The sequence below is a fragment of the Phalangium opilio genome, unplaced genomic scaffold (genome assembly GCF_054372755.1).
Source record: "Phalangium opilio isolate 3A_F unplaced genomic scaffold, DU_Popi_V2 ptg000043l_1, whole genome shotgun sequence".
NCBI classification, from domain to species: Eukaryota; Metazoa; Arthropoda; class Arachnida; order Opiliones; family Phalangiidae; genus Phalangium; species Phalangium opilio.
The window spans coordinates 1494645-1566733 of NW_028324167.1; the positions used below are offsets into that span (position 1 = coordinate 1494645).

Genomic DNA, 72089 nt, shown 5'->3' on the forward strand with positions numbered 1-72089 from the left:
CTAGTTTATTAGGCAGAAGGTATAAATTCGATACACTTCCCGCTTTACCTCTAGTCCAAACGTAGGTCCGGAGTTAATCCCCGCCTCTAACTTACAACCAGTATCTCATTGGTTGTTGAAAGCTCACGTCAGCGCGACGCGAATGACGAAAATTACGTGTTTTCCGACTGAGGAGAGGCGAAATAGCCCGGCCAACTTTTACGTCCCCCACCCTTGTATTTTGAAAGGGAAGACTGGGACTATGGCGCTCGAATACTTGGGCATCTTATACCTTCTCCCTAATAAACTAGATATCCCTTCTTGGCTATAGATTACCAATGCACACTTTAATGTATTGAATTATTGCAAACACTCTATCCCATTTTACCCCCCTAAAAAGTGGCAGCTTAATCCTTAGCCCAGATTTTTACACCCCAGAAAATTCTACTCTCATCTGTGGGGGGGTAATTTTTTTTGGGTTTTTTTTTTCAATATGCAAAATTTTCAAATTAATAGAAGGGTAGTGTAGCGATATAAAAAAAATCCAACCCCTTTTTTCAATAATATCGTGATGGATTGAAAAATGACATTTGGTAATATGTAGCAATTTTAAAACGCCTAATGTTTATCAATTTTGATATCTTTTTTTAAATTTAGAATTCCAAAACTTAATATACCAAATGTTTCATGCAGTTCATTAAATTCAACTTTCGGAATAAGTTCGAGTTTGATGTAACAATCAACTATAATTTCATAGGTTTGTTGAAGTTTTTCACTTTTAAAACCAAAGAATTGCCAAGTCATATTAAATTACGTTAATTTCAATTTACCGATTAAATTATAGATGAAATCAAATTTTCCTACAAAAATATTTACGGTTTTGTGAATAGTTTATACTTAAGTTTCTAAATTCACAATTGTAAACTGTACTTCGAAAGGTTGCCAGTGTCAGAAATATTAATATCTTTGATAAAAAAAGTTACTATATAGTATAAATAGGTAATTTAGAGCAATATTTTCTGTTAAATTACTGGTAATTTACGGATGATAAATTACAAGCTCCCATCCTTAGATATGACCCTTTTATGGCGTCATTAACGCATAGCCTTTTTACTGCATTTATTGATTCTCTATAAATACTTATCGGAAAATTCCAAAAATTTATACAGTGCACATGGGCTCAGCTATTTGAAGAAAACAGTTTTTGGAAGCGGATGGCTTTCTACAATAGGTAAACAACGAAAAATGTTGCATTTAAATGTGAAATGCGGGTTTATTTCTACTCTTTATTTTACAAGTAAATTAAATCCATCGGGGAACAAGGGAAAACCATTCACTAGGAAATGATTAAAATCACATGCCAGTAACAACAACCCGGTTTCGGATCTTGTTAAACAGTAGTAGATGGAGAGCAAGCTAAACTAATCATTATATATGACGAATTTTATCTCGCTACCTGTTGCACCTTGCGCCGCTAACAATGCCATGGTATGGGAAGTGGTATACTTTTGGGTTATTAATGTTACTTATGGTGAAGGTTATAAAATCATTGTTTATGAGATGCGTGGAATGCTGCAGCTAGAGCTTCAACGTCTTTATTACCACCCCAACTCTAGAATATCCCCATCTCTGGTGTGATGAGTAGTCTGTCATGTATAAGGTTTAATCCGGGATCCACCCCGTTAATATCCAATTTGACATGTGTTTTTTCTCATTCTCTCATTATAAATAGTTATTTTTTTCGCGTTTAATCCATTTAATTTATTACATGCGCTATTTGAGTGTATTTTATGATTTATTTCTCGTCTACGTGTTAGTTTACTGTTAACTTATATTGTAATTTAGTAGACGCTTCATTTAATAAGCCAATTAAATTTATTGCATGGGTTATATCATGCATGCATTGAATAATTTATTAGATAGACTTCATAACATTTTTTAAATTATTTGAATTTTTGTTATCATTGATTGTTATTAAAAGGGGTTGTGAGCCTGTGTGGATAGTGTTTGTCATCCTCATAGAGCTAAGTGGAGCCGGGGAGGGGTTTAAAAAAGAAGAAAAAGTCTGTTACCGCCTTTAATGCTTTAAAACCGTTAATGGCATGTTTTTAATCTGTTCACATTAGAATTATGTTGATGATGTCTAGCCTGTACTCAAGATGACATTATTTATTTTATGTTGATGATGTCTAGCCTGTACTCAAGATGACATTATTTATAACCAGCATGCTAGAGGGCTGCAAACTGAAAAAAGTCATTCCCAAAGCCTGCCAACTCCAATGGTAAAATTTTCACAAACGCCACTGCCACCCTAACGCCATTGTTATATTTTCAACTCCTCCCTAACGCCACACTAAAGTTCATTTCATTTTTGAATCCCTGCCAAAGCCAATTGTGAAGTTTCACACGAATTCCAATCCCTGCCAAAGCCGATTGACAGATTTAAAAATCTTTCCAATCCCTACCAAAGCCAATTGATAAATTCAATAATATTTCCAATCCCTGCCGAAGCCAATGTGAAATTTGACAATTTTTCCAATCCCTGCCAAAGCCAATGAGAACTCCCACAAGTTTTCTAATAATCCCTGCCAAAGCCAATGAGATATGCGACAAATTTTCTAATCCTTGACCAAACTTATGAGATATCCGACAAGTTTTCCCATCTCTGCCAAAGCCAATGAGAGCTTCAACAAACTTTCTTACTCCAAACACAAAAGCATTTAACCTAACCATTTTCATTTATATTTACCCCAACGTTTCCCAGCCGGGCGTGTGGTATATTATGAACTCATATATTATGAAGGTTTTCCAACGTTATTCCACTGAATTTTTTCAATTATTTCTAGTATAAACTCGAAATTATTTATAATTGTAGTTTTCCTTTTTACGTTTAATCTAAGGCGACGGAAAAATTTATGACTCTCTAACTTAAAAAGAACAAATAGTTTTAGTTTCGTTTTCTCTCGCACAGCAATGAATTTGATTTTTTTTGCGGAGGGACGGCTGTAACAGCCGCGACCGTCATGTGCCGTCTGTGTAGGGTTGAACTTCATGCATCCCGCTTGCGCCAAAACAACCGCGTGGGAAATTCAAAGAGGAAAAATTGAATAATATCACTAATGCCACCCAACTCCGGTTGAATAAAATAAGGCTGGCTCTCAATGCCACCAAACTCCGGTTGAATAAATTAAGGCAGGCTCTCAATGCCACCCAACTCCGGTTGAATAAAATAAGGCTGGCTCTCAATGCCACCAACTCTATTTGGATACTATTAATGCCAACGCCAGCCAAAGCAACCTGAATGCAACAATAATCCAGTCCCGACCGACTCCCGTTATAAGTTTTCGAAACATTTCCACTCCCTTCCGACTCCGTTCCATTTCAGAGATAATATTCCCAAAGCCACCCAAAGCCAAATTATTTATTTTACCCAACTCCAACTCCGACCAAAAATGAGGGAGTCCCTTGGCTTTCTATGGAGTTGGAGTTTTCCCAAAGCCTTTGCAGTCCTCTACAGCATGCCAGCACCCAATCAGTCCCGATACACTCTCAAACCCAAAAATTCGGCAATTTATTTTCCACGTGTATTAAATTTTACATATTTCTGACTGTCAAGAGTTTATTGCTTTTTTCTGTTGCATGATTGCTATTTACATCCTCCGAAGTCTTCATGACCACATACCTATTTTAAATATAACTTAACTATTCTATTGTCAATCATTAGACCTATTTCAGATTTACCATATTCATATTAAGAGAAACAAAGGGGGTGATTATACCAATTGCTGCATACTGAAATGCTTACTTTTCAAGTAACTGTTCATTGGGAAGGAGAAAATATGGTTACTGGTTATGTTTTATTAGTTATGTCGATTTGCAGTTGAAAAGCGCTTCCGCGACTTCCAGTGTTAGTTGCGAGGCGCAAATGGCTCTACACTCAGTCTCTGGATAAGCTTTTTCGTCAGCAGTTGGAAGATATACCTCGTCTGCGAGAGGAAAGGATAAATATTGATTAAAGGGTATGGGTGTATTGGCCCTCATCTGTGCAGGATATTTAGAGCCTGCATTGCTCTGGCGCATATTCCAGATGTCTGGAAGCGCTCGAAGGTTATCTTTATTCCCAAACCTGGGAAGACGAGCTATCTTGAGGCTAAGGCATTTAGACCTGTCTGTCTTACCTCTTTCTTCCTAAAGACTTTAGAGAAATTGGTGGACAGGTATTTGCGGGATGGAATTCTTTCCCACACTCCCCTTCCCCCTCCTCAGTTTGCCTATCAGAAAGGCAAATCTACAGAGACGGCTCTCCATGGCATTTTGAACTGCCTTGACAGGGCCATCGAGTTCAAGGAGATGTCTTTGGCCATCTTCCTTGACATTGATGGAGCCTTTGATAGGGTCTCTAGTGAAGTCATCCTTCGCGCTGCGGAGCGGTTTGGTATTGACGACACTTTGTGTCGTTGGATAAAATCCATGCTCACGTATCGTAGGGTTTTAATGTTTTAAGTTTAGTTATTGGTTAAATTATAATTTTAATTCGGTCAATTTTAAACCCAAGGTCCTTACGCCTAACCTAATCTAAACCTGCCAAGGGAGAGACCTATTCTTCCAATTAATAAAAAAAGTAACTTTGATGACAAAGCCTTGAAAATTAAAAGATAAGTGGTCAAAATCATTTGGGTGAAGTAAGGCATAATACAAAAATTCAGTTTTAAAGGCAACATAAATTACTTGAAAGAATTAGGCCTACTTATCATGTTTCTTTTTTGACCAAAATCTTTCATTTAACGAAAATATTTTTCAACCTAAAAGACAAAGAACTATGAGGGACTTTTCCTATGTACTTTTCACATTTTTCTATGAAATGTGCTTCTCGGAAGAACATGGGCTCTTCCCGGATAGTGGTGAATCATGGCCGGGGCTTAGGTGAAGAGAGAGTGCCGTTTGAAGAAAACATTTACTTTATAAATGTTATTTTTCAGTGGTTTCTAGCTATTTTGAGGGTGCTGAACACAACACGAATATGGACAAGTGCCCTCTAAACTGCACTTGTTTCATTTTCCTTTCTTAAGGGTCACGTCCAGCGAAACCAAGAATGATGATGGGGGTGGGAAGGGATGCGAAATCTGAGAGAAATCGGCCTGCGCGTCTCCAGTCCGAACGTAGCCTGTCCGGGGTTAATTCCCGCCGCCTCTAAATTACAACAAGCATCTCATTGGTTCTTGAAATCTCACGTCAGCGCGACGCGAATGAGTACGAAAATTTTGTATTTTCCGACTGAGGAGAGGCGAAATAGCCCGGCCTCCTTTTACGGCCCCCCTTGTATTTCGAAAGGGGACTGGAACTATGGCGCCCGGTGAATACTTGGGCATCTTATACCTTCTCCCTAATAAACTAGATATCACTTCTTGGTAAAATGTTATGATAGCTAAATTTTTCCTTTAAAAAAGTCTAAATTTTAAATGTAAAATTGGTCTAAAAATTAGGTACAAAAAAATTAAATTTGAAAGCTAATTATCAACTTGGATATTTTTAATATAGAAAGATTAGTTTTTTCTCCCAATCTGTAATATTTTTTATACTGAAAGTAATGAATGCTTAGTTAAAAAATATAGTTAAAATCGGAAGCTTTTAAACAAAAATTTTCTAATTGTCGAATTGTACGCGGACCCAAATGGTCACAGACTTAAGCCCTCTACAAATTAGAGAGATGGCTCCGGAAGAGCAAGCTTTATTCTACTAATTAGATAATTTAATTTAAACTGGATTTATAATATAATAAGTTAATCTTGTTTAAAAAGTTTTTATTAAATTTCAAGTAACAATAGCTCCCACTGTGCGCGACACACTATTCGATTAAAATATTAGGCCTAAGTTGCCACAACGTGAAGGAGAAAAACCTGGAAAATCAGCAGATATCAGTAAGTTTTAACGAAGTCAAGGAATAAGGCTGGAATAAAATATCTAGGGTTTTCCAACGTTGGCTAAAAACTAGAGGAAATCTTAAGGTTTCTATCTGGTAGTATTATCCTTTTTCCACTCCGAGTGACGATGAAGACACTGAAAGGTATTAAACTTTCTGTCTGTCACCTCATTTATAGTTGACAAATTTTAGCAAACTTGTTCGCAATATCCGGACCGCTTTCACAATTCACAGAAAGCAATATTTACATCTACTCAATTGTTATCGTTAGGGTCAAGATGTACGCGGCGATCGGGTAGGGTTACGAGAAACGTCTAGCCTCCCACCCAATGGCAGTTCTTCCACCAAAGGTTCACGCAATTGCGCTATTTATTACCCCTTATCTGGAATCAATCGCTTTATTTAGCCTAAATTTCCAAAAATTGTTAAAGAGGCATAGCTAGAATTGAAACGGCAACAAAAAAGCTATGTTTAAAATGATTTTAGGAGTAAAGTTTATTAGAACGATTTAACTAGAATTAAGGTAAATTACTGACGATTAAAATAATTAATATCAATTATATTTATTTAATTATTTAAGAAAAACCTCTTAAGTGCAGGGTAGATAGCCCTCGTCTCGACTCGGAGAGGTTTATTTTGGTTTCCCAACTTGTTGAAGCATTTACAGGCGCCTGACAGGTCGTTGTTAGCGCGTTCGGCTTTTAATCGAAAGGTAGGTGGTTCGAGCCCAGCCAGGAGCGGTGTTGTGAAGTCTCTTATGTAACGAAAAAAGTCAAAGTTTTGCCAAAATACGTGACAATTATTGTTCTTCAAACCTTCCGTGGTGCAATGGTTAGCGCGTCCGGCTGTTAACCGAAAGGTTGGTGGTTCGAGCCCAGCCAGGAGCGGTGTTGTGATGTCTCTGATGTGACGTAAAATGTCAAATTTTTGCCAAAATTCGCGACGATAATTGTTTTCAAAGCTTCCGTGGTGCAATGGTTCGCGCGTTCGGCTGTAAACCGAAAGGTTGTTGGTTTTAGCCCACCCGGGAGCGTTGTTTGTGAAGTCTTATAAATAACGTAAAAATTCAAAGTTTTTCCACAATTCCTGACGATCATATAATATTCAAGCTTCCGTGGCGCTATGGTTAGTGCGTTCAGCTGTTAACCGAAAAGTTGGTGGTTCGAGCCCAGCCAGGAGCGGTGTAGTGAAGTCTCTGATGTAACGTAAAAAGTCAAAGTTTTGCCAAAATACGTGACGATAATTGTTTTTCAAAACTTCCGTGGTGCAATGGTTCGCGCGTTCGGCTGTAAACCGAAAGGTTGTTGGTTTTAGTTCACCCGGGAGCGTTGTTGTGTAGTCTTATAAATAATGTAAAAATTCAAACTTTTTCCACAATACATGACGATTATTTAATTTCAAAGCTTCCGTGGCGCAATGCTTAGTGCGTTCAGCGGTTAACCGAAAGGTTGTTGTTTCGAGCCCAGCCAGAAGAGGTGTTGTGAAGTCTCTGATGTAACGTAAAAAGTCAAAGTTTTGCCAAAATACGTGACGATAATTGTTTTTCAAAACTTCCGTGGTGCAATGGTTCGAGCGTTCGGCTGTAAACCGAAAGGTTGTTGGTTTTAGTTCACCCGGGAGCGTTGTTGTGTAGTCTTATAAATAATGTAAAAATTCAAACTTTTTCCACAATACCTGACGATTATTTAATTTCAAAGCTTCCGTGGCGCAATGGTTAGCGCGTACAGCTGTTAACCGAAAGGTTGGTGGTTCGAGCCCAGCCAGAAGCGGTGTTGTTGAAGTCTCTGATGTAACGTAAAAAGTCAAATTTTAGCCAAAATACGTGACGATTATTGTTTTTCAAAGCTTCCGTGGCGCAATATTTAGCGCGTTCAGCTGTTAATCGAAAGTTTGGTGGTTCAAGCCCAGCCAGAAGCGGTGTTGTGAAGTCTCTTATGTAACGAAAAATGTCAAATTTTTGCCAAAATTCGCGACGATAATTGTTTTTCAAAGCTTCCGTGGCGCGATGGTTAGCGCGTTCGGCTTTTAACCGAAAGTTTGGTGGTTCGAGCCCAGCCAGGAGCGGTGTTGTGAAGTCAAAGTTTTGCCGAAATACGTGACGATTATTGCTTTTTCAAAGCTTCCGTGGCGCAATGGTTAGCGCGTTCGGCTTTTAATCGAAAGGTAGGTGGTTCGAGCCCAGCCAGGAGCGGTGTTGTGAAGTCTCTGATGTAACGTAAAAAGTCAAAGTTTTGCCAAAATACGTGACGATTATTGTTTTTCAAAGCTTCCGTGGTGCAATGGTTAGCGCGTTCGGCTGCAAACCAAAAGGTTGTTGGTTTTAGCCCACTCGGGAGCGTTGTTGTGAAGTCTTGTCTTATAAATAACGTAAAAATTCAAAGTTTTTCCAAATACCTGACGATTATTTAATTTCTAAGCTTCCGTGGCGCAATGCTTAGTGCGTTCAGCGGTTAACCGAAAGGTTGTTGTTTCGAGCCCAGCCAGAAGCGGTGTTGTGAAGTCTCTGATGTAACGTAAAGAGTCAAAGTTTTGCCAAAATACGTGACGATTATTGTTTTTCAAAGCTTCCGTGGCGCAATATTTAGCGCGTTCAGCTGTTAATCGAAAGTTTGGTGGTTCAAGCCCAGCCAGAAGCGGTGTTGTGAAGTCTCTTTTGTAACGAAAAATGTCAAATTTTTGCCAAAATTCGCGACGATAATTGTTTTTCAAAGCTTCCGTGGTGCAATGGTTAGCGCGTTCGGCTGTAAACCGAAGGGTTGTTGGTTTTAGTCCACCCGGGAGCGTTGTTGTGAAGTCTTATAAATAACGTAAAAATTCAAAGTTTTTCCACAATACCTGAAGATCATTTAATTTCAAAGCTTCCGTGGCGGAATGGTTAGCTCCCGGGTGGACTAAAACCAACAACCCTTCGGTTTACAGCCGAACGCGCTAACCATTGCACCACGGAAGCTTTGAAAAACAATTATCGTCGCGAATTTTGGCAAAACTTTGACTTTTTTCGTTACATAAGAGACTTCACAACACCGCTTCTGGCTGGGCTTGAACCACCAAAGTTTCGATTAACAGCTGAACGCGGTAAATATTGCGCCACGGAAGCTTTGAAAAACAATAATCGTCACATATTTTGGCAAAACTTTGACTTTTTACGTCACATCAGAGACATCACAACACCGCTCCTGGCTGGGCTCGAACCACCAACCTTTCGGTTAACAGCCGGACGCGCTAACCATTGCACCACGGAAGGTTTGAAGAACAATAATTGTCACGTATTTTGGCAAAACTTTGACTTTTTTCGTTACATAAGAGACTTCACAACACCGCTTCTGGCTGGGCTTGAACCACCAAACTTTCGATTAACAGCCGAACGCGCTAACAATTGCAGCACAAAAGCTTTGAAAACAATTATCGTCACGTATTTTGGCAAAACTTTGATTTTTACGTCACATCAGAGACTTCACAACACCGCTCCTGGCTGGGCTCGAACCACCAACCTTTCGGTTAACAGCCGAACGCGCTAACCATTGCACCACGGAAGCTTTGAAGAACAATTATCGTCACATACTTTGGCAAAACTTTGATTTTTTACGCAACATCAGAGACTTCACAACACCGCTTCTGGCTGGGCTCGAACCACCAACCTTTCGGTTAACAGCTGTACGCGCTAACCATTGCACCACGGAAGTTTTGAAGAACGATAATCGTCACGTATTTTGGCAAAACTTTGACTTTTTTCGTTACATAAGAGACTTCACAACACCGCTTCTGGCTGGGCTTGAACCACCAAACTTTCGATTAACAGCCGAACGCGCTAACCATTGCACCACGGAAGCTTTGAAGAACAATAATCGTCACGTATTTTGGCAAAACTTTGACTTTTTACGTTACATCAGAGACTTCACAACACCGCTCCTGGCTGGGCTCGAACCACCAACCTTTCGGTTAAAACCCGAACGCGCTAACCATTGCGCCACGGAAGCTTTGAAAAACAATTATCGTCACATATTTTGGCGAAACTTTGATTTTTTACGTTACATCAGAGACTTCACAACCCCGCTTCTGGCTGGGCTCGAACCACCAACCTTTCGATTAACAGCTGTACGCGCTAACCATTGCGCCACGGAAGCTTTGAAATTAAATGATCTTCAGGTATTGTGGAAAAAACTTTGAACTTTTACGTTATTTATAAGTCTTCACAACAACGCTCCCGGGTGGACTAAAACCAACAACCTTTCGGTTTACAGCCGAACGCGCTAACCATTGCACCACGGAAGCTTCGAAAAACAATTATCGTCGCGAATTTTGGCAAAACTTGCCTATTTTCGTTACATCAGAGACTTCACAACACCGCTCCTGGCTGGGCTCGAACCACCAACCTTTCGGTTAAAAGCCGAACGCGCTAACCATTGCGCCACGGAAGCTTTGAAAAACTATTATCGTCACATATTTTGGCAAAACTTTGATTTTTTACGTTACATCAGAGACTTCACAACACCGCTTCTGGCTGGGCTCGAACCACCAACCTTTCGGTTAACAGTTGTACGCGCTAACCATTCCGCCACGGAAGCTTTGAAATTAAATGATCTTCAGGTATTGTAGAAAAACTTTGAATTTTTACGTTATTTATAAGTCTTCACAACAACGCTCCCGGGTGGACTAAAACCAACAACCTTTCGGTTTACAGCCGAACGCACTAACTATTGCACCACGGAAGCTTCGAAAAACAATTATCGTCGCGAATTTTGGCAAAACTTTGACTTTTTTCGTTACATAAGAGACTTCACAACACCGCTTCTGGCTGGGCTTGAACCACCAAACTTTCGATTAACAGCTGAACGCGCTAACCATTGCGCCACGGAAGCTTTGAAAAACAATTATCGTCACATATTTTGTCAAAACTTTGATTTTTTACGTTACATCAGAGACTTCACAACACCGCTTCTGGCTGGGCTCGAACCACCAACCTTTCGGTTAACCGCTGAACGCACTAAGCATTGCGCCACGGAAGCTTAGAAATTAAATAATCGTCAGGTATTTGGAAAAACTTTGAATTTTTACGTTATTTATAAGACAAGACTTCACAACAACGCTCCCGAGTGGTCTAAAACCAACAACCTTTTGGTTTGCAGCCGAACGCGCTAACCATTGCACCACGGAAGCTTTGAAAAACAATAATCGTCACATACTTTGGCAAAACTTTGATTTTTTACGCAACATCAGAGACTTCACAACACCGCTTCTGGCTGGGCTCGAACCACCAACCTTTCGGTTAACAGCTGTACGCGCTAACCATTGCACCACGGAAGTTTTGAAGAACGATAATCGTCACGTATTTTGGCAAAACTTTGACTTTTTTCGTTACATAAGAGACTTCACAACACCGCTTCTGGCTGGGCTTGAACCACCAAACTTTCGATTAACAGCCGAACGCGCTAACCATTGCACCACGGAAGCTTTGAAGAACAATAATCGTCACGTATTTTGGCAAAACTTTGACTTTTTACGTTACATCAGAGACTTCACAACACCGCTCCTGGCTGGGCTCGAACCACCAACCTTTCGGTTAAAACCCGAACGCGCTAACCATTGCGCCACGGAAGCTTTGAAAAACAATTATCGTCACATATTTTGGCGAAACTTTGATTTTTTACGTTACATCAGAGACTTCACAACCCCGCTTCTGGCTGGGCTCGAACCACCAACCTTTCGATTAACAGCTGTACGCGCTAACCATTGCGCCACGGAAGCTTTGAAATTAAATGATCTTCAGGTATTGTGGAAAAAACTTTGAACTTTTACGTTATTTATAAGTCTTCACAACAACGCTCCCGGGTGGACTAAAACCAACAACCTTTCGGTTTACAGCCGAACGCGCTAACCATTGCACCACGGAAGCTTCGAAAAACAATTATCGTCGCGAATTTTGGCAAAACTTGCCTATTTTCGTTACATCAGAGACTTCACAACACCGCTCCTGGCTGGGCTCGAACCACCAACCTTTCGGTTAAAAGCCGAACGCGCTAACCATTGCGCCACGGAAGCTTTGAAAAACTATTATCGTCACATATTTTGGCAAAACTTTGATTTTTTACGTTACATCAGAGACTTCACAACACCGCTTCTGGCTGGGCTCGAACCACCAACCTTTCGGTTAACAGTTGTACGCGCTAACCATTCCGCCACGGAAGCTTTGAAATTAAATGATCTTCAGGTATTGTAGAAAAACTTTGAATTTTTACGTTATTTATAAGTCTTCACAACAACGCTCCCGGGTGGACTAAAACCAACAACCTTTCGGTTTACAGCCGAACGCGCTAACTATTGCACCACGGAAGCTTCGAAAAACAATTATCGTCGCGAATTTTGGCAAAACTTTGACTTTTTTCGTTACATAAGAGACTTCACAACACCGCTTCTGGCTGGGCTCGAACCACCAACCTTTCGGTTAACAGCTGTACGCGCTAACCATTGCACCACGGAAGTTTTGAAGAACGATAATCGTCACGTATTTTGGCAAAACTTTGACTTTTTTCGTTACATAAGAGACTTCACAACACCGCTTCTGGCTGGGCTTGAACCACCAAACTTTCGATTAACAGCCGAACGCGCTAACCATTGCACCACGGAAGCTTTGAAGAACAATAATCGTCACGTATTTTGGCAAAACTTTGACTTTTTACGTTACATCAGAGACTTCACAACACCGCTCCTGGCTGGGCTCGAACCACCAACCTTTCGGTTAAAACCCGAACGCGCTAACCATTGCGCCACGGAAGCTTTGAAAAACAATTATCGTCACATATTTTGGCGAAACTTTGATTTTTTACGTTACATCAGAGACTTCACAACCCCGCTTCTGGCTGGGCTCGAACCACCAACCTTTCGATTAACAGCTGTACGCGCTAACCATTGCGCCACGGAAGCTTTGAAATTAAATGATCTTCAGGTATTGTGGAAAAAACTTTGAACTTTTACGTTATTTATAAGTCTTCACAACAACGCTCCCGGGTGGACTAAAACCAACAACCTTTCGGTTTACAGCCGAACGCGCTAACCATTGCACCACGGAAGCTTCGAAAAACAATTATCGTCGCGAATTTTGGCAAAACTTGCCTATTTTCGTTACATCAGAGACTTCACAACACCGCTCCTGGCTGGGCTCGAACCACCAACCTTTCGGTTAAAAGCCGAACGCGCTAACCATTGCGCCACGGAAGCTTTGAAAAACTATTATCGTCACATATTTTGGCAAAACTTTGATTTTTTACGTTACATCAGAGACTTCACAACACCGCTTCTGGCTGGGCTCGAACCACCAACCTTTCGGTTAACAGTTGTACGCGCTAACCATTCCGCCACGGAAGCTTTGAAATTAAATGATCTTCAGGTATTGTAGAAAAACTTTGAATTTTTACGTTATTTATAAGTCTTCACAACAACGCTCCCGGGTGGACTAAAACCAACAACCTTTCGGTTTACAGCCGAACGCGCTAACTATTGCACCACGGAAGCTTCGAAAAACAATTATCGTCGCGAATTTTGGCAAAACTTTGACTTCTTTCGTTACATAAGAGACTTCACAACACCGCTTCTGGCTGGGCTTGAACCACCAAACTTTCGATTAACAGCTGAACGCGCTAACCATTGCGCCACGGAAGCTTTGAAAAACAATTATCGTCACATATTTTGTCAAAACTTTGATTTTTTACGTTACATCAGAGACTTCACAACACCGCTTCTGGCTGGGCTCGAACCACCAACCTTTCGGTTAACCGCTGAACGCACTAAGCATTGCGCCACGGAAGCTTAGAAATTAAATAATCGTCAGGTATTTGGAAAAACTTTGAATTTTTACGTTATTTATAAGACAAGACTTCACAACAACGCTCCCGAGTGGGCTAAAACCAACAACCTTTTGGTTTGCAGCCGAACGCGCTAACCATTGCACCACGGAAGCTTTGAAAAACAATAATCGTCACATACTTTGGCAAAACTTTGATTTTTTACGCAACATCAGAGACTTCACAACACCGCTTCTGGCTGGGCTCGAACCACCAACCTTTCGGTTAACAGCTGTACGCGCTAACCATTGCACCACGGAAGTTTTGAAGAACGATAATCGTCACGTATTTTGGCAAAACTTTGACTTTTTTCGTTACATAAGAGACTTCACAACACCGCTTCTGGCTGGGCTTGAACCACCAAACTTTCGATTAACAGCCGAACGCGCTAACCATTGCACCACGGAAGCTTTGAAGAACAATAATCGTCACGTATTTTGGCAAAACTTTGACTTTTTACGTTACATCAGAGACTTCACAACACCGCTCCTGGCTGGGCTCGAACCACCAACCTTTCGGTTAAAACCCGAACGCGCTAACCATTGCGCCACGGAAGCTTTGAAAAACAATTATCGTCACATATTTTGGCGAAACTTTGATTTTTTACGTTACATCAGAGACTTCACAACCCCGCTTCTGGCTGGGCTCGAACCACCAACCTTTCGATTAACAGCTGTACGCGCTAACCATTGCGCCACGGAAGCTTTGAAATTAAATGATCTTCAGGTATTGTGGAAAAAACTTTGAACTTTTACGTTATTTATAAGTCTTCACAACAACGCTCCCGGGTGGACTAAAACCAACAACCTTTCGGTTTACAGCCGAACGCGCTAACCATTGCACCACGGAAGCTTCGAAAAACAATTATCGTCGCGAATTTTGGCAAAACTTGCCTATTTTCGTTACATCAGAGACTTCACAACACCGCTCCTGGCTGGGCTCGAACCACCAACCTTTCGGTTAAAAGCCGAACGCGCTAACCATTGCGCCACGGAAGCTTTGAAAAACTATTATCGTCACATATTTTGGCAAAACTTTGATTTTTTACGTTACATCAGAGACTTCACAACACCGCTTCTGGCTGGGCTCGAACCACCAACCTTTCGGTTAACAGTTGTACGCGCTAACCATTCCGCCACGGAAGCTTTGAAATTAAATGATCTTCAGGTATTGTAGAAAAACTTTGAATTTTTACGTTATTTATAAGTCTTCACAACAACGCTCCCGGGTGGACTAAAACCAACAACCTTTCGGTTTACAGCCGAACGCGCTAACTATTGCACCACGGAAGCTTCGAAAAACAATTATCGTCGCGAATTTTGGCAAAACTTTGACTTTTTTCGTTACATAAGAGACTTCACAACACCGCTTCTGGCTGGGCTTGAACCACCAAACTTTCGATTAACAGCTGAACGCGCTAACCATTGCGCCACGGAAGCTTTGAAAAACAATTATCGTCACATATTTTGTCAAAACTTTGATTTTTTACGTTACATCAGAGACTTCACAACACCGCTTCTGGCTGGGCTCGAACCACCAACCTTTCGGTTAACCGCTGAACGCACTAAGCATTGCGCCACGGAAGCTTAGAAATTAAATAATCGTCAGGTATTTGGAAAAACTTTGAATTTTTACGTTATTTATAAGACAAGACTTCACAACAACGCTCCCGAGTGGGCTAAAACCAACAACCTTTTGGTTTGCAGCCGAACGCGCTAACCATTGCACCACGGAAGCTTTGAAAAACAATAATCGTCACATACTTTGGCAAAACTTTGATTTTTTACGCAACATCAGAGACTTCACAACACCGCTTCTGGCTGGGCTCGAACCACCAACCTTTCGGTTAACAGCTGTACGCGCTAACCATTGCACCACGGAAGTTTTGAAGAACGATAATCGTCACGTATTTTGGCAAAACTTTGACTTTTTTCGTTACATAAGAGACTTCACAACACCGCTTCTGGCTGGGCTTGAACCACCAAACTTTCGATTAACAGCCGAACGCGCTAACCATTGCACCACGGAAGCTTTGAAGAACAATAATCGTCACGTATTTTGGCAAAACTTTGACTTTTTACGTTACATCAGAGACTTCACAACACCGCTCCTGGCTGGGCTCGAACCACCAACCTTTCGGTTAAAACCCGAACGCGCTAACCATTGCGCCACGGAAGCTTTGAAAAACAATTATCGTCACATATTTTGGCGAAACTTTGATTTTTTACGTTACATCAGAGACTTCACAACCCCGCTTCTGGCTGGGCTCGAACCACCAACCTTTCGATTAACAGCTGTACGCGCTAACCATTGCGCCACGGAAGCTTTGAAATTAAATGATCTTCAGGTATTGTGGAAAAAACTTTGAACTTTTACGTTATTTATAAGTCTTCACAACAACGCTCCCGGGTGGACTAAAACCAACAACCTTTCGGTTTACAGCCGAACGCGCTAACCATTGCACCACGGAAGCTTCGAAAAACAATTATCGTCGCGAATTTTGGCAAAACTTGCCTATTTTCGTTACATCAGAGACTTCACAACACCGCTCCTGGCTGGGATCGAACCACCAACCTTTCGGTTAAAAGCCGAACGCGCTAACCATTGCGCCACGGAAGCTTTGAAAAACTATTATCGTCACATATTTTGGCAAAACTTTGATTTTTTACGTTACATCAGAGACTTCACAACACCGCTTCTGGCTGGGCTCGAACCACCAACCTTTCGGTTAACAGTTGTACGCGCTAACCATTCCGCCACGGAAGCTTTGAAATTAAATGATCTTCAGGTATTGTAGAAAAACTTTGAATTTTTACGTTATTTATAAGTCTTCACAACAACGCTCCCGGGTGGACTAAAACCAACAACCTTTCGGTTTACAGCCGAACGCGCTAACTATTGCACCACGGAAGCTTCGAAAAACAATTATCGTCGCGAATTTTGGCAAAACTTTGACTTTTTTCGTTACATAAGAGACTTCACAACACCGCTTCTGGCTGGGCTCGAACCACCAACCTTTCGGTTAACAGCTGTACGCGCTAACCATTGCACCACGGAAGTTTTGAAGAACGATAATCGTCACGTATTTTGGCAAAACTTTGACTTTTTTCGTTACATAAGAGACTTCACAACACCGCTTCTGGCTGGGCTTGAACCACCAAACTTTCGATTAACAGCCGAACGCGCTAACCATTGCACCACGGAAGCTTTGAAGAACAATAATCGTCACGTATTTTGGCAAAACTTTGACTTTTTACGTTACATCAGAGACTTCACAACACCGCTCCTGGCTGGGCTCGAACCACCAACCTTTCGGTTAAAACCCGAACGCGCTAACCATTGCGCCACGGAAGCTTTGAAAAACAATTATCGTCACATATTTTGGCGAAACTTTGATTTTTTACGTTACATCAGAGACTTCACAACCCCGCTTCTGGCTGGGCTCGAACCACCAACCTTTCGATTAACAGCTGTACGCGCTAACCATTGCGCCACGGAAGCTTTGAAATTAAATGATCTTCAGGTATTGTGGAAAAAACTTTGAACTTTTACGTTATTTATAAGTCTTCACAACAACGCTCCCGGGTGGACTAAAACCAACAACCTTTCGGTTTACAGCCGAACGCGCTAACCATTGCACCACGGAAGCTTCGAAAAACAATTATCGTCGCGAATTTTGGCAAAACTTGCCTATTTTCGTTACATCAGAGACTTCACAACACCGCTCCTGGCTGGGCTCGAACCACCAACCTTTCGGTTAAAAGCCGAACGCGCTAACCATTGCGCCACGGAAGCTTTGAAAAACTATTATCGTCACATATTTTGGCAAAACTTTGATTTTTTACGTTACATCAGAGACTTCACAACACCGCTTCTGGCTGGGCTCGAACCACCAACCTTTCGGTTAACAGTTGTACGCGCTAACCATTCCGCCACGGAAGCTTTGAAATTAAATGATCTTCAGGTATTGTAGAAAAACTTTGAATTTTTACGTTATTTATAAGTCTTCACAACAACGCTCCCGGGTGGACTAAAACCAACAACCTTTCGGTTTACAGCCGAACGCGCTAACTATTGCACCACGGAAGCTTCGAAAAACAATTATCGTCGCGAATTTTGGCAAAACTTTGACTTTTTTCGTTACATAAGAGACTTCACAACACCGCTTCTGGCTGGGCTCGAACCACCAACCTTTCGGTTAAAACCCGAACGCGCTAACCATTGCGCCACGGAAGCTTTGAAAAACAATTATCGTCACATATTTTGGCGAAACTTTGATTTTTTACGTTACATCAGAGACTTCACAACCCCGCTTCTGGCTGGGCTCGAACCACCAACCTTTCGATTAACAGCTGTACGCGCTAACCATTGCGCCACGGAAGCTTTGAAATTAAATGATCTTCAGGTATTGTGGAAAAAACTTTGAACTTTTACGTTATTTATAAGTCTTCACAACAACGCTCCCGGGTGGACTAAAACCAACAACCTTTCGGTTTACAGCCGAACGCGCTAACCATTGCACCACGGAAGCTTCGAAAAACAATTATCGTCGCGAATTTTGGCAAAACTTGCCTATTTTCGTTACATCAGAGACTTCACAACACCGCTCCTGGCTGGGCTCGAACCACCAACCTTTCGGTTAAAAGCCGAACGCGCTAACCATTGCGCCACGGAAGCTTTGAAAAACTATTATCGTCACATATTTTGGCAAAACTTTGATTTTTTACGTTACATCAGAGACTTCACAACACCGCTTCTGGCTGGGCTCGAACCACCAACCTTTCGGTTAACAGTTGTACGCGCTAACCATTCCGCCACGGAAGCTTTGAAATTAAATGATCTTCAGGTATTGTAGAAAAACTTTGAATTTTTACGTTATTTATAAGTCTTCACAACAACGCTCCCGGGTGGACTAAAACCAACAACCTTTCGGTTTACAGCCGAACGCGCTAACTATTGCACCACGGAAGCTTCGAAAAACAATTATCGTCGCGAATTTTGGCAAAACTTTGACTTTTTTCGTTACATAAGAGACTTCACAACACCGCTTCTGGCTGGGCTTGAACCACCAAACTTTCGATTAACAGCTGAACGCGCTAACCATTGCGCCACGGAAGCTTTGAAAAACAATTATCGTCACATATTTTGTCAAAACTTTGATTTTTTACGTTACATCAGAGACTTCACAACACCGCTTCTGGCTGGGCTCGAACCACCAACCTTTCGGTTAACCGCTGAACGCACTAAGCATTGCGCCACGGAAGCTTAGAAATTAAATAATCGTCAGGTATTTGGAAAAACTTTGAATTTTTACGTTATTTATAAGACAAGACTTCACAACAACGCTCCCGAGTGGGCTAAAACCAACAACCTTTTGGTTTGCAGCCGAACGCGCTAACCATTGCACCACGGAAGCTTTGAAAAACAATAATCGTCACATACTTTGGCAAAACTTTGATTTTTTACGCAACATCAGAGACTTCACAACACCGCTTCTGGCTGGGCTCGAACCACCAACCTTTCGGTTAACAGCTGTACGCGCTAACCATTGCACCACGGAAGTTTTGAAGAACGATAATCGTCACGTATTTTGGCAAAACTTTGACTTTTTTCGTTACATAAGAGACTTCACAACACCGCTTCTGGCTGGGCTTGAACCACCAAACTTTCGATTAACAGCCGAACGCGCTAACCATTGCACCACGGAAGCTTTGAAGAACAATAATCGTCACGTATTTTGGCAAAACTTTGACTTTTTACGTTACATCAGAGACTTCACAACACCGCTCCTGGCTGGGCTCGAACCACCAACCTTTCGGTTAAAACCCGAACGCGCTAACCATTGCGCCACGGAAGCTTTGAAAAACAATTATCGTCACATATTTTGGCGAAACTTTGATTTTTTACGTTACATCAGAGACTTCACAACCCCGCTTCTGGCTGGGCTCGAACCACCAACCTTTCGATTAACAGCTGTACGCGCTAACCATTGCGCCACGGAAGCTTTGAAATTAAATGATCTTCAGGTATTGTGGAAAAAACTTTGAACTTTTACGTTATTTATAAGTCTTCACAACAACGCTCCCGGGTGGACTAAAACCAACAACCTTTCGGTTTACAGCCGAACGCGCTAACCATTGCACCACGGAAGCTTCGAAAAACAATTATCGTCGCGAATTTTGGCAAAACTTTGACTTTTTTCGTTACATAAGAGACTTCACAACACCGCTTCTGGCTGGGCTTGAACCACCAAACTTTCGATTAACAGCTGAACGCGCTAACCATTGCGCCACGGAAGCTTTGAAAAACAATTATCGTCACATATTTTGTCAAAACTTTGATTTTTTACGTTACATCAGAGACTTCACAACACCGCTTCTGGCTGGGCTCGAACCACCAACCTTTCGGTTAACCGCTGAACGCACTAAGCATTGCGCCACGGAAGCTTAGAAATTAAATAATCGTCAGGTATTTGGAAAAACTTTGAATTTTTACGTTATTTATAAGACAAGACTTCACAACAACGCTCCCGAGTGGGCTAAAACCAACAACCTTTTGGTTTGCAGCCGAACGCGCTAACCATTGCACCACGGAAGCTTTGAAAAACAATAATCGTCACATACTTTGGCAAAACTTTGATTTTTTACGCAACATCAGAGACTTCACAACACCGCTTCTGGCTGGGCTCGAACCACCAACCTTTCGGTTAACAGCTGTACGCGCTAACCATTGCACCACGGAAGTTTTGAAGAACGATAATCGTCACGTATTTTGGCAAAACTTTGACTTTTTTCGTTACATAAGAGACTTCACAACACCGCTTCTGGCTGGGCTTGAACCACCAAACTTTCGATTAACAGCCGAACGCGCTAACCATTGCACCACGGAAGCTTTGAAGAACAATAATCGTCACGTATTTTGGCAAAACTTTGACTTTTTACGTTACATCAGAGACTTCACAACACCGCTCCTGGCTGGGCTCGAACCACCAACCTTTCGGTTAAAACCCGAACGCGCTAACCATTGCGCCACGGAAGCTTTGAAAAACAATTATCGTCACATATTTTGGCGAAACTTTGATTTTTTACGTTACATCAGAGACTTCACAACCCCGCTTCTGGCTGGGCTCGAACCACCAACCTTTCGATTAACAGCTGTACGCGCTAACCATTGCGCCACGGAAGCTTTGAAATTAAATGATCTTCAGGTATTGTGGAAAAAACTTTGAACTTTTACGTTATTTATAAGTCTTCACAACAACGCTCCCGGGTGGACTAAAACCAACAACCTTTCGGTTTACAGCCGAACGCGCTAACCATTGCACCACGGAAGCTTCGAAAAACAATTATCGTCGCGAATTTTGGCAAAAATTGCCTATTTTCGTTACATCAGAGACTTCACAACACCGCTCCTGGCTGGGCTCGAACCACCAACCTTTCGGTTAAAAGCCGAACGCGCTAACCATTGCGCCACGGAAGCTTTGAAAAACTATTATCGTCACATATTTTGGCAAAACTTTGATTTTTTACGTTACATCAGAGACTTCACAACACCGCTTCTGGCTGGGCTCGAACCACCAACCTTTCGGTTAACAGTTGTACGCGCTAACCATTCCGCCACGGAAGCTTTGAAATTAAATGATCTTCAGGTATTGTAGAAAAACTTTGAATTTTTACGTTATTTATAAGTCTTCACAACAACGCTCCCGGGTGGACTAAAACCAACAACCTTTCGGTTTACAGCCGAACGCGCTAACTATTGCACCACGGAAGCTTCGAAAAACAATTATCGTCGCGAATTTTGGCAAAACTTTGACTTTTTTCGTTACATAAGAGACTTCACAACACCGCTTCTGGCTGGGCTTGTACCACCAAACTTTCGATTAACAGCTGAACGCGCTAACCATTGCGCCACGGAAGCTTTGAAAAACAATTATCGTCACATATTTTGTCAAAACTTTGATTTTTTACGTTACATCAGAGACTTCACAACACCGCTTCTGGCTGGGCTCGAACCACCAACCTTTCGGTTAACCGCTGAACGCACTAAGCATTGCGCCACGGAAGCTTAGAAATTAAATAATCGTCAGGTATTTGGAAAAACTTTGAATTTTTACGTTATTTATAAGACAAGACTTCACAACAACGCTCCCGAGTGGGCTAAAACCAACAACCTTTTGGTTTGCAGCCGAACGCGCTAACCATTGCACCACGGAAGCTTTGAAAAACAATAATCGTCACGTATTTTGGCAAAACTTTGACTTTTTACGTTACATCAGAGACTTCACAACACCGCTCCTGGCTGGGCTCGAACCACCTACCTTTCGATTAAAAGCCGAACGCGCTAACCATTGCGCCACGGAAGCTTTGAAAAACCAATAATCGTCACGTATTTCGGCAAAACTTTGACTTCACAACACCGCTCCTGGCTGGGCTCGAACCACCAAACTTTCGGTTAAAAGCCGAACGCGCTAACCATCGCGCCACGGAAGCTTTGAAAAACAATTATCGTCGCGAATTTTGGCAAAAATTTGACATTTTTCGTTACATAAGAGACTTCACAACACCGCTTCTGGCTGGGCTTGAACCACCAAACTTTCGATTAACAGCTGAACGCGCTAAATATTGCGCCACGGAAGCTTTGAAAAACAATAATCGTCACGTATTTTGGCAAAACTTTGACTTTTTACGTTACATCAGAGACTTCACAACACCGCTTCTGGCTGGGCTCGAACCACCAACCTTTCGGTTAACAGCTGTACGCGCTAACCATTGCGCCACGGAAGCTTTGAAATTAAATAATCGTCAGGTATTGTGGAAAAAGTTTGAATTTTTACATTATTTATAAGACTACACAACAACGCTCCCGGGTGAACTAAAACCAACAACCTTTCGGTTTACAGCCGAACGCTCGAACCATTGCACCACGGAAGTTTTGAAAAACAATTATCGTCACGTATTTTGGCAAAACTTTGACTTTTTACGTTACATCAGAGACTTCACAACACCTCTTCTGGCTGGGCTCGAAACAACAACCTTTCGGTTAACCGCTGAACGCACTAAGCATTGCGCCACGGAAGCTTTGAAATTAAATAATCGTCATGTATTGTGGAAAAAGTTTGAATTTTTACATTATTTATAAGACTACACAACAACGCTCCCGGGTGAACTAAAACCAACAACCTTTCGGTTTACAGCCGAACGCGCGAACCATTGCACCACGGAAGTTTTGAAAAACAATTATCGTCACGTATTTTGGCAAAACTTTGACTTTTTACGTTACATCAGAGACTTCACTACACCGCTCCTGGCTGGGCTCGAACCACCAACCTTTCGGTTAACAGCTGAACGCACTAACCATAGCGCCACGGAAGCTTGAATATTATATGATCGTCAGGAATTGTGGAAAAACTTTGAATTTTTACGTTATTTATAAGACTTCACAAACAACGCTCCCGGGTGGGCTAAAACCAACAACCTTTCGGTTTACAGCCGAACGCGCGAACCATTGCACCACGGAAGCTTTAAAAACAATTATCGTCGCGAATTTTGGCAAAAATTTGACATTTTACGTCACATCAGAGACATCACAACACCGCTCCTGGCTGGGCTCGAACCACCAACCTTTCGGTTAACAGCCGGACGCGCTAACCATTGCACCACGGAAGGTTTGAAGAACAATAATTGTCACGTATTTTGGCAAAACTTTGACTTTTTTCGTTACATAAGAGACTTCACAACACCGCTTCTGGCTGGGCTTGAACCACCAAACTTTCGATTAACAGCCGAACGCGCTAACAATTGCAGCACAAAAGCTTTGAAAACAATTATCGTCACGTATTTTGGCAAAACTTTGATTTTTACGTCACATCAGAGACTTCACAACACCGCTCCTGGCTGGGCTCGAACCACCAACCTTTCGGTTAACAGCCGAACGCGCTAACCATTGCACCACGGAAGCTTTGAAGAACAATTATCGTCACATACTTTGGCAAAACTTTGATTTTTTACGCAACATCAGAGACTTCACAACACCGCTTCTGGCTGGGCTCGAACCACCAACCTTTCGGTTAACAGCTGTACGCGCTAACCATTGCACCACGGAAGTTTTGAAGAACGATAATCGTCACGTATTTTGGCAAAACTTTGACTTTTTTCGTTACATAAGAGACTTCACAACACCGCTTCTGGCTGGGCTTGAACCACCAAACTTTCGATTAACAGCCGAACGCGCTAACCATTGCACCACGGAAGCTTTGAAGAACAATAATCGTCACGTATTTTGGCAAAACTTTGACTTTTTACGTTACATCAGAGACTTCACAACACCGCTCCTGGCTGGGCTCGAACCACCAACCTTTCGGTTAAAACCCGAACGCGCTAACCATTGCGCCACGGAAGCTTTGAAAAACAATTATCGTCACATATTTTGGCGAAACTTTGATTTTTTACGTTACATCAGAGACTTCACAACCCCGCTTCTGGCTGGGCTCGAACCACCAACCTTTCGATTAACAGCTGTACGCGCTAACCATTGCGCCACGGAAGCTTTGAAATTAAATGATCTTCAGGTATTGTGGAAAAAACTTTGAATTTTTACGTTATTTATAAGTCTTCACAACAACGCTCCCGGGTGGACTAAAACCAACAACCTTTCGGTTTACAGCCGAACGCGCTAACTATTGCACCACGGAAGCTTCGAAAAACAATTATCGTCGCGAATTTTGGCAAAACTTTGACTTTTTTCGTTACATAAGAGACATCACAACACCGCTTCTGGCTGGGCTTGAACCACCAAACTTTCGATTAACAGCTGAACGCGCTAACCATTGCGCCACGGAAGCTTAGAAAAACAATTATCGTCACATATTTTGTCAAAACTTTGATTTTTTACGTTACATCAGAGACTTCACAACACCGCTTCTGGCTGGGCTCGAACCACCAACCTTTCGGTTAACCGCTGAACGCACTAAGCATTGCGCCACGGAAGCTTAGAAATTAAATAATCGTCAGGTATTTGGAAAAACTTTGAATTTTTACGTTATTTATAAGACAAGACTTCACAACAACGCTCCCGAGTGGGCTAAAACCAACAACCTTTTGGTTTGCAGCCGAACGCGCTAACCATTGCACCACGGAAGCTTTGAAAAACAATAATCGTCACATACTTTGGCAAAACTTTGATTTTTTACGCAACATCAGAGACTTCACAACACCGCTTCTGGCTGGGCTCGAACCACCAACCTTTCGGTTAACAGCTGTACGCGCTAACCATTGCACCACGGAAGTTTTGAAGAACGATAATCGTCACGTATTTTGGCAAAACTTTGACTTTTTTCGTTACATAAGAGACTTCACAACACCGCTTCTGGCTGGGCTTGAACCACCAAACTTTCGATTAACAGCCGAACGCGCTAACCATTGCACCACGGAAGCTTTGAAGAACAATAATCGTCACGTATTTTGGCAAAACTTTGACTTTTTACGTTACATCAGAGACTTCACAACACCGCTCCTGGCTGGGCTCGAACCACCAACCTTTCGGTTAAAACCCGAACGCGCTAACCATTGCGCCACGGAAGCTTTGAAAAACAATTATCGTCACATATTTTGGCGAAACTTTGATTTTTTACGTTACATCAGAGACTTCACAACCCCGCTTCTGGCTGGGCTCGAACCACCAACCTTTCGATTAACAGCTGTACGCGCTAACCATTGCGCCACGGAAGCTTTGAAATTAAATGATCTTCAGGTATTGTGGAAAAAACTTTGAACTTTTACGTTATTTATAAGTCTTCACAACAACGCTCCCGGGTGGACTAAAACCAACAACCTTTCGGTTTACAGCCGAACGCGCTAACCATTGCACCACGGAAGCTTCGAAAAACAATTATCGTCGCGAATTTTGGCAAAACTTGCCTATTTTCGTTACATCAGAGACTTCACAACACCGCTCCTGGCTGGGCTCGAACCACCAACCTTTCGGTTAAAAGCCGAACGCGCTAACCATTGCGCCACGGAAGCTTTGAAAAACTATTATCGTCACATATTTTGGCAAAACTTTGATTTTTTACGTTACATCAGAGACTTCACAACACCGCTTCTGGCTGGGCTCGAACCACCAACCTTTCGGTTAACAGTTGTACGCGCTAACCATTCCGCCACGGAAGCTTTGAAATTAAATGATCTTCAGGTATTGTAGAAAAACTTTGAATTTTTACGTTATTTATAAGTCTTCACAACACCGCTCCTGGCTGGGCTCGAACCACCAAACTTTCGGTTAAAAGCCGAACGCGCTAACCATCGCGCCACGGAAGCTTTGAAAAACAATTATCGTCGCGAATTTTGGCAAAAATTTGACATTTTTCGTTACATAAGAGACTTCACAACACCGCTTCTGGCTGGGCTTGAACCACCAAACTTTCGATTAACAGCTGAACGCGCTAAATATTGCGCCACGGAAGCTTTGAAAAACAATAATCGTCACGTATTTTGGCAAAACTTTGACTTTTTACGTTACATCAGAGACTTCACAACACCGCTTCTGGCTGGGCTCGAACCACCAACCTTTCGGTTAACAGCTGTACGCGCTAACCATTGCGCCACGGAAGCTTTGAAATTAAATAATCGTCAGGTATTGTGGAAAAAGTTTGAATTTTTACATTATTTATAAGACTACACAACAACGCTCCCGGGTGAACTAAAACCAACAACCTTTCGGTTTACAGCCGAACGCTCGAACCATTGCACCACGGAAGTTTTGAAAAACAATTATCGTCACGTATTTTGGCAAAACTTTGACTTTTTACGTTACATCAGAGACTTCACAACACCTCTTCTGGCTGGGCTCGAAACAACAACCTTTCGGTTAACCGCTGAACGCACTAAGCATTGCGCCACGGAAGCTTTGAAATTAAATAATCGTCATGTATTGTGGAAAAAGTTTGAATTTTTACATTATTTATAAGACTACACAACAACGCTCCCGGGTGAACTAAAACCAACAACCTTTCGGTTTACAGCCGAACGCGCGAACCATTGCACCACGGAAGTTTTGAAAAACAATTATCGTCACGTATTTTGGCAAAACTTTGACTTTTTACGTTACATCAGAGACTTCACTACACCGCTCCTGGCTGGGCTCGAACCACCAACTTTTCGGTTAACAGCTGAACGCACTAACCATAGCGCCACGGAAGCTTGAATATTATATGATCGTCAGGAATTGTGGAAAAACTTTGAATTTTTACGTTATTTATAAGACTTCACAAACAACGCTCCCGGGTGGGCTAAAACCAACAACCTTTCGGTTTACAGCCGAACGCGCGAACCATTGCACCACGGAAGCTTTGAAAACAATTATCGTCACGTATTTTGGCAAAACTTTGACTCTTTACGTTACATCAGAGACTTCACAACACCGCTCCTGGCTGGGCTCGAACCACCAACTTTTCGGTTAACAGCTGAACGCACTAACCATAGCGCCACGGAAGCTTGAATATTATATGATCGTCAGGAATTGTGGAAAAACTTTGAATTTTTACGTTATTTATAAGACAAGACTTCACAATAACGCTCCCGAGTGGGCTAAAACCAACAACCTTTTGGTTTGCAGCCGAACGCGCTAACCATTGCACCACGGAAGCTTTGAAAAACAATAATCGTCACGTATTTTGGCAAAACTTTGACTTTTTACGTTACATCAGAGACTTCACAACACCGCTCCTGGCTGGGCTCGAACCACCTACCTTTCGATTAAAAGCCGAACGCGCTAACAACGACCTGTCAGGCGCCTGTAAATGCTTCAACAAGTTGGGAAACCAAAATAAACCTCTCCGAGTCGAGACGAGGGCTATCTACCCTGCACTTAAGAGGTTTTTCTTAAATAATTAAATAAATATAATTGATATTAATTATTTTAATCGTCAGTAATTTACCTTAATTCTAGTTAAATCGTTCTAATAAACTTTACTCCTAAAATCATTTTAAACATAGCTTTTTTGTTGCCGTTTCAATTCTAGCTATGCCTCTTTAACAATTTTTGGAAATTTAGGCTAAATAAAGCGATTGATTCCAGATAAGGGGTAATAAATAGCGCAATTGCGTGAACCTTTGGTGGAAGAACTGCCATTGGGTGGGAGGCTAGACGTTTCTCGTAACCCTACCCGATCGCCGCGTACATCTTGACCCTAACGATAACAATTGAGTAGATGTAAATATTGCTTTCTGTGAATTGCGAAAGCGGTCCGGATATTGCGAACAAGTTTGCTAAAATTTGTCAACTATAAATGAGGTGACAGACAGAAAGTTTAATACCTTTCAGTGTCTTCATCGTCACTCGGAGTGGAAAAAGGATAATACTACCAGATAGAAACCTTAAGATTTCCTCTAGTTTTTAGCCAACGTTGGAAAACCCTAGATATTTTATTCCAGCCTTATTCCTTGACTTCGTTAAAACTTACTGATATCTGCTGATTTTCCAGGTTTTTCTCCTTCACGTTGTGGCAACTTAGGCCTAATATTTTAATCGAATAGTGTGTCGCGCACAGTGGGAGCTATTGTTACTTGAAATTTAATAAAAACTTTTTAAACAAGATTAACTTATTATATTATAAATCCAGTTTAAATTAAATTATCTAATTAGTAGAATAAAGCTTGCTCTTCCGGAGCCATCTCTCTAATTTGTAGAGGGCTTAAGTCTGTGACCATTTGGGTCCGCGTACAATTCGACAATTAGAAAATTTTTGTTTAAAAGCTTCCGATTTTAACTATATTTTTTAACTAAGCATTCATTACTTTCAGTATAAAAAATATTACAGATTGGGAGAAAAAACTAATCTTTCTATATTAAAAATATCCAAGTTGATAATTAGCTTTCAAATTTAATTTTTTTGTACCTAATTTTTAGACCAATTTTACATTTAAAATTTAGACTTTTTTTAAAGGAAAAATTTAGCTATCATAACATTTTACCAAGAAGTGATATCTAGTTTATTAGGGAGAAGGTATAAGATGCCCAAGTATTCACCGGGCGCCATAGTTCCAGTCCCCTTTCGAAATACAAGGGGGGCCGTAAAAGGAGGCCGGGCTATTTCGCCTCTCCTCGGTCGGAAAATACAAAATTTTCGTACTCATTCGCGTCGCGCTGACGTGAGATTTCAAGAACCAATGAGATGCTTGTTGTAATTTAGAGGCGGCGGGAATTAACCCCGGACAGGCTACGTTCGGACTGGAGACGCGCAGGCCGATTTCTCTCAGATTTCGCATCCCTTCCCACCCCCATCATCATTCTTGGTTTCGCTGGACGTGACCCTTAAGAAAGGAAAATGAAACAAGTGCAGTTTAGAGGGCACTTGTCCATATTCGTGTTGTGTTCAGCACCCTCAAAATAGCTAGAAACCACTGAAAAATAACATTTATAAAGTAAATGTTTTCTTCAAACGGCACTCTCTCTTCACCTAAGCCCCGGCCATGATTCACCACTATCCGGGAAGAGCCCATGTTCTTCCGAGAAGCACATTTCATAGAAAAATGTGAAAAGTACATAGGAAAAGTCCCTCATAGTTCTTTGTCTTTTAGGTTGAAAAATATTTTCGTTAAATGAAAGATTTTGGTCAAAAAAGAAACATGATAAGTAGGCCTAATTCTTTCAAGTAATTTATGTTGCCTTTAAAACTGAATTTTTGTATTATACCTTACTTCACCCAAATGATTTTGACCACTTATCTTTTAATTTTCAAGGCTTTGTCATCAAAGTTACTTTTTTTATTAATTGGAAGAATAGGTCTCTCCCTTGGCAGGTTTAGATTAGGTTAGGCGTAAGGACCTTGGGTTTAAAATTGACCGAATTAAAATTATAATTTAACCAATAACTAAACTTAAAACATTGGAAATAATTAATTCCACGATCATTCAAAAAGCCCTGGAATAATTGGGAAAATTCCAGGAAACTAAAGGGATAGTAGCCGAATTTTCAGGCCCGATCCGAGCCCGGCCCGGGATCTAGCATCTTGAAAAATCCGTAACCCGGCCCCGGTCCGAGTATAAAGTTGGTTTTCCGACCCGGCCCGTCGATTGCAAGAATTGACCAGCCACGTTGCTATTTTCTTTTTAAATATCATCAATGAATTGAATTGATATTTGCTTTAGCGTCGCGTATTATTCACTTTTATTAATAATAGTCCGTCACAACGTCACATTTGTTCTAAGAAGCTCATACTCGTTTAAATTATCTTTCATTTGAATTATGAATTAAAGCAGAACAAAGTCAGGCCCGGCCCGAATTTTGAAAAAATAATCGAAAGCCCGGCCCGGGTCAGCCCCTTAATTTGCAAAATTTGAAAAGCCCGACCCGACCGGTCCGATAAAATTTTCAATCTGGTCTCTGGATAATAGCGCTCAATGCTGATAGAGGCGGGAATCGAACCCACGCCCCCGAATTGACTGGTGCCTTAAACCACTCGGCCACTCTACCTAGAAGCAAAAGGAAACTCAGTCTATTAAGCAAAAGCTTCATATTATTAATCCTAGACAACAAAATAGGCTGATAGAAGCGGGATTCGAACCCACGCCCCCAAAGAGACTGCTGCCTTAAACCAGCGCCTTAAACCACTCGCAAATGTAAACGAAGTAGGGAGGGGGGGGCAAATAGGACTAATACATAATCAAAGGACATCCCCGTATCTCTAATATAACCAGAGTTATAGCCTCCAAAGTATAGTGTAATGTTAATCTTATGGAGGGAATGCTCACGAACATTTTGCTTAATTACTCGGCCCCTGTTTGACGCAAATTTCCCTGATTTCCCTGAATTTTACTAAAAACTCTAAATTTCCCTGAGGTTTTTGTCAACTATTTATTTCCCTGATTTTTCCAGGTTTGTATGAACCCTGCACCTATTATTTTATACACAGAAAAATATAAATTTTTTCCCCTTATATTCTTTGGTTTTAAAACTCAAATACTTCACATTCTCTCAACCAAAACACCAAGTCAAAATTATCTTTGCTTCAAATAGTTGCTCAAATCATTTCAAACTACGAAAAAAATGTCCTTTAAACGATAAAAAAACTTAAGGCAACCACACCCAATGTAATCGTCGCCTCTACCAGCCTATTTTGTTGTCTAGGAATAAAAATCGAGGGGGCTTGAGCCCACCCTGCCCCCGGCTTCCGACGCCCCTGGAAGACTTCTTGAAAAATATTTGAATTTTCTGTAGATTTCGAATTTTGGAAAAGGCCATTCAGTTACTACCTTGAAAGAAATTGAATATCTCTTATTTAAATTTATAAAATAGATCTCTATCTGTTCCGAGGGAGTTACAATATACTGGCTAAATATATTTTCACTAAGTTTTAGTTCAAGCAAGAAGTGATATCTATTTTACTAGGGAGAAGTTATAAGATTCCTAAGTGTTCGCGCGCCATAGTCCCAGTCCCCCTTTCAAAATACAAGGGGGGGACGTAAAAGTAGGCCAGGCTATCATAGAGGGTAGAACTAGAAAGAGGGGGAGTAGAAGGCTTGGCTGGAGTGTTTTCGCTTTGAAAGTTTACCTCTAAGCTTGCGGTGTGCGCGCGCATCTTTCTCTGCCCTCTTATTGGTTGAAATACGGCGAACCGGATATTAGGAGGGAAGTATAACAAATAAATAAAAAAGAAAAGCGAGAACACCCAAAATGCCTTATCAAAGCCGCTAGCTTCAACTCCCCCTCTTTCTACCCTCTTTGGGTCTATTTCACCTCTCCTTTGTCGGAAAATACGTTATTTTCGTCATTAGCGTCGTGCTGACGTGAGTTTTCAAGAACCAACGAGATGCTGGTTGTAATTTAGAGTCGGGGATTAACTCCGGACCTACGTTTGGACTGGAGATGAGCTGGAATGTGGCGAATATATACCTTCTCCCTAGTTAACTAGATATCGCTTCTTGGTTCAACAAAGTATCTCTGAACTTTATGGTTTTGATTATAAGTTTATAAGATATGTTGGCCATACGTTTGTCACTGGTTACAAAATGGAGCTTGATATGAAGTGGCGTAGGTCATAGATTCGAAGTAAAGCGATACCTGGTGAGGTGCTGCTGTCAAAGGCTTAGTAATGCAGTCTAAATAGGAAGGTCTAAGCCCTGCAAAACCCGAGTGTAGTCTTCAATGGGGACTTGGCAGTACTACGTCAGGCTACCTTCCACTAGTGCTAAAAAACATACCAGGAGGAGGGGCTTATGTAGCTTTCATTCTGTTAAAAAAATATACCATAATGGCGCTGGGGGCGGAGTTAAGCCAGAATTGCAAAGTCCCTATTCTCGCTTGGCGTTCTCGAACTAGCTCAAGCTGTAAGTCTCTAGCATTGCCAAGTATAGGTTGTGTCATGCTTATGGAATATATCTTATAAACTTATGTTTTGAATAAATGCCAGCAGTAAAAGAACCCCGCTATGCCTTTTAGGACATTTTAGAACATTGCTTTTTGGGCCGCTATTTTGTAAGATGGAAGAGGAGGGCATATTAATTTACCGCAAAGGAGAGTGCCACGAGAATTTTGTTAACAAGAAGGCAGGGCGTTACGCGATTTGTCGGAGGTCCTTATTTCAAATTATCCATAAAATCTGAACCTAATTTTAATATCATTAATATAATTAGTTTAAGAATCGAAAAAAAAAATTGATTTTGCACTTCACCCTCCCTATAAGAGTAAATGAACGTCCCTGCAAAACAAGTGTTCAGCTTCCATTGTAAAGGAATTTGGTTTTGGGTTGGGCATTGATTATCAATCAATCAGTCAGTCATTACTTTTACTTATAATTCCTTGACAGAGGCCAATTCTATTTATCTTGCTATATTTTCTCTGGATGACAGTTCTGACAACACTGCACTGACCTTAATGCTAATAGCGAGGGGTCAGTAACTCAGCGTACACCGTGGTTCTTTCAAACCCTATAAGGAATGGGAAAATTTGGTGATTTCTTTCTCGATACAATAATCACGGACAGGGGCTAGTCATTCTCCAAAATTTTGTACACCTGATTACTGATTTCTAAATTTTTATGTGAATTCCGATGATTACTGAACGAATTCCTTGATTTCCGTGATTACGATTATTTTCGGTGATTTCCATAATCTTTACACTAATTTCCTGTTATTGCCGTAGATAACTTGTGATTTCTGTTTGAATTCAAATGAATTCCGGTGACTTTTTGGTGAACTGGATTCCTCGTGAATTACGATGAATGCAGTGATTATTTCTATTTCAACTGATTATGATTTTTATTTTGGATTTTCGAATTCCTCGATTGATTATGTGTGATTATTTCACAAAATGTGTGATTTCCGAGGTGTTTGCAAAATATTACTAGTAAATCGTGTGATAATTTTTGATTTTCTCAAGATTTCACGTGATTTCCAGGAATTATCGGAGATTTCGGATTACCTTTGATTACCCACAAGAATGCTTGTGATTACTGATGATTTTCTAAGAATTCTAGAAATCAAGTAATCGATTTCTACGGTTTTGTACTCCTGATTATTCAGGTGATTATCCCCTCGAATCCCGGTATGCACCAGCATGAGATTAGTGTTCAAATATATCAAGTTCATTAAAGCTTTGCGAGCGGAGGAACGTAAAATATTAAGTTTATTGCTTCGCTATTTATCTGGTATATCGAGGTTACTTAAAAATATTTTTAAAGTAGGCGCGGTGAGGAAGTAAATGAAATAAATGTTTTCCCTTAACATCGCAAAAATTACATCTTTAGAGTTAAAGTTCACGCGTACATTTTGCATCTTACCAAAAGTTCATAGATAAAGCAAAACGTATACTTCAGTGAAGCTTTCTCGCGCCGTGTAATATAAGAAACCCCCTTTACTCTTCAGCATAGTGTCGACCCCCCTGCCTATGATTAACTTCACGACCGCGGCACAGGGAACACACGCGAATAGCCTCAATATAGGAGCCGTTAAAAGTTTGGATCCCCACCACAGAGTACTATTTTATATAAACTTTGACCCCCTAAAGCTCTTTTTGATAAGTTGGTTCTTGTAAAGGTTGAGAGGAGGGTCGTGTGCTTCTCATTTTACATGGCGTCTACTACCAAAGCCCAAAGACTAGGAACATTGAGAGAAGTATACTTTTTGATTCCATCTATGAACTTTTAATATTACCCCTCGTCCATAAGATAGAGGGAGGAGTTTTTCTCTACCCCTTTAGTAAAAAAAAACCTGTCTATTGATCGAGTCTATATATATATATATATATATATATATATATATAGAAACCGGAAGTCATGAATTAAATAAGGAAAAAAAATATGAAGCCATAGTTTCCTTCCACCAGAGATACCTCTAGTTTTTTTTCTTAAATATAATTTAAACGCGTATTATGGAAAGAAATTACAATTACTTGTGGTAATAAAGTTATGATTAAAGACATAATTGCTGTGTAACTTATGTTCCTCGTGTTATAACTAGCAACCCACTTTGGCTGATCTTCAGTACAATAGCCTCAATATAGGAGCCGTTAAAAGTTTGGATCCCCACCACAGAGTACTATTTTATATAAACTTTGACCCCCTAAAGCTCTTTTTTGATTAGTTGGTTCTTGTAAAGGTTGAGAGGAGGGTCGTGTGCTTCTCATTTTACATGGCGTCTACAGCCAAAGCCCAAAGACTAGGAACATTGAGAGAAGTTTCAGGGTCAGAACTGTTAGCTCCCTGTAGTAGTAAAAAAGGCGCGCCAAAACGCACGAGCAAAAATACAAATGAATAGGATAGGTACGCGAGGTGCAAGGTTCGTAAAGAAAGCGCTATATAAGGTTGCCTCGATCCCGCCGTTTTCTTTCGATTTTTTCTCATTATTTGATTGGTCTCGCCCTGACTCTCTCTGTGACGTAGTACGTGGAGATTCTGCAGACGACCATAGCTCAAATATACAGCGTAGAGGCTATAAGTTATGGACAAGGCTTAGATAAAATCAATTAATTTTGATTAGTTCCTATTTTTTAACTTGTTTTAATGACCTAAATAAAATATTTAACATGCCGTACGGTGGAGCAAAGTGTGCAATAACTGGATGTGATAATAAATGTTCCGTAACTTCTAAAAATGTGGACAAGAATCATATCAGTTACTTTACATTACCAAAGGACTCAAAAATCAGAAGAATATGGATTTCTAAATGTTACAATCCTAAAATTAATACTACTTAACTTATGCAAGAATATGCTCGGAACATTTCAAAGACGAAGATTTTGTAAGAGATTTTAAAGCTGAACTGATGGGAACGAAGCCTAAAAGACGGTTAAATTCAAGAGCAGTTCCTTCTATGAAGTTACCATACTAACAGTCTGTGTGTGTGAAAAGTTCAGAAGCAAGAGAGTCTAGAGCCAGATGTAGAGGAAGAAGAAAACTTATCGATGAGTTAGTAAATTCAGAACTGTTAGAATCTAGAAAGATTTCTTCCAAATCAAGTATATTTTCAAATATAACGACTGAAACCATTATTTTTGTACTTTTTTCTGTAATCTTTTGCCAAAATACGTGACGCGCAATGGTTAGCGCGTTCGGCTGATAACCGAAAGACTGGTGGTTCGAGCCCACAGGGGAGCGTTGTTTTGTTGCCTTATAAGTAACGGGAATTATGCAAAGAAGCTGCCAATTTTGGTGTCAGAAAAAAATAAAATTCATCTTCTTTTGAAACTTAACCTGAGTAATTTAAATTAAAGAATAGCCTGATATCTTGGTGAACGCAAGGGGAGTTGCGTTAAAGCCTACTTTACAGGGGCAAGGGGAGTTGCGTTAAAGCCTACTTTACAGGGGCAAAGGAAGTTGCGTTAAAGCCTACTTTACAGGGGCAAAGGAAGTTGCGTTAAAGCCTACTTTACAGGGGCAAAGGAAGTTGCGTTAAAGCCTACATTACAGGGGCGAAGGAAGGTGCGTTAAAGCCTACTTTACAGGGGCAAGGGGAGTTGCGTTAAAGCCTACTTTACAGGGGCAAAGGAAGTTGCGTTAAAGCCTACTTTACAGGGGCAAAGGAAGTTGCGTTAAAGCCTACTTTACAGGGGCAAAGGAAGTTGCGTAAAAGCCTACTTTACAGGGGCAAAGGAAGTTGCATTAAAGCCTACTTTACAGGGGCAAAGGAGTTGCGTTAAAGCCTACTTTACAGGGGCAAGGGAAGTTGCGTTAAAACCTACTTTACAGGGGCAAAGGAAGTTGCGTTAAAGCCTACTTTACAGGGGCAAGGGGAGTTGCGTTAAAGCCTACATTACAGGGGCGAAGGAAGGTGCGTTAAAGCCTACTTTACAGGGGCAAGGGGAGTTGCGTTAAAGCCTACTTTACAGGGGCAAAGGAAATTGCGTTAAAGCCTACTTTACAGGGGCAAAGGAAGTTGCGTTAAAGCCTACTTTACAGGGGCAAAGGAAGTTGCGTTAAAGCCTACTTTACAGGGGCAAAGGGAGTTGCGTTAAAGCCTACTTTACAGGGGCAAGGGGAGTTGCCTTAAAGCCTACTTTACACAATAAAATTGTACCCTGTCTATGGACTCAACATCAATTTTTTTATTGTGACAAAAATTTATTCAAAACAATTGAATAAATTATATAATAAAGGACTTGGTGTGCCCAAGCCTAAAAAACAAAACGCATAGTTAATTTCGTCACTGCAAATGCTAAGATAGGCCTAGTGCTTTTAAATATTCTTATCTGTGTTTTAAATTTCGAATTCCCGTAATTTCTCGCCATTTACTCGAATTGACTGACGTCATAAACGCGAAATTTATTTACCACCAGTGCCTGTGTACGTAGCCAAACCCAACCGCCGGCGCGAACTCCGACATTCTTCTAGTTAATATGGCCGCCTCAAGTTCGAGACCGATTATAATTGCAGGCAATTTTTAATTATAGGTATTTACATTGTTTATCGAATGAAAATTTTATTAAAAACTAATTGATACTGATATATTTTAAACTGAACACTGCACTACCCATACTTCGTAATGCTTATGCTAGAGACTTACAGCTCGAGATAGTTCGGGAACGGCAAGCGAGAATTGAATGGCTACACTCGGTTAATTTTGCATGACTTCCATCTTCCTATTTAGTCTGCATTACTAAGCCTTTGACAGCACTATCAGCCGTCGCTTTTCGAGAATCTACGACCTACGTTGTCACTTCATGACAAGCTCCAGTTTGTAGCCAGTGATAAACTTATGGAACATATCTTATGAACTTATGGCTGTATGCATTCCTGTTTTAATTTAAATTCCGCCATTTTAAGGGTATGCTGTATGCATTCCTGTTTTAATTTAAATTCCGTCATTTTGAGGGTATGCTGTATGATTTCCTGTTTTAATTTAAATTCCGCCATTTTGAGGGTATGCTGTATGATTTCCTGTTTTAATTTAAATTCCGCCATTTTGAGGGTATGCTGTATGATTTCCTGTTTTAATTTAAATTCCGCCATTTTGAGGGTATGCTGTATGATTTCCTGTTTTAATTTAAATTCCGCCATTTTGAGGGTATGCTGTATGATTTCCTGTTTTAATTTAAATTCCGCCATTTTGAGGGTATGCCGTATGATTTCGTGTTCTAATTTATAGAATTTGTTGGTATAAAGGGCTTTCTAAAGGTCCCAGGCCCATATAGCCACTCGGTGGTGTAATATTCTCCGTCATTTTGAGGGTATTTTTAAGGATCCATTCCTTACCTCTCCCTACTAAATTAAGGTGTATCCCCTGTAAATGCAACATCCACGTTTTCACTCTTTGAACCGTATCAGGAATCAGGCAAGGCTATCTCCCTTTTTCAAGAGTCCAATTTTATTTCTTTTATTTTTCAAAGGTGACTTTTTCTTTCAATGGCACTTTGATGACGGTTTTTTTTTCTTTTGTTATTGTTTCTTTAAAGGACTTGTTTTATGTAGTCTTAGGTACCTTATCTGTTTGACTTGGGCTTTGCAGAGATAAGTTGAAGTCAGAATGGGATGGGCTTTATAGCTATTGAATATTAAGGGTGAATCGCTCCATATCACGTGGAATTGAATCTTTGAACGCTTTAATTTCAAAGTTTTTATATTTTTTTGAGCGACGATTACATTGGGTGTGGTTGCCTTAAGTTTTTTTTATCGTTTAAAGGACATTTTTTTCGTAGTTTGAAATAATTTGAGCAACTATTTGAAGCAAAGATAATTTTGACTTGGTGTTTTGGTTGAGAGAATGTGAAGTATTTGAGTTTTAAAACCAAAGAATATAAGGGGAAAAAATTTATATTTTTCTGTGTATAAAATAATAGGTGCAGGGTTCATACAAACCTGGAAAAATCAGGGAAATAAGTAGTTGACAAAAACCTCAGGGAAATTTAGAGTTTTTAGTAAAATTCAGGGAAATCAGGGAAATTTGCGTCAAACAGGGGCCGAGTAATTAAGCAAAATGTTCGTGAGCAATCCCTCCATAAGATTAACATTACACTATACTTTGGAGGCTATAACTCTTGTTATATTAGAGATACGGGGATGTCCTTTGATTATGTTTTAGTCCTATTTGCCCCCCTCCCTACTTCGTTTACATTTGCTCCATAAGATACCCCATATGCGGGAGAAAACCTGGAAAACTCACGGAAATATATGGGGAGAAAACCTGGAAATCTATGGGAAATTTGTTTTCCAAAAGTTGTCCCGGGGTGGTATTTTTAATTGTAAATTATCAATATTAATTAGAATTAATTTATTTATAATTTGGGTGTAAGAATAATTAATACTATAATGGATGTGGCAAGTTTACTAGACGCCACTAAAATCGCTCTAATCACCAAAAATGTGATGAAATTATTCGTCAAAAGGTGTCCTTACGCCTTTAGTTAAATCATAAGTAATATAAAAACAATAAGTTGACACTCAGTCAACGATTAAGGCAGCTAATAGGAAGTATTGTGTAGCCAGGTAATTTTTCAGCGTATCTAGGCGGATTTTGTTTGAAGAGCTAGCTAAACTAATCATTATATATGACGAATTTTATCTCGCTACCTGTTGCACCTTGCGCCGCTAACAATGCCATGGGATGGGAAGTGGTATACTTTTGGGTTATTAATGTTACTTATGGTGAAGGTTATAAAATCATTGTTTATGAGATGCGTGGCTGTGGCAATATGGTCAATGGCGCCGCAGTTAGCGCACTGCGTCGGGCCCTTACAATCCTGAGCATCCGCGTGGCTGACCCCACACGTGACACAGCGGAAAGGGCTCTTACAGTACTTGAGAGGATGTCCAAAACGGCGGCAGTTTTTGCATTGGAGCGGTTGGCGTTGGTACGGGGAGACTTTGTAGTGGCGGTAGTACATTCGGATTTCGGAAGGAATCTCTGCTGGTCCAAAGTTGATCAAGTAGGTGGTGGTGGTCCCTAAGCGGGACACTTGGGCGCATGGAATGTTCTGTCGGTTTAGTGCATCGCTAATGAGGGCTTCATCGAGATTATCGGGGACCCGATATATAACCCCTTTGTTGCCTGGTTCGTGGTTCGGTCCCGGGGAGGAAATCGAAAAGTCGACCAGTTGAGGATTTCATCATGTTGCGTTTGCGAAACGGGCACCACCAGTAGAGCGCCTCCTTTCAAGACCCGGAGGTCTTTCACTTCGCCGATGGAGTCTTCGAAATACTTACATAGGTAAATAAAGTCGACATCATGGAAGGTAAGTACATTGCTGCCTGGTATATCCGTGGCGATCGGCCCTTCGCGGGTAACGGCGGGTTGTAAGATCAACGGTTTGACCCGAGCAGAGGCGACCGAAGGTTCCAAGTCGTCGGTGGTGTGTCCTCGTTCCGTGTCAGAGTGGGAATCATCGTCGGTTTGGGGAGAGGCCGAGGCTTCGCGTTGCTTTTTTTCCGTTTTCTGGTCATAAGGGGGAAAGGGGAGGTGGGAATAGAAAGAGCTAGAGGAGCGTGGTTGTGAACGACAGTTTAGCGGAGCGCAAGAAAAGCGACCGATCGTCTCGCTGTCTAAAAACCGAAAAAAAGAATTGCCTTTACATGACTTGCTGAGTACAAAGAATGAATGGTAGTGGGGACCTTCACAAGAGCAAGCCTTCCTACTGATCAAAAAGCTCTTGATCAATCACCCTGTATTAGCAGTCTATGATCCTTGTTTGAAGACCATCGTAACAGCGGATTCATCTTCATTTGGGATAGGAGCTGTATTGAGTCAAGTCCACAAAGACGGTCAACGTCGAGTCGTATAACTTATGCCTCGACTACATTGTCCGATGCTGAAAAGCGCTACGCGCAAATAGAAAAGGAAGCCACTGCGTTAGCATGGGCGTGTAACCGATTCCGCGATTATATAACCGGAATTCAGGTGGAACTCGAGACAGACCATAAGCCCTTGATAGCGGTACTTTTAAATTTCGTTTTAGTCTTTAAATATGGTAGAAATTTTGCTATCGTTAGTAATGTACGCTCGTGTTTTAAGAGTTCTCTATTAACCTAGTAAAAAGTAACCCTCAATTATTTGCACGACCGATCGAAGTATTTTTATCCGTTCATATCAAAGAGGATATACGGGATTTACGAGATTACCGCCCCCTTTTTGGAGAGTTGTTCTGCCAAGGCTACGGAGCGCGTTCGACGACAGGGAATGTCAGACACTAACTAAAGGCCGCCGACAGGTTATGGCAGCGCCCATGGAAGTACCTCTCGTAAATCTCCAGTCCAAACGTAGGTCCGGAGTTAATCCCCGACTCTAAATTACAACCAGCATCTCGTTGGTTCTTGAAAACTCACGTCAGCACGACGCTAATGACGAAAATTACGTATTTTCCGACAAAGGAGAGGTGAAATAGACCCAAAGAGGGTAGAAAGAGGGGGAGTTGAAGCTAGCGGCTTTGATAAGGCATTTTGGGTGTTCTCGCTTTTCTTTTTTATTTATTTGTTATACTTCCCTCCTAATATCCGGTTCGCCGTATTTCAACCAATAAGAGGGCAGAGAAAGATGCGCGCGCACACCGCAAGCTTAGAGGTAAACTTTCAAAGCGAAAACACTCCAGCCAAGCCTTCTACTCCCCCTCTTTCTAGTTCTACCCTCTATGATAGCCTGGCCTACTTTTACGTCCCCCCCCCTTGTATTTTGAAAGGGGGACTGGGACTATGGCGCGCGAACACTTAGGAATCTTATAACTTCTCCCTAGTAAAATAGATATCACTTCTTGCTTGAACTAAAACTTAGTGAAAATATATTTAGCCAGTATATTGTAACTCCCTCGGAACAGATAGAGATCTATTTTATAAATTTAAATAAGAGATATTCAATTTCTTTCAAGGTAGTAACTGAATGGCCTTTTCCAAAATTCGAAATCTACAGAAAATTCAAATATTTTTCAAGAAGTCTTCTCAAAATGTGTATTTTTAAGTTTAGGGGTCACTGGGTCGCGCGTAAAGAACTTAAGGAATATCAAGTTCGAGGGAGCGTGCGTAAAAGTCAAAATACTCCTTGACAGATTGGAAATAAAATATAAAAAACGTTATTTTTGTTTTTAATTTATTTTGAAAAATACTTCAGAACTCAACGATCTGAACTGCCGCATTTTTTTCATTGCGTCACTCTTTGATTTTTTCCAGGGGAAAGTGGAGGTGGGAATAGAAAGATCTAGAGGAGCGTGGTTGTGAACGACAGTTTAGCGGAGCGCAAGAAAAGCGACCGATCGTCTCGCTGTCTAAAAACCGAAAAAAAGAATTGCCTTTACATGACTTGCTGAGTACAAAGAATGAATGGTCGTGGGGACCTTCACAAGAGCAAGCCTTCCTACTGATCAAAAAGCTCTTGATCAATCACCCTGTATTAGCAGTCTATGATCCTTGTTTGAAGACCATCGTATCAGCGGATTCATCTTCATTTGGGATAGGAGCTGTATTGAGTCAAGTCCACAAAGATGGTCAACGTCGAGTCGTAGACACTAACTAAAGGCCGCCGACAGGTTATGGCAGCGCCCATGGAAATACCTCTCGTAAATCTCGTATACAGTAGAGGAGTAGACAGTTGTTATGTTCAGTTCTCGTTATATTTTTTGGAGCTACTTCCAGCACTCGGATAATTGGTAGACTCGTGGTTACTATCAATGTGTAAGTAAAATAAGTAATCACCCAATGGGAAAAATGTGGAAATGAACAGTAAAAATTTGGCAAGATTGTGTATTGGTTAAGGCTAAAGTGCCTACTCCTCTACTCTATGCTCTCTATGGTGCAACTGCAAGTATAGCGAAGCGTTTTATTTTTGCCTACTAAATTTGTTTTAATTTAGGTGTGTTGATCTTATTTTAGTTTTCGATTACGGTGGATGGAGTTTACACGCAACGTGGTTCGACAGCCGGGACCTTTTCCCTGTTATCGAGCAGCGTTCTATTCGTCGGTGGCAGCGATAAAACCAGCTCCAATGTCGGAGCCAAAATAAGGCCCAAATTCGTCGGATGCCTTCGCAAAGTAAACTTCAAACCAGTGCCGTCTTAAGGCATGGGCTATATGGGCTATAGCCCAGGGCCCCGCGTGAATTAAGGGCCCCAGATTTCTTGTTCAAGAAGTTGGCAATACGTAAATATGACCGTCACGCTTCGAGGGAATATTAAGTTGTGAACAATTTTTCTAACCAAAATCTCTGTGGACCCCCTTTTTAAAGAGGTTCATGGCCTACACTAGGTTCCATGGCTACAACCACCCTTCTCAGAAGAAATTAACACATGTTTACTGAGAGAAAAGTATACCTAGCCCAAGCTGCATGCATGTCATCGTTCTATTCTCTTACTCCGTTGACTTTAATTTAGGACAGGTAAATTTTTTTTAGTGTTCCGACCGACTGAAAAATCAAAACACTATATAGTTCCCGTTCGTAACATCAAAGAATCAGTCTGATTTGCTTTAGCTGTTAGCCGAATTCAAACGGTTTATTAAATCCAATCAACTCAATGTCTTTCAATCTAAACTGTCTTTTCACTCTACTTTACTTAATCTGTTACTTTATATATTGCCTACATTAATCAAGGCCTGCGCAACGCCGTTTTTCATTTTTCTTTTTTCAACTTATGTTGCCGAATTCTCTCACCCGAGAGCGCTGTTAGCTGGACTTAAGGAAATTGAAATGTTCATTTTCCCCAAGGTCTATAGAGTTGCCGCTTCGCTAATAAGCATTTTCCCTAGCTTGAAATTTGAAATGTTCATTTTCGCGCACGTTTTGGTCCAGCTCGCAATGCCATCTCGCGGTAAAATAGATAGAAAACCCAAATGCTCTTCGATATCGATGCTTACAAGTTAAAACGTGATTGTACCTAATTCTTTAAAACATGAATATTTGCGAGAGCGCATTAGGCCTGATTCGTAAAAATATCCCATATAAAATGTATACATAGTACAAACATACAACAAGTACAATCTGATTACCAAATTATATTATTTATACACTCATTTTGAATTTTCAATAAACCACACTAATGGACTTTTCTTGTTTACCTTTCCTAACGCTAACTGATAACGTGACGCATTGTCCCTCAAACGCTATGCAGGGGATAATGCAGCGATGTAAATGTGAGTGATAGGCCAAACTGGAGTTATGAACTTTGCTCTCTTAAATGAGTCGGTTTTAGTTTGAGCACGCATGGATTTTTCAGGCCTATATTTGTCAAACTTCAAAATATCCTAAATCATCGCAAGGGTCAGTGGGTTTAGACGAGTAAAAACTATGAGTCGCAAATTTGAAAGTTAAGCTACAAAGAGAAAAAAAGCGCTTGAGGAGATGGAAAATTCTTCGTATTATTATAAATAAATGTTTGATTGAGCTAAATTTATGGTCCCCTTTATATATGTTTCTGCTTAGTGCAGATTTTGAAAATGTAAAACTGTTTCTTAACATTCTTAATTAAAATGAAGACTGAAGGAACAGATATTAATCAAAAATGTCTTGATTAGAATCAAGACCTAAAAAGTATCGATAAGTCTGAGGTTATCACTTGTCTGAAGGATCAGATATTAATTTTTCTATTTAATTGAAACTTAAATGCATGCTTAAGAAAAAACAACGTTCCATTACCGTTTTCCGTTGAAATAAATTATTTTACTGGTAATCAATTTCAAAAATTTACTTATCTCGGCTTTTCGACCACAATTCCATTACCCGAAAACATTTTATCATTACATTAATTACTTTTGGGAGATAACGTGTCAAAATAACCTATAAAACAATAAAAAACTGTAATAGCGGTCTGTTTAGCCATGACAAGAACCTTTTAAAAGTTACAAGCACTATATAACCCTTTCGAGACTAACAGGACCTGAGCAAACTATTTCATCATGTGCGACCTCGGCCTTGAAACTCTCTCATAGTCCCAGTGTGTGTAGAACATAATGTTTCGCTGTTATCTGCCAAAATCAATCTTTCTAGGTAGTGCCGCCTCCTCACTTGAATTTTTCATGATATATTAAGGTTTGAACGAACAAAATTCAAGATTACCATTTTCACTACCATGTCCCTCTGCTAACTTGAAGCAAACTTTCCTCTCTTTCTGCTGCTCATTACCGGTGCCATTCCCTTGACTTTTTGTTCGTTATAACTACTATCATGAGTTTATTTATTTCAAACCAAAATATAAAAAAATTGGATTTTTTTCCTTTTGTGCTACTTAAAATTTACAAATGTATAAAACGTTGTCCGTGCCATATCAAATAGTCTCTAACCATTGTTAGAAACTAGAGAGAGAAATTGGGCAGTAACACTGATCATGCCCTGAACTATGAGAAAGAACAATACGACGGTTGACTAAAGTACACTTGATATTACATCATTTTGCAAAACCGCGAGTAAAAATCTAACTGTCCCTATTGAATTTGGCGCCATTGGTTTTAGAATAATTAAAATGTTCCACTGCGAAGCGTGCCGGTCACGAATGGGGATGTTACGTCTTTAGGAACCTTTTAAAACGCAAAACCATACACGTACTCTCCCAAAAGTAATTAATGTAATGATAAAATGTTTTCGGGGAATGGAATTGTGGTCGAAAAGCCGAGATAAGTAAATTTTTGAAATTGATTACCAGTAAAATAATTTATTTCAACGGAAAACGGTAATGGAACGTTGTTTTTTCTTAAGCATGCATTTAAGTTTCAATTAAATAGAAAAATTAATATCTGATCCTTCAGACAAGTGATAACCTCAGACTTATCGATACTTTTTAGGTCTTGATTCTAATCAAGACATTTTTGATTAATAAAAACTGTCTTTGCGACAAAGATGAGAAAAAGTAAGAGATAATTGCCGGAAGTAACAGAAATTCAAATTTTGACTTTTGTAGACATGATTATTAAACATTGAATATTTTAAAAAATTGCTTATCTTAGTTTTTTCACCAAAATACCTTTAGTAAAAGTATTTTATTGTGAAATATCTGCATAACATTACGCATATCTGGGAGCACGGCAGTTAGCTCCCTGTAGTAGTAAAAAAGGCGCGCCAAAACGCACGAGCAAAAATACAAATGAATAGGATAGGTACGCGAGGTGCAAGGTTCGTAAAGAAAGCGCTATATAAGGTTGCCTCGATCCCGCCGTTTTCTTTCGATTTTTTCTCATTATTTGATTGGTCTCGCCCTGACTCTCTCTGTGACGTAGTACGTGGAGATTCTGCAGAAGTTGCTTATCTTAGTTTTTTCACCAAAATACCTTTAGTAAAAGTATTTTATTGTGAAATATCTGCATAACATTACGCATATCTGGGAGCACTGCCGTGCTCCCAGCCAAGTCGAGCACTGACATCCTTTTCTCGAAGCAACTCGTGGCACTTTTAAACCCACTGTAACTTCGTGATGGTTAGAGGTAAAAGTCTGAAATTTTGCTTGCCGCGAGGACTGTCAATCCTAGCTCTAGTTTCCAAATTTCAAGTTCCTACCCTATATACTTTTCGAAATATCGCAGGTGAAATTTACCTTATTTTGTCACTCACTCACTCACTCACTCACCGATCATCAAAATTCTAAGGTACTTCTAGAGGAGATAGAAACTTAAAATTCAGGATTTAGTTTTCATTTATTTTATAAAGCACAGAAAAATTAAAACATCCCGAAATTTTTATAAAATTGTTCTTTAGTTCTTTATTTATAGGATATCGCGTACAATCTTTATTACATATTCTCTGCGGGTCGAAAGGGGTAATTCAGCGTAAATATGGACAAACGTTAGCGATTATATTGGCAAACGAAGTACCACGAGAGGGTCTTGTTTTAATATAACTACCGAAGTATAACGAGAGGGTCTACAAAAAGAAGTGAGATCCTATGAAAAACATTAACATGTACAAAAATGGGCCAAGCCTCGCCTCGTGCCCTTTCCGCTGTAAAACGTTCTGAGATCCCATGTAGAGCCAAGTCTGCCTTTTGATCTCATTCAATCGCCAATTGAACAATTATGTTATAAATTAAGTCCTTTTCCTAGTTAATAACCAATATTCTTTGACTCTATCATTATTATACATCTTTGTTCGTATCAAAAATATCGTGACTTGGCAAGCGCGTGTATATAAGGTTATGCATGACTCTTCTTATAAACTTGTACATATCCCCTCGACCATAAACGATTTAGTGAATATCCCTTCGATTATTTTAAAATCGGCAACGATTTAGTGAATTTCCCCTCGACTTCCTTTTAATATTACTTACCTGCGATTGCCAAGTCACGATATTTTTGATACGAACAAAGATTTATAATAATGATAGAGTCAAAGAATATTGGTTATTAACTAGGAAAAGGACTTAATTTATAACATAATTGTTCAATTGGCGATTGAATGAGATCAAAAGGCAGACTTGGCTCTACATGGGATCTCAGAACGTTTTACAGCGGAAAGGGCACGAGGCGAGGCTTGGCCCATTTTTGTACATGTTAATGTTTTTCATAGGATGCATTTTACTTTCTATTAAAAATATACAGTTAGGTTTGAGTATTCGGCTCTATAAGGAGAATAAAATATACTGAAAATCGATGATCGCTGATAAAATAAAACTAGTATTGAGACCTAACAAAATGTGTTAGTTAATTGACTATAACCCAAGGGATTGAGCATAGCACGAAGAAATCATCATTCTCGAAATCGACATACATACACAAATATACACACAGACACGCCCAGTGTAATACCTCTCCATGACGTCATCGTCACTCGGAATGGTAAAGAGTGAGATAAAAAAATCTGTTTTATCAGGGTTTTTTTAAAGGCATAATGAAATGGTCAGACAGTTTTTTCATCGATTTATAATCACATAAAAATCAATAACGAAATTTAGTGAAACCTTTATAGATAAAAGCGATAAAAAAGGTCCCCCCCTTTACCGAGTTGAAATGATAGGCGTTTCGTATGTTATCAAATTATTTTAGCTGCTAGGCCATTTAGAGAAGGTTGTTTAAGTTTTAACAGGAGCTAATATGGTTTTCGAAGCCGGACATAAGAAAATAGGAAATAGATGATAGCAAGGAGCTTGTACCAACGGTACCTAAATTTACAAGTGCCCCTCGATCAGATTCACAAAATTGTTCATTTTCGAGAAATAGCGAAGGAATTGGGCGTTAGTTCAAGAAGTCAAGAAAATGCAGCAAAAATGTTTAGAGGAAGATTCATAAACGATTATAAGAGTAGTGACCCAACGGAAGAAGAAGGACTGAAAACGATTTTTATGAAATTAGTTAATTCAACAACTACCGAAGCTGACCCTTCTGAATCAACATCAAATGAAATTCAAACAAGATGGGGAGATTTATTGAAAGAAAATTATACGCCCAAGTCAGGCATGGCATCAAATACCGCATCTAGATTGTCAAATTTCAGTCCTAAGTTTGTATAAATTATTTAATTGTATTGTAAATCTGTTAAATCTATAAGTTAATTTTATTTTATTTTTCTTTTAGTTGTCAGTCAACTCCCGTTAAAGAACAAGATGAAAGGAACAATTGGGTAAGTTGGTTTTTTTTAGCAGCTTAACAATAAAATTAGTAAAATTACACTGTATTTCCACCAATTAGGATGAAGAAGATTTAATGGCGGATAATTTAACCCTAACTGGTCCTGAAATCACAGTTTCAAATATGACAGGCTCTCATGTCCCATTGCCCAATCAGATCTGAATCTCTTATGTCTTTTCTTAAACATGAAGAGGAGGCAAAAGCAACGCCATGATTTTAGTTATTTTTATTTATCACTTTTATTAATTCATTTGTTTGTTTATATTTTTAATTGTCTGTAATTTTTGTACAAAATTTAGTTCTTTGCTTTTGATAACTTTGCATGTCTTTAGAATAAATTCAATTGTTCAAAGTAAAATATTGATTTTTATTAAGAGAGGGTGGTCCTAAATAGTGTTCCTGGCTTTTTTAAGTCCAAAACTTGGGCCTAAATAGAAACAGCCTTTTATTAATGAAGTCTTAAGGCACCATCTCGATTAAATCCGCTACATTTTTCAATATAATAAATAACTAAATCTAACAGAAGAGGATGTTTGCGCCATTCTTCAAAGGGTTCTAATTCTACATAACTTTCCATGTTGGTGAAATGTTCTTTTTTTTTTTTTTTTTGGAGGTTTCAATGCAAGCGGGTCAGAGGACCTCGGCAAGGATGTGATTAGTCAGGTTTCATTATGTGTGTAAGCAGGGGAAGGAAATGAGGTTTACTTGGGAGGTGACGGATGGGGTGTGGGGGTCAAGTCACCTCCGGCGGACACGGGGCAGTCGGCACCTATAGGGTAGGATCGCCGACATGTGTCTTATTCCCTCAAACTTTGCCTCCCAGAAGCTTAGCTTACAGGAGTACGCCACACTCCCGGCTGTTGGTGAAAATTACAGCAACCAATTTTTCAGAGTAGAAAATGACGGGTAAACTGTTCCATAGCGGCTCTTTGGTGACACGTGACCTGAGTTTAATAAACACTTGCAGTTTGTTTCCATAAGTCATTTAGAATGTTTTAGCAGACGATGCATGGGAGAATATCTACTATTTTAGAATTTGGGGTAATTCGGCAAAAGTTCGGCAAAAATAACTTCGGGGTAAAATAGTGTTTCACCCCATAATATATTGCCGAAAAACCCCTGTTTTACCCCAAACTTTTGAATTTCCTCAATATTAATGTATTATAAAGATAATATAAATTAATTTCAGTGTTTAATAGTAAAAAAGGGATTTACCAGCTTATAGCTTAGTTTTAATCTTAATTTTGTAGTTTAATTAAAAGTTATTTTAATTTTTGTCCCAAAAATGTACGTTTTTGGTCTAATTTTATATTAATTATATTTAATTATGTGGAAATTAATGCTGGATTGTGGTTCGGCAGAGTAGATTTAGATAATAAATTGAGATTCAATTAACAATTCACATTAATATCAATGTTTTATTGAAAATTCAATCCTTGCCAAAAAAACCCTATTTTACCCCAAACTTTTGAATTTCCTGAATATTAATGTATTATAAAGATAACATAAATTAATTTAAGTGTCAAATAGGAAAAAAGGGGATTTACCAGCTTCTAGCTTAGTTTTAATCTTAGTTATGTAGATCAATTAAAAGTTATTTTAATTTTTGTCCCAAAAATGTACGTTTTTGGTCGCATTTTACGTTAATTATACTTAATTAAGTTGAAATTAACGTTGGATTGTGGTTCGGCAGAGTAGATTTAGCTTATAAATTGAGATTCAATAAAAAATTCACATAAATGTCAATGTTTAATTCAAAATACAATCCTTGCCGAATAATCCCTATTTTACCCCAAACTTTGGAATTTCGCACTTCTTCAACGACTCGGCATATTTTTTCATTTCTCCCCGTAATATTTTGCCGAAACATCCCTATTTTACCCCAAACTTTGGAATTTCCCGCTTATTAATGTTTTTAAAAATAATAAAAATTAATTTCAGTGTTAAATAGGAAAAAAGGGGATTTACCAACTTCTCGCCTAGTTTTAATCTCAATTATGTAGATCAATTAAAAGTTAATTTTTGTCCCTAAAATGTATGTTTTTGGTCGAATTTTTCGTTAATTATGCTTAATTAAGTTGAAATTAACGTTGGATTGTGGTTCGGCAGAGTAGATTTAGCTTATAAAATCAGATTCAATAATCAATTCACATTAATATCATTGTTTAATTGAAAATTCAATCCTTGCCGAAAAAACCCTATTTTACCCCAAACTTTAGAATTTCCTGAATATTAATGTTTTTAAAAGATAATATAAATTAATTTAAGTGTCAAATAGTAAAAAAGGAGCTTTACCATGTAACAAGGCACTTTTGCCTCTTATTATTTACTTCCGATACCACTTTGGTTTCTCCCTTGGTTTCTTCCATGACTCACCACTGAGTTCAGAAACCTCTTGGGTTTTCGTATTTCGTGAAATCTTCCGATATTTGTAAGATTCACGTTTCCTTTCTCCCCCGGGTTTTAACACGGTAAAACACCGTCGAGGTCCCTCTCATCTTAGACCAAGCGAAAGGGTATAAAAGGAAACGTGGGTCATAGGAAGAGGAGATTCCTTTTTTGTATATTGAACGAGAAGCACGCTGGACCATGTAAATAAAGTTCTTTGGAATATTTTACCCCCACGGCTTTTCATTTTAAAATTCGTTTGTATCCGGTCGACGACGGCATAGCCAACCGTCCCGGGGCCTAACAACCCCAACGCCCGCTACAACTTTGGTGGAGGCGCCGTTTGCATCGTTTTCGGTTACCCGAGACGCCTGCCCAAATGAACTTTTTCGCCGGACTCTTCCGATGGTCCTGAGGTTATCCTGGTTGTCGACGGTGATTCCATAGCGCCGTATCTGTCGTCTTTTTCTGTCGCTGATCGCAGATCCGCTTTTTCGTTGGGAGGTGACCTGCGGGGCTCCTCAGCTACGACGCATCTTCACGACTTAACTTCGACGAGGCTGCTCACCATTGACGATTCTGTTGCCGGACTGCGGGACGGTATACAAGTATAACCTTAATTCCTGACGTTGGACTGCGGACCAACTCTTCTCATCTACTACCGGACTGCGGGACGGACGTAGCCCCCTGGAATCAAGAATTTCCGACGTTGCACTGCGGGACAACGATTCTATCTTCACGTAAAGAAACTAAGAGACTGTGATCAAGAACTTTCCTATTATCAGCGGACTGCGGGACGCTACTAGAACATCTAATCAGGTTGGACAATACTTTTACCAAAAGTTTTAAGTCGAGGACATTTTTTTTATGCATGTTTATGGATAAAATTAGACCTTGTACGCGATCACAATCTCGTTCTGTGACAAATCAAGATAACTTAGATTTAGTCTCGTCCGAAGATACGGAAATTTATTCTCTCTCTAACGAGAGCTTTGATCAAAATTCAGATCATAATTTAGATTTAAATTTAAGTGTAGATTCAGAACATAATTCTGAGTTAGATTTACGCGTAGACCCAGAGCTTAACTCTGATTTAAATCAAATTATAGACTCAGAGCGTAACTCTGATTTAAGTTTAAGTAAAACGAATTCCCAGAATTCATCAAAAAATTTAAAAATGTTTAATAACAATGGAGCCAGTGGTTCTGGAAACGGAAATGTTAATCAGGCCAATAACGTAACTACGGGTACCTCTAGTTTAATTACGGTTGCTACACCGACTTCCCCAGTTACGACTCAATCGTCCCTTGCCGACGACATAGCTAATCGCATGGGTTCTATAATGACGACCTTAGTCGCTCAACAAAACCAGCAACAATTAAACCTGATAACAGCTTTATTAAGCGGTCAATTTCCGTCGGGTATTCCAGCAACCACTGTACCCAATATTGGTACTAATTTTAGTCCTAGTGGTAATAACGTACCGTCTAATAGTTCAAATAGTTCAATTAATGCTAGTGTACAGCCAAACAATGGCACCGGTCAAATGTCGAACAATTTCCCTAATTTAAATGTTCCCCCACCGACGTTTGTTCCTCCTAACGTCTACGCCAGACCAGAGGCTCCCCAAATTCCCAAATTTACCCAGGGAAAAGACCCTCTAGTTTTTCTGTCAGAGGCAGAACGGTTTCAGAGGATCTGTAACTTAACTGACCCTCAGTTAAGGGGACTGGTTGAAAGGATGCTTGAAGGCGATACCCTTTATTGGTTTGATAGAATGGCGCGCAGTATCCCGACGTGGGCTGAGTTTAAGGAACATTTCTGTAGAGCGTTTATAGGAATAGATTATAAGGATCAGCTTCTTAACAAGCTAAATAAACGTAAACAACGTGAGGATGAACCCGTCCTAAATTTTATTCTTGAAATGGAACGTCTATGTTTACAATATGACCCTATAATGACCCCTAAGGACGTAGTGAATCGCATTATTGATAGTTTAAATCCACATTTGATTCCATTTATGAGATTAGGAGATAATCCTAGATTAATTGATCTCCAAGAAAGCGCACAGAAAGCGGAAATTCTTTGGAAACGTTGCCAGGCTTTTGATAGTCGCTCTTCGCGAAATATTAGGACACAATATCAAAACCAAACTAGGCATAATCCACAACCTCCTCAGGTTGTAAATAGTTCTTCCCAAGGTACATTTCCTACGGAGGATAGTCATTCGACTCCGGGAAATGAAAATCAGGACTTAAACCCAACTAGGGATGCCAATAGGATAGTACAATGCAATAAATGCCATGAACTTGGGCACAAATCGTTTCAGTGTCGCAATAAACGTAGAAATGGCTCTAGGCCATGCGAAAATAACCCTAGATCCTCAGGAGCAGTAGCTACCATAACCACGACGCCTTTAGATTCGGAACCTACGTCACAGATTTCGGGTTTGATTCAATCTGCTCTCGATAGCGCCGAAATGTTGCGAAGTCACTCGTTTGCCCCTATAGGTTCGTCACCCCCTGACAACATTTCTTGGCATAGCCTCCCTTTAGAATATCCCAGTGGTCCTGATGGCCAAATTTCTCTTAAAAATACAGTGAGAGTGGCAGCACAACGCCCACAGGTAGAAATAGCTTTAGGTAATTTTAAGGGATTAGCACTCTTAGATAGTGGAGCTGAAATATCGGCCATATCTACTGAATTATGGGAAAAAGCACGTGGAAAACAAGACAAGTTGCGCCCTTGGTCGGGACCCAAATTACATAATGCGGATCTAACCCGTTTTCACATTATCGGTGAAGCCGATCTAACCATCACAATAGCAGGACGGTCTTGGAACTACGTTTTCGCAGTATCTAATACCGTTGACAGTGATGTTGTTTTGGGATGGGATTTTTCAGAATTCACGCTCATATACGTGAATCCCCATTCTAAAATGTTTTATTTTGGAAATGATCCTACTGCATACCCGATGGCTAACGCGAAAGGCTTGTCATGTTTACCCAAACCGCTTTTGTCGCGACACAAAGAAGATCCCTCCACCGCTAATACAGGTGTACCTTGCGAGGCCAATTTGGACACGCCAATTTCCCCAAAATCTACCGCGTTGGCGAAGCCAGTGACTACGTCACGTAAATCAGAACTAGCAGAGCTAGTCTCGGACTCTCCCGAGGTTTTTACGAGAGAACCTGCTAGCTGCCCCTTATTGCAGCATGAGATTGTTATTAGTTCACTCGAACCAGTTAAGTCTCGAGCTTATCCTTTATCCCCAGCTCGCAAAAAAATTGTTGATAGATATTCGCCGCATTCTGGTCGCACGCTCGAACCGCCCTTGAACTGTTTCCTCGAAACTAACCCCTCAGCGGACCCCATACTTGATATTTCTGAACATGTACAACCTTTGACCGACACAATGTCAGAAATTAATTTAAATGTAGAATTATCTAACAATACTTTGGTTGAACCAAACACCAATAAGCCCCATGGCGTCATGAACGTCTTTAATTTAAAAACTTCTGTACAAAAAGACGCTTCGCTAAGCCTAACTATTAATTCAGTTCCTAAAACTGTGAACAATAAAAAACCCAGCGATCTAACCCTCGCTCTCAGCGGTCAACCAAACGACCTAGGAAATACTCTAAATGAGATATCATACGACCATTAAATTAACGTCGCTTTACAATGCATGTTTACATTTGTCTTAAATACGAAAAAAAAATTGTTAAGCTTTATTCATATTTGTTATGACTTTAAACTGTAAAGATTTCAATTTTAAAAACAATTTTTTTTGTCTTAGCATTGTAAATGTATATTTTTTCTCATTTATTGTTAACTGTGTATTTTTATTTTGGAGAAACCAAAGCCCTTGGTAAACATGGTTTCGAACCCGTTCTCATCCCTTGTGGGGGGGAATTGTAACAAGGCACTTTTGCCTCTTATTATTTACTTCCGATACCACTTTGGTTTCTCCCTTGGTTTCTTCCATGACTCACCACTGAGTTCAGAAACCTCTTGGGTTTTCGTATTTCGTGAAATCTTCCGATATTTGTAAGATTCACGTTTCCTTTCTCCCCCGGGTTTTAACACGGTAAAACACCGTCGAGGTCCCTCTCATCTTAGACCAAGCGAAAGGGTATAAAAGGAAACGTGGGTCATAGGAAGAGGAGATTCCTTTTTTGTATATTGAACGAGAAGCACGCTGGACCATGTAAATAAAGTTCTTTGGAATATTTTACCCCCACGGCTTTTCATTTTAAAATTCGTTTGTATCCGGTCGACGACGGCATAGCCAACCGTCCCGGGGCCTAACAACCCCAACGCCCGCTACAACCAGCTTCTAGCTTTGTTTTAATCTTAATTATGTAGTTCAATTAAAAGTTATTTTAATTTTTGTCCCAAAAATTTATGTTTTTGGTCGAATTTTACGTTAATTATGCTTAATTAAGTTGAAATTAACGTTGGATTGTGGTTCGGCAGAGTAGATTTAGCTTATAAATTGAGATTCAATAAACAATTCATATTAATGTCAATGTTTAGTTGAGTTTTTGATATTTGCCGAAAAATCCCTATAAGTGTCGTTGGGGCAAGACAGGGTAGCTTAGTTAGGCTTATTTAGTTTCTGAAATGCATTTAAAGGATTAACTTGATTTAATTTCGACGTTTAGTGTAGCCCCCCGTATTTTTATATTTTACCCCACTCTTTTTTGCCGAAAAGTGCCGAAACGGACACTATTTTACCCCGAATAGCCGAAGGCGAAGCCATAAGTCATTTAGGATGTTTTAGCAGACGATGCATGGGAGATTTCTACTATTTTAGATTTTGGGGTAATTCGGCAAAAGTTCGGCAAAAATATTTTCGGGGTAAAATAGTGTTCCCCGTCTAAATTATAGTCTCGAATGTGAAGATATGTTCCGTGTGGCCTTTGAGATTGAAAAACACATATTTTACAGTCCACTGACTCTAGCCAGTGTCCAGCAGCTGCACAATTCTTAACTGCCTCTAATTTTAGCAGACCACGGGCGCCGTGCAAAGGCCAAAAGCCTAAGTTTTTTTATTCCAGTGCATTGGGGACGGGGTTGACAGCCGCCCACCACTGGTGACGGAATTCACTCGAAAATCGTATAATAGAAATTGAATTCAGCTATCCCCAGGCAACCCAACCAGACAGCAACCTGCTGGAACGAACTAGGCTGAAATATAAGATGTGGAAATGACGCAGAGATTTCATCTGACCACAAAACTTAAGCGAAATCTTTAAGGAGCGACGACATAAGCTAATAGTCTTGGTGACCTGCCTACAAAAACGTAACTTAGCGTCGAATATAGTACCCAAATCTTTAGTTTGAGTTGCTGTGCGGATGGGTTTGGAGTCAATTAAGTAGAAGTTCAGCAACATTCAAACGAATTGGTTATTAGAAAACTATTATTCTTTCATTGATAAAACAAGACATTACCATGCAAAAACGGAAGTGCCGGTACTTTCATTTTAAGGCATCATTGCTCGGTCCACTGATAAATTTCCTAACGTTGGGATTATTTGGGAAATATACATTCACTTCTGTGTTTCTGAAACTCGAAAATGTGCAGTTACAACCCATATTTATTTAAGAAATAATAAATTTAAATCCGAAAGACCAACTACTCCCATAATTATACATTTAATATTGCAAAACTCATGAACTTAAACATATTTACTTTTATTGTTTAGTAATAAACAATTTGTATGTTGTGTTTAAATCATGGTGGGAAATACATTTTTTTATTTTAAAATCTATATTTTAACACAAATATTCACCTTTTTATTAAGATTTGGACTAACATTATTTATATTTACACCAATGTTGTAAAACGAGGCATTTTAAATTTCGCGCCAAAGTGTAGAATTTCCCGCCATCTACGTGTTGCTGTTGGAAGTAAAACATCCAGTGGTTACCGCGCATGTCAATGGGCGGGGCTTTACCTTTCCCCACTCGGTCTATATCCCACTCTACTATTGACGAAATTCGAATATCACATGCTGCGTAAAACCCAATGAGATAGAATATATGTATTAAACCTAGAGTCACAACGTGAGATCTCGAGATCGACGTTTCGCGATACACTTTTTGTCGAGCATGAATCTTTATCAAATACGGGTGGCGCCACCTATTAATCGCTTGAACTTTTTATTACCGCCTGCTGCTATAATCTGTGTCAAAAGCTGTCAAGATAGTTTTTTAAACGTGTTAAATAAAATACGCGAGTTACTAATAAAAACTCTAGTCCTTTTTAATCTAATAAATAGATAGACGTGCTTGATTAAAACAATGTGTTTCGCGGTAAGCCGATTTGAATTTTCACTCTAGATTTAATACATATATTCCTATCTCATTGGTAAAACATCAAATCTGGAAAAACAAATTAATGTCGAATCCATTAATTTTACAATGATTTGAATCGAACCCATTAATTTTACAATAATTCGAATTGAACCCATTACATTTACAATAATTCGAATTCAACCCATTACATTCCTGTATTTACAATAATTCGAATTGAACCCATTACATTTACAATAATTCGAATTGAACCCATTACATTTACAATAATTCGAATTGAACCCATTACATTTACAATAGTTCGAATGAACCCCATTGCTTTTACAATAATTCGAATGAAACCCATTAATGTTACAATAATTCGAATGAAACCCAATTACATAAGGTGGATTAGATATTTATCTCATTTTTGTAGCGTTGGTTCCTGGTGGGTTGCTTCTCCCTGAACGTGAGAGTAAGGCAGTGTAAACATTTCTACAGGGGCAATAGGGATTAACGTGAAACTCAAAAACCCTGAATGTTGGCTTTCCCCGAAATCATTTAATCCTTTAAATTTATTTTCTAATGTTTTATTTTCATTTCAAGACTTAACTTTAAAACCGAATGGAGAAATCGGCTGAAAATGGATTTTCAATGTTTCCATTTCAAGAACATTTCAACAAACTATTATGCCTACTTAAAAAGCTTTTAAGTATTGCGATAAACCTATTTTAAGTTATTTGAAAAATAGCCTCGAAAGGAGTGTATCAAAATATTGTGTGGCAAAATTGTAACCAATTAATTGTAATTTAATTCAGAGTAATGTCGGTCATTGAACAGGGTTGCCACGGGTCAAGGAACACCTGGAAAAGTCAGGGAATTTAAAAATGGACTGAAAACGTCAGGGAAAAGTCAGGGAATTTTAAAAATTACAGCATAGTCAGGGAAAAGTCGGGGAATTTGATTTTAGTGGGTAAAATTTCTGGGGATGAGTCTTTATTGGAGAGTAATGAAAGTTTCTCCTCATCATCTCGTATCTTAAGACAGAGTGAACTCTGGAGCAATCCTACACTCTCAAAGGCAGGCCCAATTTTCGTAGCAGACGAAATTTTTCCCCCACTGAAATAGCTCTATAGGACAAAATGTTGATCATCGTGCACCCAACATGGTACTTTCGCATAAACTCTGGTTTCAAATGTCGGGTGTAGAGAGAGTCTGTGTTGTTGTTGAGTACCTTGTTGTCTTAAGAGGGAATAATGATAGGGTATGTGGTCAACAAAGACAGACGCAAAGGAAGATATGGTTTCGAGCAATAAGGACTTTTGGTAACTGTCGAAGCCCTATATCATACTGCGGCCCCTTATTTTGCGCAGTTTCATTTCGAATTTAAGCTTGAAGATTTCCAGTTTCCTCGTACTCGCAAATTAGCATCTTTGATCCCCACCAACGTCGGTTGGGTTCTCGGTTTTTGGTCACCAATCTCTCTTCCCTTATCGGGCCAGCGGTTGTTGGTGGGTGCGGGTTTTTTTAGGCGCGAGTTTAAAGTTATCCCGCCAAGAATACCACCATTTCAAATCCGCAAACAGAGCGCGGTGGGATTTAGCACCAGCACCACCGTTCAAACGTTTTTGGGGATCGTTAGACTACAGTCTTGATTCGTATACTAGATTTGTCCCCGCGTCCATTTCAAACTGAAAGAGATAAAAGTTGCGTTTTAAAATTCTCGTACTCTCCAGAAACACGTTGCGAACCCGAGATAAGAGAGTTTATACAACAGGGAAGAAGTTGGAATCTAGGTTTTTTTTCCGCGCTCAAATCTTTCTCTCAGTTCAAGAAGATCGTTGGAGTTTGTTGCTTTAGTTAAAAAGCCGTTATACGTAGAAAGACTGACTTTGAGGAGTGACGCTGATAAACAAGCTCTGTAGAAACATTTTATTCCTTTCGATTGCCCATGCACTTCGGAGGCTCATAACTCTGCGTCTATAAGAGACACGGGGATGTCCTTTGAGTATGTTGTAGTCCTGTTTCTCTCCTTTCGAATGATACCAAATACTTGGTGTTACAATAATCAGGGCCAGAGTAATTAAGCGAAATGTTCATAAACTATATCACCGTAGAGTTAAAGGGAGGGTGAAGTGGAAAACCAAGTGATTTATTTATCGGTTCTTCTAAATATTATAAGACCTGTCTGCGTAGTGAAACATCCAGGGAATATCTCCGAATGATTTTAAAATTAAATGTAAGAAGTGATATCTAGTTTATTAGGCAGAAGGTATAAATTCGATACACTTCCCGCTTTACCTCTAGTCCAAACGTAGGTCCGGAGTTAATCCCCGCCTCTAACTTACAACCAGTATCTCATTGGTTGTTGAAAGCTCACGTCAGCGCGACGCGAATGACGAAAATTACGTGTTTTCCGACTGAGGAGAGGCGAAATAGCCCGGCCAACTTTTACGTCCCCCACCCTTGTATTTTGAAAGGGAAGACTGGGACTATGGCGCTCGAATACTTGGGCATCTTATACCTTCTCCCTAATAAACTAGATATCCCTTCTTGGCTATAGATTACCAATGCACACTTTAATGTATTGAATTATTGCAAACACTCTATCCCATTTTACCCCCCTAAAAAGTGGCAGCTTAATCCTTAGCCCAGATTTTTACACCCCAGAAAATTCTACTCTCATCTGTGGGGGGGTAATTTTTTTTGGGTTTTTTTTTTCAATATGCAAAATTTTCAAATTAATAGAAGGGTAGTGTAGCGATATAAAAAAAATCCAACCCCTTTTTTCAATAATATCGTGATGGATTGAAAAATGACATTTGGTAATATGTAGCAATTTTAAAACGCCTAATGTTTATCAATTTTGATATCTTTTTTTAAATTTAGAATTCCAAAACTTAATATACCAAATGTTTCATGCAGTTCATTAAATTCAACTTTCGGAATAAGTTCGAGTTTGATGTAACAATCAACTATAATTTCATAGGTTTGTTGAAGTTTTTCACTTTTAAAACCAAAGAATTGCCAAGTCATATTAAATTACGTTAATTTCAATTTACCGATTAAATTATAGATGAAATCAAATTTTCCTACAAAAATATTTACGGTTTTGTGAATAGTTTATACTTAAGTTTCTAAATTCACAATTGTAAACTGTACTTCGAAAGGTTGCCAGTGTCAGAAATATTAATATCTTTGATAAAAAAAGTTACTATATAGTATAAATAGGTAATTTAGAGCAATATTTTCTGTTAAATTACTGGTAATTTACGGATGATAAATTACAAGCTCCCATCCTTAGATATGACCCTTTTATGGCGTCATTAACGCATAGCCTTTTTACTGCATTTATTGATTCTCTATAAATACTTATCGGAAAATTCCAAAAATTTATACAGTGCACATGGGCTCAGCTATTTGAAGAAAACAGTTTTTGGAAGCGGATGGCTTTCTACAATAGGTAAACAACGAAAAATGTTGCATTTAAATGTGAAATGCGGGTTTATTTCTACTCTTTATTTTACAAGTAAATTAAATCCATCGGGGAACAAGGGAAAACCATTCACTAGGAAATGATTAAAATCACATGCCAGTAACAACAACCCGGTTTCGGATCTTGTTAAACAGTAGTAGATGGAGAGCAAGCTAAACTAATCATTATATATGACGAATTTTATCTCGCTACCTGTTGCACCTTGCGCCGCTAACAATGCCATGGTATGGGAAGTGGTATACTTTTGGGTTATTAATGTTACTTATGGTGAAGGTTATAAAATCATTGTTTATGAGATGCGTGGAATGCTGCAGCTAGAGCTTCAACGTCTTTATTACCACCCCAACTCTAGAATATCCCCATCTCTGGTGTGATGAGTAGTCTGTCATGTATAAGGTTTAATCCGGGATCCACCCCGTTAATATCCAATTTGACATGTGTTTTTTCGGGTGTACCTCGTATGAGCAGTTCCCGGTAGAGCAGTTCTCGAAATAGCAGCCGCGATTCCAAAAAGACAGCGGCGTTCTTCAAAACTGCTGTTTTAGAAATAGCGGCCGCTGTTTTAGAAATAGCGGCTGCTATTTTGGGAAATAGCAGTGTTTGTCTTCAGTTTCGAGTATTTCTTAACAATACAGTTATATTCGTTGTTTTCGAAAACTACCTTTTTCTGTGATCATTTAGTCAGTAAAATGACCTACCAACGGATCGTGTTTTTAAAGTACACTTAAATATTACACTATTCTTCAGGCGCTATCAGTTTACAATTCTAATACCAGAATAGAAAATATTTCAAGAAAGCTTATTTTATTTCAGAAGTAGATAATTGTAAAGAGTAATTTTTTGGAAAAGGCATATTATTATTTGGGAAGTGAAATATAACAAACAACAATATTTTGGAAAAGGCGTAAAATTGTTACACCTTTTCCAAAATATTACCAACCTAAGTCTAACCAATCAAAACAAAACCTAAAAAATCCAACCGAACCCAACCCAACCCAACCCAACCTCACCTAACCTAACCTAACCTAACCTAACCAAACCTAACCAAACCAAACCTAACCTAACCTAACCTAACACTATTGGGGGTTCAAATAATCAACTCGAAGCTAACCATATCTGACCTAGTTCTATTTAAGTTCATATAACACAGCGTACACCATAAAAAAGAGCAGTCGTTTTTCGCATTCCTGTTTTTCTGCTCTTTAGAGAACTGCTGTAATGGTACGCCGCGATTACGAGAACCGCTGTATCGGTAACTGTTGTAACGGGTAAACTGCCATTTCGGGAAACCGCTATTTAGGGAACTGCTGATATGAGGACCGCTATTATGGAATCCGCTCATACGGGAACCGCTCATCTGAGGGCTTCCCGTTTTTTCTCATTCTCTCATTATAAATAGTTATTTTTTTCGCGTTTAATCCATTTAATTTATTACATGCGCTATTTGAGTGTATTTTATGATTTATTTCTCGTCTACGTGTTAGTTTACTGTTAACTTATATTGTAATTTAGTAGACGCTTCATTTAATAAGCCAATTAAATTTATTGCATGGGTTATATCATGCATGCATTGAATAATTTATTAGATAGACTTCATAACATTTTTTAAATTATTTGAATTTTTGTTATCATTGATTGTTATTAAAAGGGGTTGTGAGCCTGTGTGGATAGTGTTTGTCATCCTCATAGAGCTAAGTGGAGCCGGGGAGGGGTTTAAAAAAGAAGAAAAAGTCTGTTACCGCCTTTAATGCTTTAAAACCGTTAATGGCATGTTTTTAATCTGTTCACATTAGAATTATGTTGATGATGTCTAGCCTGTACTCAAGATGACATTATTTATTTTATGTTGATGATGTCTAGCCTGTACTCAAGATGACATTATTTATAACCAGCAGGCTAGAGGGCTGCAAACTGAAAAAAGTCATTCCCAAAGCCTGCCAACTCCAATGGTAAAATTTTCACAAACGCCACTGCCACCCTAACGCCATTGTTATATTTTCAACTCCTCCCTAACGCCACACTAAAGTTCATTTCATTTTTGAATCCCTGCCAAAGGGTCTCTAGTGAAGTCATCCTTCGCGCTGCGGAGCGGTTTGGTATTGACGACACTTTGTGTCGTTGGATAAAATCCATGCTCACGTATCGTAGGGTGATGGCGTCTCTTCTTGGGGAATCCTTGGAGATCTCCACCGACCGTGGCTGTCCTCAGGGAGGGGTTCTTTCCCCTCTTCTTTGGTGCCTGGTGGTGGATGAGCTGCTGGGTCGACTCGAGGAGGGGGGGTTGTCACTGTTTTGGCTATGCTGATGACATCGCAGTGATTGTTACAGGGAGGTTCCCTGCAACTATCGCTGCACTGATGAAATCTGTCCTGAGGAAGAAGCTATTATGGGAGCCTGTAGGCTCAACAACCTCGGCTGGTGGAAGCCCAAGCACTGGGACTTCAGTCACACCAAGCTTTTCAGTGAGTACAGCAGTACTGAGCCATCACTTGTGATGGTCTCAGATAAGTCTGTTATATCATACCACTTCGACAAGCCCTTCAGCGTGCACTTTCCCAGTCGCGCTGTTTGGGAGACTACCCCAGTCCTTGGAACTGGGGGGAGTCCGTCTGGTTCACGGACGGCTCTAAGACGGACTCTGGAGTTGGTGCCGGGGTCTACTGCTTGACCAAGAAGTTTGGTTTTTACGAGAGCCTTGGCAACTTTGCCAGGGTTTTCCAAGCGGAAATCATGGCCATTTGTTTATGCGCGGATTTCTGCAACAAGAAAAACTACCGCGGACGGACGATTCAGATTTATTCGGATAGTCAGGCCGCCATCAAGGCGCTAAATCAGTGCCTTGTCGATTCTAGACTGGTGCTCAGCTGTCTGGATTAGCTGGGTTCTTTGGCTGCCCGAAACAAGGTTCAATTGCTGTGGGTGCCAGGACACTGCGGATACCTGGGCAATGAGAGGGCAAGCTTCAAAGGCTGGCGTGCATCGGTATCACGGGATCTATGAGGACAGCACCCACAGCTTCTCTAGAAATCCTTCTCAGTATGCTTCTCCTTCACCTCTTTATTGAGGAAGAAGCTATTATGGGAGCCTGTAGGCTCAACAACCTCGGCTGGTGGAAGCCCAAGCACTGGGACTTCAGTCACACCAAGCTTTACAGTGAGTACAGCAGTTGTTAGGGGGGCTGAGGCGAAGTTCTTCGGACCTGAGCCTGCGGTTCCCATCCCCCATGGCATAATTCGCCAAAGGATTCACTACCGGATGTCTGCACTTCAACTGCAGCTCTGGCTTGACATGGATGGACAGAGACAAGCCAAGGAATTTATCCTGGGTCCCTCCATTACTAGGGCAAAGGAACTGCTTGCCCTTACCAAAAGTAAAATTAGGCTGGTTACCAGTCTCCTCACTGGACACTGCCGGCTGAATAGACACCTGCACTTATTAGGCATCGTCGATGACCCACTCTGTAGGTTCTGCCGGGAGGTAGAGGAAACCTCATCCCATATCCTCTGTAGCTGCGACTACCTCGCGGCCATGAGGTTTGAGCATTTTGACATGCATACTATGGAACCTAACCAGTTCTCTACTGTCTCGGCCGATCGGATTCTCCAATTCATCGAGGCGACAGGACTCTTCGCAGTCTAACCAGCTCGGGGCGCACAATATACCTTTGGTATCGGTGCTCGACGCGGCGACGCGTCACCCCCTTCAACAATACAATACAATACAACAATACAAGCCGGCCATTAACTCTAACTCCGGTACCGATCTTTTGTTTACTTACTTTAGAGATCAACATCTGACTTTTAATTTTACCGCTTTTCGCAAGGATTCTGACATATAATACCGCTCCATACGCGCTTTCACTGGCATCACAATAACAGTGCAGAGAATATCCCCGTTTTCGAAGGGACCGATAACAAAACGTGGAACCTCTATTTTTTTGCAAATCATTCAATTCGCTACACCAGTTTTGCCAGATTGCCAGCAGCTCGCTATTTAAGTCGTCATCCCTTCCTTTCCAGTTGACCAAATTAATTGGTACAAGATTTTTACGCATATAGTATAATAGTATACGGCGTTATTAAAGCCAGTGGATCGTACAACCTGCTGGATAATTTCAAGACGCCGCGTTTTGTATTTTGAATTTCGGGAATATCGCTAATTACTTGACCGACGTCATACATAAAAATGCCATTTCTGGGAATCCATTTCATCCCAAGTATTATTAAACTCTTACGTTCGCTGGAGATAATCATTTTTTCTTTTTGGTTGCTAGTGTCCCAATTTTCACTTTTAAATTTCTCATTGAGGACTTCAGAGTTACTCTTCCATTTTCTGAGGTTCATGTTCGCTTTGCTAATAATAATTTTTGCCTCGGACGCTAGTTTCATGGCGGACGCCTCATCTTTAGCTCCCGACGTGAAATCCTCGACGTATAAGTCTTCGTTCAATTTTTTAGACGTCTCTGGGTAGCTCTCTTTATAATTTTTGAGGTGATGTCGAATTGTCGCCGATAGTTGAAATGGGCTGAAGGTTACTCCGAAACATACTCTCGACCAGAGGTATTTTATCAAATTTTTGTCAGAGTCGTATTCCGGAGGATTCTCATGCCACAAAAACCTTACTGCGTCTCTGTCATCTTGCGCCAAAGAGATTTACAGGAAGGCCTGCTCAATGTCGGCGACGATTGCGACCCTTTTGAATCGGAATTTTACCAGGACTTCGAATAAATCTGGATTCAAGTTAGGTCCTGGCAGCAAGCAGTCATTCAACGATTTCTGCCCACTTTCGCTAGACGATGCGGCTACTACCATTGTTACTTTGATGGAAGATTTCTCTTCATTCACAACAGGCTGATGGGGAGCGTAGAAGATTGTTTTACTATCATCGTTTATTCCACCTATCGCTACCTTTTCAATCATTTGCTTCCATTCATAATCTTTTAGTACATCTCTGTATCAAGCAAACAGTTCGGGATCTTTGATAAAACGCTTTGATGGTCCTAATCTTTTTCTTGCCATGTGGTAATTTGAATTTAGTTCTGGTTTTTCTTCGACCTGGTATCTTTCATCGACAAATTGAATGCCATCTTCAAATTTCTTCTTCGCTAACTCTTCAAGAGGATACTCATTTTCTTTTCCTAGTTCTTTAATACCTAGGTTCCCTAATTCCCAAAATGCCTTAACACGAGCATCTAAGGACTCCTCTGAATCTACCAAGGAAACTTTCATAACCTGAACTGAATCTCTAGGGCTAACCTTTTCCTCATTAATTATTGTCATATTTGTGATGGTACTTGACGGCCCTTGGACTACCCATCCAAAATCACTATTCGTTGCAACCACAGATTCAGTGAACTTTATTATCCAATAATAATCTGAGCCTATCATGATTGTAATTTTGTCATCTTCTAAGTCCTCGCTATCATCATTCGCTAATTTTAGGTTTTTCTCATTTAATTTCTCTCGAATCGCTGAATTTGGAATTTTTATTTTTGCTACGCTAATAACGGGTGTGGTGATGGCCTCTACACAAATACTGTTCCCATTGTGTAAGCTTGTCAGTTCAAGTTTCACCCTTTCCGATTTTAAAACGGTTGGGTCGCTGCTGCCAAATGTGTTAACTATTAAGTTTTACTTACCCGTTTCTTCTAACTCTAGTTTTTGGGACAGATCTTGTCTAACAAAGGTAGCCTAACTCCCACCATCCAATGAAACTCTTGCCGGTACCCACCCATTTTTCGCTTTAACTCTAACTCTAGCTTTTTGCAGGAGAATGCCCTTGTTCTCCCTCCGTTTTCCCGCCACCATGTTAACTTGTTCCTCTTGGTTCTCAACGGAAGGTCGCGTTTCGTTAGCGTTTTCAGGGTTAATACTGGGCCTTTATCGCTTTCCTTCTCGCATATTGACGAGTGGTGCCTCCCTTTACACCCACTGCAAACTATTCTTGACCAACAATCTCTTGACGTATGATTTCCTTTCAGGCAACGAAAGCAGCGACGTTTTTTTCTAAGAATTTCTTTTTTCTCCTCTAAGCTAAATTTCAAACAATCTACCGTTTTATGGCCCTCCTTTTCGCAGTAAAGACAAGATGGCCGTCTTTCTTCTACCGCTGTTGTTAACGCTGAAGCCGAAAAAGGCTTGTTTCTGCAGTCCTTTGAACGCTCGAAACTTTCACCTCGATACCCTTCTCGTTCTTTTTCGCGCTCTTTCTGTTTGCATGTTGAGTCTTCAAATTGCAATTTCGACAACGCGGCGCACCTTTCACGGCTGCGAAGCTCTCCCCCTATGAAATCAAAGACATATCGGACATCATAATTCTTGCTTGATTTATTTTGCTTTGAATACGCTAATCGGATTTCATTCGGTACAAGCCTAAGTAGCAGTGGGCATAAGAAATTCTGGAAGGTATTATGGTTGACGCCTATATTCTCTAAACATCTGACTTCCACTTCGCATGACGAATATAATTTTCTTAATCCAACCAGGTCTTGGGGTGATTTCACCTCTCTTAACATGAACAGTTTGTCAATATGCGAATTAATTAGAACGTCTTCCTCCCCATAATTCTCTTGTAGCATTTTTATGGCGGAGTCATAATTTGACTGAGTTGGGGTGAACCCAGATATGTCTATCGCTGCGCTTCCTCCAAGGTAACTCTTAAGGTAATTATTTTTATTTAACTTAGATAAATTTTCCCTTTTGTGAATTGCTGATTCAAACTGTTTCCAAAATTGGAGCCATTTTGCGCTCTCTCCATCGAATCTTTCAATTTGAAGTTGGGGTAGGGTCACTTGAATTTCGCTCTGGTTCTGGTTGCCACTTGATCTGCTTGATACGGAAGCTTGACTATGCTGATTTTGACTCGCTATTACATTTTTAATTCCGCTCTCCAACGACATTGTTAGGATGATTATTCTCTCTTCAAAATCCTCTACGCTTTGTAACTCATCCTGCAGATCCGCTATTGGTGTTAAAGGTTCGATTTCGTCATTCATTCTTTTAAGGCTCCCATGTTTTTGCTTGACAATCGCTAAAGTGGTCTCGAATTCTGATAGATTCGCTGGGTTTTTGTTGAGTAGTCGCCCCGTAGCAATTTCTAGTTTCTCCAACGCTACTCTTAGAAGATTTCTCTTCAGTGTTGCTCGGGCAAGTTTTTCCGCGTCGCTGGCCTTGTTTTCTCTTAACTTCGCTAACTTTTAACTTCTTAATTCGCTATTATTGTTGTTCAAGTTCCGCTAAACTATCTAAAGGTCCCGGTTTCGGCACCATGAAATAAACTCTCACAATTAAATGTGTGGGAGACGCAAATTATGACCTTATGATTTTATTTCGTGAACAACAGAAAAATACATTTTAACAAATTTATGCTACGTCTTTACATCGCGGACACATCTTGGCTACTAGTTTATTTTGTCTCTCCTTTTTTTCTTCTTCCCCCTTTTAGGGAAGCTCCGATAGGGTGGTCGTGAGTTCCCGACCTTCGGACGCGTAAAGCCCCCGCGACACTACTCCTTTTTCCAAGTAAAACTCGCTCCCTAGTTCAAAAAAGACTTAAATCTAACAATTGATTTCAAAATTATTGTACATCCAACTTTTTATTCAACTCCTATGTATTTTTCCCAATAACCTTACAGGAAATGTTGCGTCGAGATGTTCTCGAACCATACGACTGAAGTGTGGTGGTGCCCCGTCGTACTTAAAACACATGTCACGTAGCAATGCTAATGGTATTTCCTCAAGTTTTTGCGGTAAAGTCTCTCTTAAAAACTCGAGATATGCCTCGCCATTTAGTCTGGGTGGTAGAAAATGAGGCCCTAATAAATGTGAGCCGACAATTCCGCACCACACATTTAAACTAAATTGAACTTGGTGACTCCTAACAGTTGTTACATGTGGGTTTATCTGACGCCATTCATATCGTTAGCAATGCTACGTGACATGTGGTTTATGCACGACGGGGCGCCACCACACTTCAGCCGTATGGTTCGAGAATATCTCGACGCTACATTTCCTTTGAAGTGGATTGAACAAGGAGGACCAGCTGCGTGGCCGGCGAGATCTCCCGATTTGAATCCGTGTGATTTCTACCTTTGGGGTCATCTCAAGGACTTTGTGGGCAAGAGTGAAGTCCGTGATGTGGACGACTTGCGACAACGAATACTTGAAGGGTGTGAAACAATCCGAAACACACCAGGCAATTTTCAACATGTCCAAGAATCGTTCGTTAGACGGGCACATGTTTGCATTAATGGGCATTTTGAACAATACCTCTAAAACTGCTGCTAACTTTGTACATGTACGAAAAAATGATACATTAACTGGAAACTCTTCTTTGTTTGTCACTTTGAACCAACTTTTATTGACCAGTCCTTGCACACTTCTACCTTTAATAATACGCTTCTGCTTGAAAATGGCTCAATAGAATTCTAAGATGGGAGGGTATTGGATATGTCTAAACAAGATGAGCAAGCTGATATGTCTTACTCTACATTTGTGACATTTTGCACGTTTTGGGGGTCAATGTATGGGGGCCCGTACCCCCGAAAGCAAAGTAGACCCCATGTTCTTTGGCACTTTTCACTCAGTTTGACCCAAAGAACACACCCTTTAATTATCACATGCTTACCAGAAACAACCTGTATTTATGATTATAGAGGCTATAGGTCCTCCTCAAATATTTTTGCCATGTAAGGCGGATTCTACAGACATTCTCTTGAATATGATTTTGACCAAGAGGGACGCAAATCCATCCACAATCTAGATCGATTAAAGATAAAGGTTCCGGGTGACTCGCCTACCCTTTCACTATTGGGGGGTGGCGTGTAGATAAATATTAAATTATAAAGGCTTAGTGTAGGGAGATCGTAGGGAAAGTACATGAATGCAATTGAGAGTTACCATGTTCATTTAATCATTAGGTACAAACGCACCTCAAATTAGTATTATCAATATCAAATAAACAAATTAAATTCCGGGTCATGACTCCGATAAACGAAATTAAATAACAAACAACTAATTGAAAACGAAATTAAATAACAAACAAATAATTGAAACAAGTGGTCGTAAAAAGAAAATTAATATCAAGGCCAAGGCCTTGTTTGGTAATTAATAGGTATGAAACCAAATGTACGTTACGTGGTGTCGGATCGGTAGAGTCCGTCATTTAAACACGGGCGCCAGCATGAAGAACCCTTGCATGTTTTCGCGTTTTCACACACCTCGATGCGCGGCTTCGTTAGCCGATAAATATATAAATGTAGAATCGGGGTTATGGGCTAATTAGCCTCTTTTACATTCGGTCTTATAATGTTAACCCGGTAATGTGCCCGATACTGCACTCGGTAGAGTGTCCCAAGGTACTATATGGGAACATAGTCCCATTCAGCGTCTCCGGCTGGTTACCGACAAAAACTATATCGTTACTTGTCAGAGTCAGGGTTACGAATCGAATGTCTCTCTTTCTGAGTGTCCCCGCTTATAGATTTTTGCGGGTCATGGAGAAAGGGGTAGCGACTTGGCGCCAAAGTTCTTCACCTATCTTTCTTCTTTTCTTCGTTTCACTCCAAAAATAAATACTCTCGCGCCAATCCGGCGTCCCGGAGGTCAAAGTGCGCGCACACACCAATATAAGTAAAGCACCCCCGCGCCAATCGGGCGTTCAAGAATTCAAAGCGCGCACACACACAAATATAAGAATTTTACAATATAACAGATCAAAACGGTAGATAACAATAAGTAGAACGGGTGGTGACTCTCAGTTTTCTACAGTATTAAATAAAATGCAAAAAGGGACGAAAGGGGGAACCGCCAAGCCCGAGAGGTTAGCTTGACATATATTCGGACGCTCCATAGCGCTAATGGGTTAGAACATCCTCTGAACTCCGACATAGTGTCGCCTGGCCAAGCCACACCGGCCGGTAGAAGAAAAGAAAGGCTATCCCCTTTTCTCTCGACGACCAGCATCGAGATCTAGAGATATACCTTTGCTTTGTGGTTAAAAACGGGTAAAATGATGAATTTAAACTAAAGTTGGGAAATATTTCGTTTCAGATTACTATAGCTTTAAATATGGAAATATTTTCGTTACAACTCCTACTATAGCTTTAAATATGGAAATATTTTCGTCACAACTCCCCCCAGACTGGCTTCGAACGTCCTCGATCGAACTAAACAAAAAAATACGAGAAACAAAAAAGGATGGCCCTTCTGGAAAACAAAATGACACAGCAAAAAAAGAAAAAAACAAATTACACTCTATACAAAACGGATAATGGGTAGCTACGACGATTAGAAATCTCCATATTCACCAGTGCACTGATGGGTAAAAAAAATCAAAACTATGCGCATAGAAAAAAAACACTAGATAGTTCTCTTGACTTTTCCAGTTATGGGATCCCTGGGTCTTAAGGTTCGACCTCTATTAAAATTTGGGACCAATTCGTCCGGCTCACTGTCATGCAGTTCAGCGGAGGACGTACAAAAATCGGAATCTCGAAGGTTTAAATCTTTCCGCTCAACATATGGTTTTAATTGAGAAATGTGGTAGGTGCCGAAAAGCACCTTTCTCGTGTTCACATTTTCCAACCTATAAGTTCTCGAGCTAAGCTTTGACGCTATTTTGAAAGGGCCTTCATATTTTTCCGTTAACTTAGCTGCGGAATTATCGACAGCCTTGGAGAGATGATGCGTGCGTTTCAGAACTAGATCACCCTCTTCCATTTTGAAATCCCTATGGCGTTTGTCGTAATTGGCTTTTTGCCTAATTTGAGCCTTTTTGATATTATCGTAGGCCGTCTCCAAAGCTTTTTGCACTTTTGGTAGGACGCGTAAACCATAAGTATTTCCTCCTTGAAATTTATTACAGAAATGGAATGCTACTCAAAATACCCTAGTGTTTGACAGATACTCGTTCGTTTCCATCGTCACCTTCCTCGACAGGTTCCTCCACATCCTCATCAGTTTGTGTATTATCAACATTAGCTTCATTAACTATTCTGTGCCAACACATAAAAATTATTATTTAAGTTAGCAAAAATTGTAATTTTTGACAGCTTATACCGAGGGGTCGGACACTAGCGAAAATCCCATGCACTTTTGTCGAAATCCCAAAATCTCTAAATATATTCAATGGGAAATTAACATGGAAATCTTAATTAAAATCCCAAAATCCTTCTCAAAATGCAAAAATACCATACCCAAAAGCGCCATATGTCCGACCCCTCGACTTAAACTATAATTAACTTACCTATATATAATGCAAGCATAAAAATTGAATAACTCCCGGATGTCAATTTGATCGTCATCATTTTCCGAAAAATCAAAAACGAATTCACTCCGAAAATGGTTTGATTTTTGCAAGAATGAGAAAATTTCGTGATGTATGGCAAGTTTTGAAAATTCTTGTATATAGAACTGGAAGCGTGGTGACTCAATAATTTGCTCATGTAAACGAGCGCGAGAATGGCTTACATGAAGTTCACTTAGTACTTCTTTCTTAATTCTGTTCAATAGGTTCGCCATGTTTCGTTACGATTCCCAAACATTAGTACTTGCTCGTACGAGCTCCAACGAAAGTAAACAACCGGGCCCTCCCCAATACCACACCCGTAAAAAACCAGTTTTACGCACATTTTTCTCACTACGCGACGCTAGTGTTTTTATTTTCACCTCTCTGCCTCGCTGTTCGGGAGGAACGGTACCGTTTCTCGCCTGTAAAAATACTTCATAGATGATGGCCGGCGCGAGGTAGGGAGAAGTGAACTTCGTGTAAAGTCATGAGCTACTGATGGTAGCAGTGTGATATCGCTGAAGAAGAAGTATAGGCAAGGTGAAGGCATCTTTTCCTCTCGTGCAAGGCCTCAGCCGATATCTCCTGGTAACGCTGGTATGGTCCAAAATTGAGTTTATTAAAAAAAACAAAAGTTGTGTCTTTTACTGTTACACGATTTGTTGTTTTAAACTGTTTTTTAAACGAGTAGAAAAAAACAGTAAAAAACACCAAAAAAATAGTTTTAAACATGTTTAAAATCACTCTGGCAGATCTAGTAGTCTATATCTAATAGTCTATCGCGGCTCTCCTTTAAGCCACTACTCCCGCTAGCGCTAGGCGCTTATTTTCACAGCCTGCTTGATTAAAAAAATGATCTTGGTTTGGACAGAAAAAACAAACGATGATCAATTGACTGAAGATCCGATATTGCAATTTTTCTATATTTAT

The 72089-nt window shown here is 40.0% G+C and overlaps 1 protein-coding gene and 11 non-coding genes across 12 annotated transcripts; 2 read left to right on the plus strand and 10 right to left on the minus strand.

The window, feature by feature from the left end:
- The first annotated feature begins 8609 nt into the window (after positions 1-8609).
- Positions 8610-8682, plus strand: TRNAY-GUA (transfer RNA tyrosine (anticodon GUA)). The gene has a single exon. It is a non-coding gene; the product is annotated as a tRNA-Tyr (tRNA).
- A 1416-nt stretch (positions 8683-10098) lies between these two features.
- Positions 10099-10171, minus strand: TRNAY-GUA (transfer RNA tyrosine (anticodon GUA)). Its single transcript has one exon. It is a non-coding gene; the product is annotated as a tRNA-Tyr (tRNA).
- Positions 10172-11719: 1548 nt separating this feature from the next.
- On the minus strand, positions 11720-11792 carry TRNAY-GUA (transfer RNA tyrosine (anticodon GUA)). The gene has a single exon. It is a non-coding gene; the product is annotated as a tRNA-Tyr (tRNA).
- Positions 11793-12895: 1103 nt separating this feature from the next.
- TRNAY-GUA (transfer RNA tyrosine (anticodon GUA)) lies at positions 12896-12968 on the minus strand. Its single transcript has one exon. It is a non-coding gene; the product is annotated as a tRNA-Tyr (tRNA).
- Positions 12969-14516: 1548 nt separating this feature from the next.
- Positions 14517-14589, minus strand: TRNAY-GUA (transfer RNA tyrosine (anticodon GUA)). The gene has a single exon. It is a non-coding gene; the product is annotated as a tRNA-Tyr (tRNA).
- Positions 14590-16137: 1548 nt separating this feature from the next.
- Positions 16138-16210, minus strand: TRNAY-GUA (transfer RNA tyrosine (anticodon GUA)). The gene has a single exon. It is a non-coding gene; the product is annotated as a tRNA-Tyr (tRNA).
- Positions 16211-17313: 1103 nt separating this feature from the next.
- TRNAY-GUA (transfer RNA tyrosine (anticodon GUA)) lies at positions 17314-17386 on the minus strand. The gene has a single exon. It is a non-coding gene; the product is annotated as a tRNA-Tyr (tRNA).
- Positions 17387-18195: 809 nt separating this feature from the next.
- Positions 18196-18268, minus strand: TRNAY-GUA (transfer RNA tyrosine (anticodon GUA)). The gene has a single exon. It is a non-coding gene; the product is annotated as a tRNA-Tyr (tRNA).
- A 1548-nt stretch (positions 18269-19816) lies between these two features.
- On the minus strand, positions 19817-19889 carry TRNAY-GUA (transfer RNA tyrosine (anticodon GUA)). Its single transcript has one exon. It is a non-coding gene; the product is annotated as a tRNA-Tyr (tRNA).
- Positions 19890-20997: 1108 nt separating this feature from the next.
- On the minus strand, positions 20998-21070 carry TRNAY-GUA (transfer RNA tyrosine (anticodon GUA)). The gene has a single exon. It is a non-coding gene; the product is annotated as a tRNA-Tyr (tRNA).
- Positions 21071-25541: 4471 nt separating this feature from the next.
- TRNAY-GUA (transfer RNA tyrosine (anticodon GUA)) lies at positions 25542-25614 on the minus strand. Its single transcript has one exon. It is a non-coding gene; the product is annotated as a tRNA-Tyr (tRNA).
- Positions 25615-46845: 21231 nt separating this feature from the next.
- LOC149677304 (uncharacterized) lies at positions 46846-47723 on the plus strand. The gene is made up of 2 exons (XM_089837283.1): positions 46846-47561; positions 47636-47723. The coding sequence occupies exons 1-2, from the start codon at positions 47194-47196 to the stop codon at positions 47706-47708; spliced, it is 441 nt and encodes a 146-aa protein (XP_089693409.1). The 5' UTR covers positions 46846-47193; the 3' UTR covers positions 47709-47723.
- Positions 47724-72089: the final 24366 nt, after the last annotated feature.

Coding starts and splice junctions, on each gene's coding strand:
- LOC149677304 (XM_089837283.1), top strand. CDS start 47,194: ATGATAGCAAGGAGCTTGTACCAACGGTACCTAAATTTACAAGTGCCC. Junction 47,562..47,635: donor TTGTCAAATTTCAGTCCTAA/GTTTGTATAAAT, acceptor TTTTTCTTTTAG/TTGTCAGTCAACTCCCGTTA.